This window comes from Cornus florida, unplaced genomic scaffold, assembly GCF_030987335.1.
Source record: "Cornus florida cultivar Cherokee Brave unplaced genomic scaffold, ASM3098733v1 CherokeeBrave_3.0.0_Hap2_Chr02, whole genome shotgun sequence".
Taxonomy (NCBI): Eukaryota; Viridiplantae; Streptophyta; class Magnoliopsida; order Cornales; family Cornaceae; genus Cornus; species Cornus florida.
Window position 1 is genome coordinate 69,179,664 of NW_026775572.1, and position 72,089 is coordinate 69,251,752.

Genomic DNA, 72,089 nt, shown 5'->3' on the forward strand with positions numbered 1-72,089 from the left:
TGGAACTTTGAAATAATCCGAACTTGAGCTAAACAATAAAAAATGTGCTACTTAAGGGTCGTGGACAAGAATACTAACACACGACCAAATTAAAACATCATTTGGGTCAATTACATGAAGTGATAAACTTAGACTTTACATTATGAACAATTTACATCAAAATGGCTTTAAGCTTCTAATTACATTGCCTTTTACACGCCAGATAAACTCAATACATTTCATATCATGTGTTTTACAAAACAGGTTCGAGTTCTTAAAAATATATTCAAGGTGCTCTTCAAATGCCCTCAAGCTTGTGGTGGATTATCATCCGCCATTTCCTTCCTACGAATTGAAAAAAATTGATGCATATAGTGGGGTGAGCATATTGCTCAGTAGGTGGAGCCTAAGACACACCTCCTGTGTCCCCGTGAATCCAAATAAAGAATAGAACAATAGGAATCAGGGTTATACTATGTCGGGAAAATACAACATAACATCCAGTCTCAACATAAACAGTATAGTGCAATGGAATGCGATGCATGTTGATGTCGCTCCCTATTTTCAACATTCAAATCCATCGCTTTCAAATTGTTAATGTAACCTCCTTTGGTACCTCCTCAGTGCCGACAGAAGGATTGGCTACTGTCCCTAGACCGTTGGTGACTCCGCAGCGTCATCGTGGGGCCCAGATAGCTCAACCACGCTAGGGCAATCTCCCTAATTCCCTCTAGGTTACATTAACCTACCGACCCGTTGGTGACTCCGCGGCGACCGGGTTTTCTCAAAACTCTTTTGTCATCAAAACTTATATCCCAAAATTTCCCTTTTCATTCTCAAACATTTTTCCCCATTTTCATGCCCAATGACATGCATGAACAATACATACTTTCTCAATGCCAAGATGAATGGAAGATTTATATACAACACAATTTAACATGCTTCCATTCAACAATTTCTAATAAATAACTAGCAACATAGACATAAAATAATTTACACGTAAAATATGCTTTCCAAATAATAAATTCTAACAAGTTACAAACACAAGCATATAAAATCAACATCTAAGCATTTTTGTCTCATAAATCCACACATACATATAAACATGAACTTCATATACAAAATCATATCACTTTAGAGGTAAATAACACAATTAAGCATGTTAAGCATCGATTAACAAGAATTAATTCACTAGGGAGCAAGAAACTCATGGATTAGAAACCCCTACCTTGATTTTGAGCAAAATCCTTAAAATGGGTCTCTAATTTCGAAATCCCTAGGAAGCACCAAATCTAAAATTGTTGGTACAATCGCGTAGAGCTCGTCGTGGGCTTCGTTTTGCCTCAAACGGCTTCCAAAATCATTTAGTATCGAGAGAGTTATCAAGCCTCAAAGATTTAATTGAAAAGGAAAAGCAAAATGAAAGAGAGATGAGAGAGAGCAAGAACCCACGGGAAGAGAGAGAGAATGAGGGAAAAAGGAATGGTCTCCAGACCATTTAAGCCTTAGTGGTGGGTCCCACCAATTCTTTTTATTTTCTCTTTTTCTTTATTCCTCCATTTTACACCTCATAGACACAAAAGTGCACCACCTCATACAAATACCACATAACCCACATAATTTAAAATGCACAAAATGCACCTGGACCCAACCATAATCCCGTACGCAAGACGTGAAAAGATAAAATTGCCCTTGCACCAACGGAATTCCGAAAAAACGAAAATGCTAAAATTTGGAAACGTCACATAACTATCTTCATATCCTGGATCATAACTATCTTGAATGCCTCTACTGTCGCCGATTGCAGTAAAAAATCCTTGATGATTCCATGTGAACCTGGTGATAAATGCATGTAGCTTTTCTCCCTTGGCTTGTAGTATGGTAAAAAGGTTAGAGACATTCTTCTTCTGCTTCTTATTCCCACAATACTGGGGGGCTACAAATACTGAACATAGAGTTTGGAAGTTTGGGATCGACCCGTAGGGTCTATTCATAACCACTCTAAGGCTGCACCTGTGAGGCTGGTGGGGAACATCTTGAACATAAATTGATCATTATACAACTTTAAAGCCATCTTTTATATAAAGTGATACATATGTTCTGTGGGATCTCCAGTCCCATCAAACTGAACAAACGTTGGCATTGAGAATTTCTTCAACCTCTTTATCAATTCAATTTCCTCAGTAAAAGGGATTCAAATTATGGAAGAAGTGATTTCCGCCGCCATATCAGTGGGAGTTTGGGGTTTTAGGTCCTTGATTTGTTCGCCCATTTCCTTACAAAGGTGGGCTCTAACGTCTGGGTTCTAGAGGTTACCAATCAAATTATTGACTTTTCCATCCCACGGGTTTCGCCTACTTGACTCGGCATGGTCCTCCATCACCCAACTTTGATTCTACTAAGGCCCATCTCGTATCGACCCTACTCCGGCGTGGGATTGATTTCCCTTTTGCTTTGCCTTCTATGCATTCAGCTGATCAAGGATGACCTATTCTGCATTGTGATCCAGTTTCTGACTCAGGGCATCGAGTTGCTGGACAGGATCAACTTGCTGTGGGCCAGGAGGTATAAGCTGTGTGTTTGTCTGTGGCAGTGGTGGTGCATTAATTTGCTGAACGGTTGCTCGCAACGCCTCGTTCTCTTGTCAGAGGGTATTGATTTGTGTTTCGCTCTCTTGATGGAGGTCGTTGATTTGTTGTTGAAATTCCTCAAACATTTTCTGCATGAGTTCTTGTTGTTGTTGAAGGGCGTTAGCTCCAGTTGCCATCCCGAAACAGTGTCACATGAACTGGATTTGATCAAAAAGGTGAAAAAGCTCTATCATTTCCCATAGGCGGCACCGAAGTGTAAGTGCAAAAATTTGCAGACTTGAATTAGTCAACACAATTAATGCAAACACTCAGTCACAAACACTCAGTCAAAACCATGAGAAATAACACAGAAGTTAGGAATTTTCGTATGAATCTTATTAACAGGACTTTGGCCTCTATTTATAATGAAGGGTTAAGTGCAGAAAATACCCATAAAGTATGCTTACAGTGCATATCGCACCCCTTACGTGCAAAAAACACTCCTAAAGTTTCAATTTGGTACAAATAGGTCCTTATAAATTACCCTTACTGAACTATTTTATAAAATATATAAAAATAAATAATTTTATAAAATGACCGAAAAGGACACTATTGTGAGATGCCCCTCTCATGTAAAAAAACATCCCTAAAGTTTCAATCTGGTGTAAGTATGTCCCTCTGACAAATTTAAACCTAAGTTGACTAAATTACCTTTATTGAACCATTTTATAAAATATATAAAATAAATAATTTTATAAAATGACCGAAAATGATACCATTGGATGACGTCGGCAATAAACAAGTAAAGATAAAAATATAAAATAAAAATAGAAGTATAAAAGAAAAGTAAAGATAAAAATAAAAAATAAAAAACAAAAATAAAGTGCAAACTAAAGAAAACAAAATTTTTTCAAACTCCAAAAACCAGTGCACACTGATATTGAGATTTTTTTTTTTTAATAGTGTTGGTACGAAAAAAAAAAAAAAAAAAAAAAAAAAAAAGAAATTGTAGAAAAGAGTAAACTGAATTCTCAAAAAATTCAAATCCTTATTCTACAAATTCTCAAAGTTTTTTTTAAAAAATGTTTAGAGATATACACAGAAAAAAAAAGTTGCAAAAAAATAAAAAATAAAAATAAATAAATAAATAAATAAATATATATATATATATATATAAGGTAATGCGCATATAACACCCTATACTATGAAATTAGTTGCATATATATCATTTTGGGCATTTTAGGAAGAGTAAAGGGTAAAATGGATATTAGAACACTAATTTATGTTAGAGGGAGTATTTTTGCACAATGTGAAAAAAGTTAGGAGTATTTTTTTGTACATTTTTTCAAATAAGGATAAAAATACTAAACAAAGTATACGTTAAAGATATTTTCTGTATTTCTCCTTATAATAAATTACAACATTTGAGTTGGTTTTGGACTCGTATTGCTTGCCCACAAAGGTCTTTCCTTTTACATGTTTGTTTCCGTGTGTCGCTAGCATGCCCAATTTCCATGTTCCACCACTAGGAGAGAAACTTGATTCTATAAATCAAATCCTCCTTAACCCCGGTCGGCCTTGGTACAATAGGTTCGCAAAAAGGGCATCTGGCGGTTGTGCTTACTTAAAAAAGAAGGGAGCTAGGGATTTGACCTTAATATCCTTGAAGAAGCTTTCCACTACCATCAATTGAAAATATCAAGCAACTAACCCACAACATTGGGCATTGAAAGTTGTCTTCCAGATATGCCTAGCACAAAGAAAGGAATGATTTCCAACCGATATTGGATCTCATTTTTTATATAAGCGAGAGTGGAACCACTGGAGAGTCATCTGCAGTTCAATGTGGAGTATGAAGTAAGGTTAGCCCTTGGAGCAACTCTAAGAATCAACCAGCCGACTTACACGCTACTTCGACAATAGAAGGAACTGTGCGGGAAGGAGTTAGTTTGACGGGCAGGCAGTGCCTACAATTCTTATTAGTTTATATAACTAATTTACAAATATTCTTCGTGTACGACTCATAGTGCTAAACCGGACTGGGCCTTCTAATGATGTTGGACCGGACTCATATGACTTGCGAGCACAACCCCAACCCATTTCGTGGGCCTCTGGATTTGGGTTTATGGAACCTGCACCCTTCTTCTTGTTTAGTCCATGCGGCAGATTCCTTGTGACCCCTCATTTGATAATGTGTCGTGTCACCATTGGAGGGGGATTTTTCCCTCCACGTATACCAAACCATTTCTTTTCCTTTTTCTAGTTGCCATACAGAGTCATGTATGATACTTTCAAAATATATGAATGTATGAGTTGATAGTTACGGGGAGTGGGGCTTTATGGGCCTCTTGGTTGGGCCTTTGTTTTTGATCTATTGCTCAAATGGGCTTTGGGGCAAGTTTTCTTTTTCGTTCTTATTTTATTTGTGATGATAAATAAGAGATGTTCTAGACTTTGTTATGATCTCACCCCCGAGGTATACCAATCTTAAAAGGTGTTGAGCTGCCCCAAAATAGAAAAAATGATGTATATGTAAATAATGTAGAAAGAAAAATATGGAAGAGATGATCAGTCTCAATGAAGATGGAAGCCACGTTCACAAATGTAATGGATGCAAGAGCTATGTTACAAAATAAATCACCATACAATCATGTTAAATTTAATTAAAGTCGTAATAATAAAATTTAATATCTTTTATTAAAAAAATCACCAGCATAGATGATGTAGGCTTGGCCCTTGTATTGTATATGTTCATTAGTTTTATACGTAGTATTACACATTCTCCTTTTCATTCTGGGTTATATATTTCTTCTTCATCTATTATTCTTTTCCCTGATTTCATAAATTAACGGGTTTCTTGAAAATTCAAATGGAATTGTTAGTGATATGGAAAATTCAAAATTGTGTATATATAGATGAATTGACATCCCTTTTAGGGGTGGGAAAATAATTTGTAAATCCGCGAATTCGATCTGGTCCGATTTATGCGGAACAGATCGGATCGGATTGCTATACCCACGGATAGGTGGAGATTCAAAAAAATTGAATTCGTCACTCAAGAATCGGATCACGGATTCGGCTGTTAAAAATCCAATCCGATCCAATTTGTGAAATTAACATATATATATATATATATATATATATATATATATATATATATATATATATTAGTTAATTTAATTAGTTAATAATAATTTAAATATATGAATTAATATAAATAAATTAAAATTTATAAATAAATAATATTAGTTATAATAATAATAATAAATAATTTAGATAAAATTCAATTCGTAAAAATAAATAATTTAGATAAAATTTAATCCATAAATGCAATCCGATCAAATCCGTTATTACATGAATCTGATCTGATTCAATTCGTGAGATAACGGATTGATGATGAATTAAGATTTGCCTAATTTATTAAAAGCGAATCGAATTAAAATTAATGTCTAATTCAATCGGTGGCCAATACAATGAAATTTAATGAAGTAAATATTTCTCTAGTCTACATGACATAAAATTCTATGAAAAATTCAAACTGACTGTTTTGGTATCAATTTCAATGTTTTCTCTGTTTCATCTCAAGTCTAACACGTTGTGAACGGCATTACCATTTTTTCATGCGTGTCTCTCCACCAAATAAAGGTAAGTCATTCAATGAAGAAGAATTTAAGACTTTTCTTTTTCTACGTACTCCTATTCATGATATTCCTGGCAGGGAGAAGACTAAAAGGACCCATCTAGACGAATCATAGAAAGCTATAACATGCATTCACTCAGTTTTTTTTTTTTTTTCACAAACTTGTTTACGTTGTTGCATAGTCAAAATATCTACCTTGTTCTAGGCTAATGTTTATTAATGTTCGCGTTCATTAACTTGTCCATGACTCCTAAGTTATACTCCTTTTATTTTTTAAAAAAATAAGTCTTATTTGTGTTGACCCTAAAATTGGCTGGCTAGGGCCGATCTTAAATTGATGAGTAAAAGGGCGTGCCAGAACCAAATATAAGTTTCGATTGTATTTTGTCAACTTATAGTCTCTTAGGGAATGTTGACTTCAGACGATTATAGGAGATAGAGAACAAATAAACTCCTAAATGAGTTCAATATTGCCTTAATTAAAAGGACTTTCTGTAAACAAATTATAGTAATCGTAACAAGAGAATAGAAAGGGGAGATAATGGATATAGCAAGAAAAGAAAAGGAAAGAATAAGGAAAGAGGAAGAGAGAGAGAAAGAGATACTGAGAGATTGAGATAGAGAGATAGAGATGAAGACGAAATAGCAAGGATGCTATTCTTAGAAAGGCTTGAAGAAGCAAACAAATAATAATAAGGATTCTGAGGGTGCTGGACCACTAGTACAGCGTACCCTTTTGTTTATTTATACACAATATTGTAAACAAATTCCTACCAACAAGAATTCCAATTACAATAAAACTCTCTACTAATTTTAAATTCAAACTAAGATTCCTATATAAAGATTAATCCCTAACTAACCAAACAAATCTTATCTGACATAAAGTGTCTCAAAACATCTTAAAAATCTTCCTATCCGATCACAACTTTGCCCTGTTACTATACTAATGCCATCATAATTGTAATCCAGTCCTTTGAATCCATATTCTCAAGCCTACTTCCATCAGTCCATCAAACAGCCCAATATTCGTGCAGCCCAAATACTTGTTTCCATCAGTTATCAAGCCCATGTACTCTTGGCCCATGACAACTTTGCCCTACATATCACATCCAATTAAAGCCCAAACCCGATTACCAAAATGGGTGTCAACAATGCCCCCCAATTTTGGTAGCCGTTTTAACCCTTCGGCTTCCAAAATTTGAATACACCCATTGCATTAGGACTTAGGATACATATCATATAATCTTTTGAGTTATATCAGGAGTAGATTTCCCAAAAATGCCAATCACACTAACCCATCTTGTCATTAATGGCATTGTAATAATCCTCTCTTTTTCCACTAAAAGCACGTCTTTTCTCTTATTTGAACAAGACTCTGCAAACCCTTATTCTCTTCTTGAAACTCTTGCTACAATCAAATTCTTCTTGCAACTATGGCTTCAAAATCACAGAAGCAAAGTGATTTTACTTTAGAGAATCCCTTTCCCGAAGCAACATCGCACACCCAAATGACGAAATCGGTAATCAAAACCCTAGCCCCAATCGATTTGAATACTACTATCTTGATCGATATGACAAAGAACGCTAAGGGACTTGGCCCAGCTTTTCTTAATCGATTCCCTCCTTTGTTATCCTCAATTTATCCCCAGGCTGAGCAACAACTTCCTTTCTCAAAACCTCTCTATCTGATAGCGGAAGGGGACAGACCCACCCTCTCTATCAGAAATTGGCATCCACCAATGCTCCAATGGAACGACTGGGTGGATCATATATCAGCAGCAAAAGGAGAGCAATGGAAAATGATAGGAATTTACGACCTCATTCAACTCAGTAAGATCCCTTTTACTTTTGACCGAGCCTTGTTTTTTGCTTTTGGTCCCCTACAACCAATTCTCTACACTTGCACTGTGGTATGATGGCTCCTACCTTGAGGGATGTCTGTTTTTTAACGGGATTAAAGCCTGGGGGAGACGAAATCAATTATCTCCTTCAAGACGATGAGATCTTTTTTTATTTTCCAGAACAAAAAGGGGCTAAACCCTTTGTGCAATCACATGGTCCTTTCTTAAAAGAAATGTTAGGGGAAGAAGGGACTGATGTAGATGAACAAGAACATATAGGGTTTCTACTATTGTGGTTATGTAGATATTTGTTGTGTGCCCTGCCATTCAGATTACCAAGGACCTTACTCAACTGGCTATTGCCCTATCGAAAGGAAAACCCATGGCATTAGCTCCGTTTCTCTTAGCCTCTTTATACAGAGGCTTATCTGACCTCATTACGTCCAACTTTTCAAGGTCTGGAGGACCATTTTGGCTTTACCAATTCTGGTTGCATGCATATTTTCCTGAACTTGCTCTTCTTATTCGGCTTGCTCCAAATGATCCTTTGCTGTCATTCGGATATGCTAGAGTCAAACCCAAAGACCATTCCTTTAATGACTGTTTTCAATTCTTCTATCATCAGTGCAAAATCAGGACTCAATCCCAATTCCTTCCCTTTTCCAAATGTCAACTAGCTCCATCTTGGTTGTTTCCCCCTACTGCCGAGTATTCTCCTGAACAGATTGACCTTTATATCACTTCATGGGGCCACTTCTTGATCGCAAGAGATATACCTTGCAATACCGTTGCTCCCAATTTGCCCAAGAGCCGAACTGGGGTTGAGTTTTACAACCCAGCGCAGTTAGCTCGGCAATTTGGATTAACGCAGATGTACCTAGTGCCTCCCTATTTTTCTTACAATAAGAACTATCACAAGCGGGTTAAGCTCTCAAACCAGTGAACAGATTCAAGATGTTACCAATCGGTTTACCCAACGTCTTCAAGAATTTCAGTATAAATCCTTTCTAGAAAAACCGCATACAGATCCAAGCTTCGAAACCTGGTGGGCGTCATATATTAATTTTACCAGGACTGTAGATTCCAGTCAACTTGTATCCACCCTCTTTGGCTCCTACAAATTCATATCCCTTAATTTTTAAGGTGTTAATTCCCTTGAACCCGTTGATCTTACTACCGCTCCTGAGCCAAAGAACATAACAAATATTGCACCAACTCGTCCTCCTCTAGCAGCTCTTGCAGGTAGGACCAGATCACGCTCTCGGCAAAGTAAGTTTTATATCCTCTTCTTTCCATTAATACTTTTATTTGGTTTATATGATACTTAACAATGGATAATGTAATTCTAGGCACATATTCCAATGCACCAGAGAAATCTGGTACCAAATCTAAAGAAACTCACATTGATTTCTATGTTCCTTTGCAAAGTATTCCCCCATCCTCGGCTACTCAAGTAATACTCCTAACCAAATCATATATATCCTTTTTGATGCATACCATTCCCTTACTTAAACTTCTTCTCCAGAAAGCTACAAGAAGGAAGACCATAGGAAAGAAACTCAAAAAATCAAGAGCCAAGAGACATTTTGATTTGATTGATGATGATGAAGCAGATGATGATGAAGTCATCTCCATGAAGAAGAAGTCTGCTACTGAATCTCCCAATGTAATTTCTTTCTGCCTGATCTTATATATATATTACTCCTTGAATATAATTAAATCAGCATTATTTGTAGAAAGCTCAAGTCTCCTCAGATCAAAAATCAATTCAGGAAATCTCTACTGATCATGTCGAAGATGAAGACAAAATTGAAGTGTCAGTAGGACAAAAATCAAGGTCTCTAATATCTTCCCCAAACCTGGCTGCAACTTCAATTGGTGAACAAATTGGAGATTCTGATGAAGTGAGTAACGACATATTTATATATATATACATTTCTTTTATGTCCTGTTCTTGTCAACTTATTATGGCTATGGCATGTTTCAGGTACAACATGGCTCGGCTAATCCAACCAATCCTGTCAGTACCAACCCAAGCTCTCCCTTTGACAACCTTGACTCTTTATTTGATTCTGTCTTTAACTCACTTGATCTTAATCCTCCTGAAATTCCAACTGAACCATCCTCTGACATACCCCCAGAAGTAATAAAAGCCATCCAGATATTGTCCCAAATGGTACAATAGGATTTGTCTCTTACCCCTTCATTCAAAAATGAACTGGCCAAGACACTTTCTTTCCTTGGTAGTTATTTTGGATTCTCCCTGAATAATCAAACCTTCTTCAAAAATTTCCAGCTTCGAGTGCCTTATTTGACAACTGTTTATGCTGAATCAATCCATACTATTGATCACTGTGATACCCCTCGATTCTAGAGCCACGGGTGATCAAGTCCGAGCACAGATCTGCGGGATACCAAACAATTAATATGTAAACAAGCAGAAATAAAACTGAATTAAGGATAAATTAATAATACGCTGAAAGAAATCTAAAATAAGAATCCTCAAACTTGAAATAATAAATTAATATAATTTAAAACCGTACAACTCGGAAATCCACCTAGTGAACCCCTAATCCCAAATCCTTGAATAAATTTACAGTATTAAAATCCAAAACCAAAATAGAAAGGAAATCTTATGTAATCGGAAGAGTGAGTGTCCGTATCTGCATCAACACGATCAATCTCTAAGCCTGGTACTGGCGTATACCTGAAAAATAGGAGTGGGTCAGGCCCACATGCAAGTCCCAATCTACTACAATCCGTACATAAACCCGATACGCAGATACATCCTAGATAGCTCTGCAATATCTACAATAGTCCATATATATATATATATATACACACTATAGGATGCTCACTAGCCTATAACATAGTTCAACCTGGGTAGAAGGTGACATATAAAACACGTTTTTCAGCGGCCAAGTACCTAGACCTACTAGGGAACATTAGCTATACCTAGCCACTTAACCTTTGCAATATACGCACCCTAACCGTGATCAGGAGACTTAAGCTCATACCACGGTACCATAAATACATATATAAATTCCTTCCTAATACTAAAAAGTAAAGCAACCATCCGTTATGTCGTTCAACTATTTTAGTTGACAGGACATGCATCCATGTAGGATTTAACTGTTTTAGTTAATCCATTCCTTATGTATGAATGGGTAGAGATTAGTGTTGTGACCTAATTTGTCCCTCCATATGCCACCGTCCCATACCGGAGCATACATGCAAATGATCTATAAATGATGCAACATTTTATCAGCACATCAAATAAATCCACATAATCCAAGTAGTTGATAACACAAAATTTAAACAGTTCATCAACTAATAATCCAAAATCCATCCATGTAGTTAATGAGACAAAGTTTAATAGTTCATCAAGTTAAAATCCAGAATCCATTCATGTCATTGAAAATTTAATTCATTTAACTGAAATTTCAGCTAACCCATAGTACAGTCCAGCAATTGACAACATTAACAATAGTAAAGTGTCAATTATAAATCTGAGAATGACAAACTATAACTCAGAAAATCCACAGTTCTAACCAATATTTGCTGGAACAGATAGAACAGTTCAACAATTAAAATAACGATCTCCATTTAATTAATGAAACCTAATTTATTAGTTCCTTAATTAAAATCTAACCTATGCACAAATAAGGTCTAACAGACCCATGACCCTATTCTGTACCCAACATAGATTTCAAAACCATCCTCCAGTCATCTAAGTTGCTAAATTAAGTTTACACAACTAGATACTTTATAATCGCCAACAATGTGTGTCATTACTTAAAACTCCCACACTGTGAAAACCTTTAGCATATTAGAATAAATTATTCATTGTGAGTCCTAATATAGCATAATATCCTGTTTAGACACCATGTAACAGTCCGTTAAATTTTTAAAACAAAACTTAGCGAATTAGTCCTTCCTATCCGTTAGCAGCATACAAAGTCGCATATTTTTTTACCCTGTCCTGTTGTATACTTCCCTACAGTTAATTCCATGAGTACTAAGACATTAATTTATTAGAAGTGGCTCTAATATAGCATGGTGTAATGTTTGGAATCCATGTTCCAACTCTTTTAATTGCTAGACACAGTTTAAGCAATTAAACCTTTACCATCCGTTATATCCGTAAACAGTCTGCGACTTGTCTTAGATTTTCCCACCGTTTAATACATTAGCATATAAATAAATTAATGCATCCTAGGGCTCTAATATTTCATGAATTAATATATAACTTCATATGCCTAGCCCAAACACAGCTCAGAAAAATCACCAACGAGCCAAACAACGCACAAACCACTCCAGTAAGTACATAAAATCACAGAGCCTGCTCTTAGGAACATAGAGCAGGCTCTAACCTACATAGAGCCGGCTCCCATAACCCTTGGAGCTGGATCTAATAGAGGGGGAGCCGGCTCTTTGCTTCCTAGAGCCGGCTCTCTCTCTTTGAGAGCCTCCTCTGCTTCAACTGCTTCGTTCTGCTTCGTCCGGTTGTCGTCTGTGATTCCGGCGAAGTCCAGTGTCCTATTCCAGACCTTTTTAAGATTATTAGGGCCCATTAAAGCTCTTAAACCCCTAGAGACTCCTCCTATTCCAGTGTGAACCAATTGACAAAAACTTAAACTACACATAACAACTTATGCAAGAATTAATTTAAACTTTTAAAAAAACACAGAACAGATTACCGAAATCATCTAGCATGCATAAAGTCCATTTTTAAACGTTTAATTAAGTTCCTGGAGTCTCTATAAGATGCACAGAACACAAGTTTACAAGAGAGGAATAGACTAAAACTTGCCTTTAGGTTTCGGTTTGAAACCTTTCAACACCATTGCTAAATTCTCCAATGAACTGTAGACTACCTGCAACTGCAACTCTCCTACGGTTCCAGTTCTATCTCACCCTCAACCTCTTCCTTCCTCTATGGTACACCCTCAGTCCATAGTTGAAAGCTTAATTGATTCGCCCAGTTTTCCCTCTGTGTTTTCCCTTCCAACCCTCTCTGTTTTTCCTTTCAATACACTTTTACGTGAAAAAGGATTTGTCCCAACTCTAGCAGACTTATAAGAATATATATATAGCCATCCCAGGTTTAATTAAAACCTAACCTAAGTTAGCATCCAAACCATATAAAAATAAAACCCTAATCCTATATTAAATACAAGACCAAATAAAACAATTAATGTAGACAACTAACCAAATAAGTCATATAAAATGCACCTCATTTATCATTAAATAATTAAATTAAAACAATCTCAATTCAACAATTAAATTAAATACACACAAATAGTAATAAATCAATTAAGCAAATAAAACAATTAAGCTAAACAAATAACAAATAAGTCCAATTATTAAATTAAAAAAAATGAAATACAAATCAAAATTGAAAATTAAATTTCCATTTTATCCTTTTGAAAACTAGGGGTATTACAATCACTACTCTTCCCAGTATCATGAGAAAGAAAAGCTTTCTCAAACTTTCAAGAAAGGAAAAGAGATGCATCTATCCTTAAAGAAAGAGGCTGTCGAGCTAGATGCTAAGGAGAAAAAGCTTCAAGCTGAACTTGCTCAACTTCAGTTGGACAAGACAAAGCTTGGTAGTAAGGTGGCTGATCTAAGGGTTCAAGCGAAAACCGCAGCTCTCAAATTCAAATCTTTGCAAGCACAGATGCCGAAGTTGGAACAAAACAAGAAAGTGGCAGAAACATCCCTTAATCAATCTCGGGCTTTGTGGGCAGACTTCAAAACCAAATTTGAAGAATTTCACAGTAATTTTACCAGAATTTGAACATTCATGGGTCTGTAATATGTTTTGAACAATTTGCCTTTTGTGATGTGTTGAATAGTCTTGCTATGATATTTTTGCTTTTAAAGTATACTGAGCTTTTACTATATAACCATACTTATTCATAATTTATTCAAACAACAAGGTAAAAATACAATCCAAACTATTTTGACTTAACTGGAAACTTCTTTTCTTCCATAAGCTCAAAAATAGTTGGCTTATATTTTTTAAGGTACCTTCCATTTATTGGCCTTTCATGCACTTCACCATCTAGATTTTTTAACTTATAAGCTCCTCCATGCAATACTTGGTGAATTAAGTATGGACCCTTCCAAGTAGGTGACCACTTGCCATAAACCCTATCCACCTTTCCAGGTGGAAGAACTGTTTGCCAAACCATATCGCCCTCTGCAAATGACTTGAACTTCACCCTTTTTTTTGTAAGCCCTCATGACTTTTGCTTTATGCATCATAAGGTGATCCAAAGTAAGTTTCTGGACTTCATCTAAATCTTCGAACTCGGCAAGCATAGCTTCATTATAATCGACAGGAATGAGATTATGTTGTAAGGCAACACTTGCCGATTTTATGTTTAACTCCATTGGCAACACTGCATCATGACCAAACGTTAGCCGATATGGAGTTGTCCATGTACTTGTCCTTTTTGAGTTTCTATAGGCCTATAAGGCTTCTGAAAGGGTTTCATGCCAACGCCTCGGCTTGTCTTTTATCATCTTATTAATAATTTCAATCACAACTTTTTGATGCTTCTGCCTGGCCATTCCCTTGAGCATAATAGGGTGTTGAGGTAACCATTTTCACTTTCATATCAATGCCGAGCTGTAACACTTCATTCGCTCGAAAAACAGAACCATTATCGGCAACAATTATTTCCAGTAATCCAAATCGATGAAAGATATGTTGCTCCAAAAACTGTATAATGGTATTATGAATCACCGATACATATTCCTCAGCTTCTACCCATTTAGTAAAATAATCAGTAGCGAGAATAATCCAATGATGACCCTTTGATGAAGGAGGATTAATCTTGCCGATTAGATCCATAGCCCAACCTCTGAAAGGCCATGGTTTAACTAGTAATTGCATTTCTATTGTTGGGACCCACTGCATTGGCCCATGTTTTTGACAGTCTATATAGCCTTTTGCATAAATCATATAATGTTTTCTCATTCCTGGCCAATAATATCCATATCGGCGCATCAACCACCTCATTTTTATGCTAGTTGGTGAGCTCCACATATCCCTTCATGTACCTCAGCCATGATCTTCAAACCTTCAAACTTGCTAATGTACTAAAATAACAAACCATCATCAGCCGATCTTCTATAAAGATCTCCATCTATAAGCACATAATCAACTGCACTTCTTCTAATCTTTGATCGGCTTCAGGAGTTGGATGTTGCGAGAACAGGATGTAAGGAATTCGCCAATCATCATCATCCAATTCGGCAACATCAGTAGCAAAGACTTCTTCCATAATTTGATTTCTTGTTTCAGCTGATGGAAGAGATCGGCGTGTAATCTTCATTACTCTTTCCTTCATTCCACTTGGCACCTTAACTCTTGAAGCCGTCTGTGTTAAATCATTAGCTGTTTTATTCATGGCCCTTGGTCTATATTCCAAAGTCACATTGTGAAATTGGCTAACCAATTGGGTTGCTAATGAATGGAATGATCTTAATTGCCAATTCAAACATCTAAAGTCTTCTGAGATTTGATTAATCACTAAACTCGAATCTCCCCCAATGTGGACATCTTTGACTGCCATTTCCAACAGAATTTCCAAGCCGATAATCAATGCTTCATACTCGGCTTGATAATTAGAGCACCTGAAATCCAAAAAGAAGTAAAACGAAATTTGATTCCCTGTTGGGGATATTATAACTATACCAGCACCCGAGCCTTCACTGGTACTTGACCCATCGAACATTAAAGTCCATGGAGTCATGAATATGGATGCCGAGTCAAGCTCATCAAATACTTGTGACCCAATTTCGGGCGAGGGATGATCAGCAAGAAAATCTGCCAATGCTCTTCCCTTAATTGCCTTTTGTGGAACATATGCAAAGTTGAATTCCATTAGCGCCAAAGCCGACTCGCCAATCCGGCCTATGATTAATGGCCTTGATAGCATATACACTATAAGATCGGTTTGGCAAACAATATAAACCAAAATAGGCAACATATAGACTCTTAATTTCATTGCTGCAAAATACAAGGCCAAACATAATTTCTCAATCAGTGTATATCTACACTCGTCTGGAGTTAAAACTCGACTGAGGTAATATATTGCTTGTTCACTTCCTGCTTCATTCTCTTGTGCAAACATAGCTCTAATGGATTCTTCAGCAGCCGATAAGTATAATTTCATCGGCCATTTCTTTCTTGGCGGCATCATGACAGGAGGACTCGATAAGTATTGCTTAATCTAGTCAAATGCCCTTTGATGATTATCATCCCATCTGAATTCTTCCATCGGCTTCAACTTAAGTAGCGGGGAAAACACATGTAACTTCCCAGCTGTATTAGCAATAAATCTCCTAAGATAATTCACTTGTCCAAGTAACCTCTGCAACTGTTTCTTGCTTCTCGGTGCACTAGCATCAATAATCGCCTTAGGTTTATTCCTATCGATCTCTATACCCTTTTGATGAACCAAGAAACCCAAAAATTTTCCTGCCGATACTCCAAAGGCACACTTTATTGGATTCATTTTTAGCTTATGAGCCCTCATCCTCTCAAAAGATGCTTTGAGGTGGATTAGATGCTCTTTCCTTGTTGCTGATTTCACCACCACATCATCAATGTACACCTCCATAAACTTGCCGAGCATATCATGAAAAATAGAATTCATGGCTCGTTGATATGTGGCCCCAGCATTCTTCAACCCAAAAAGGCATCACCACCCATTCAAAAGTTCCAATCGATCCGGGACACCTAAAAACTGTCTTTGGAATGTCCTCTTCGGCTATATAAATCTGATTATAGCCTGAGTGTCCATTCATAAAAGACATAATTTGGTGCTTTGTAGCCGCATCAATCAACTGATCAGCTATCGGCATTGGATATTCATCTTTTGGAGTTGCCAAATTTATGTTTCGGAAATCAACACATATACGTAATTTTCCATTCTTCTTGATAACAGGGACAACATTTGATAACCATTCAATATACTTTGTAGTTCGAATGAAGCCAGCATCCAACAATCATTCGATTTCCATTTTGACTTTGTCTACCACTTCTTGAGACATTCGACGAGGTGGCTGTTTATATGGCTTGTAGCTATCTTTAATGGGCAACCGATGTTCCACCAAATCTCTGGATAAACCCAGCATTTCTTTATAGTTCCAAGCAAAATAGTCACTGTATTGTTTCAATATGCCGATAACCTCGGCTTGTAATTCTAGTTCTAACAGTGCACTAATATAAGTAGGTCTAGGCTCTGTGTCAGTGCCTAAATTCACCTCCTTTAAAGGATCCTGAGTGTCTGCTTTAAGATCATCGAGCTTTGTTGGCGCTAACTCCAAGTCTTCTAACTTAATTGCATCTAACTTTTCATTACTAAACCGATCAATCTCAGTAAGATTGACCGATGGTCCTAGCTCTATTATTGCTTCTTTCTCTAGCCCTTTTTCGGCTATGTACGCTTAAAGCCTGATGCAAGCGGCCCTAAAGGCCTGCTGCCGAGCAGTTTCCCTTTCAAGTTTCACTTCTATCAATAACTTCTTCAATTATAGCAAGCCGAGGGAGTTCTACCTTCGGCCTGGAATTCTCCTGCTGTAACTCGCATATTTCACGATCGGCAAGACTTATTCTCATGGTTGCCGAGGTTGGTCTTCCATCGGCTCCTGTTCCCACAAACTGGATAGGAACACATTCTTCGTCATATAAAACAGCATCTGCCAAATACACTTTTGCCACAAATGGCTTATCATCGGTATTTACTATTTTTACTTTATCTCCATCCCAAAAAATCAACATCTGATGTAATGATGATGGGATGCACATATTTGGATGAATCCAATCACGGTCTAATAACAAATTATAGGAAGCCGTGGATTCAATAATAAAAAATGCCGCATAAGACGTCCTACCTCCAACCTCTACTTCTAAAGGAATGATCCCTTTAGTGCTGGTAGAACCTCCGTTGAAACCACAAATTGCTACATCAGTAGGAATAACATCTTCCATACTCTTGCCGAGTTTCTTCAATGTGTTTGCTAGAATAACATTCAAAACTGAGTCATTGTCTACCAAGACTCGATTAATAGGTTGACCTTCTACCCACACCTTAACATACAAAGGCTTGAGCTGTTGAGTCATTGCTAACAAAGGTTTTTCAAAAATCACCTTCTCTGCCGATTCTGAGGAAAGAATTGATAAATTCCGAATCGGCTGAGTTTCCTTCTCATTCTTCTCAGTATTTGCATTTGATGCCGATGGAGCCTGGAACATTACGGGTAATACAAATGCCATGTTACATGACATCTCGTCTGGGAAACTACCAAACTGAATTCTGAATTCATTGTTACGTCTAAGCCACGTCGGCTAATACTCTTCATCCGGGTTATCTTTATCTGGAATGCCGATAACCTCAGCTTGCACTACTTTGCTTCCTCCTCCAGCTTTTCTTTTTTCCTCAGCCCTTCTCCTTTGTTCTCTACGCTTCTGAGATCGAGTTAGGCCCTTATTCTGAGATTGTTGAGCTTTAGGGAACTTTGGATGATTAACTCGACTCCATCTATCTTCAGTCGAGTTTGTCCTTGGTTTCCTAGTTCGTACTCTATATGAATTAGCCCCTTTCTATACCCAAATCTCTAACTGAACCGGTTACTGCCTTTTTAAAATTGGGATCGACTAGATATATCACCTTGTCGAGTTAGCCTTCCTGCTTTCAAATGGCTGTTGTTGGAATCACCTTGCCGAAGCTCCTCCCTAGGCTTCAACGAGAAAATAAGCCTCTCAAGAATTCCTTTCTTCTTTGGTTGAACCTCCATTGGCACGTCTTCCTTTGGTTGTTGCTTTCCTTTGTAATTTAGGTAACAACCATTATCAATCAAGGCTAATTGAGCCTCTCTTAATTGCTTTTACAATTCTGCCATCTTTTCAGGTGTCGCGGTTGATGAAAGGTACTCACCAGATAACTTCTCTACCTCCTGCCGATTCTCTCGCTTGGCTAAGCTTATTACATTTGTAGATGTGATTGTTGGAAACGGATTAGTATCTACTTTCATGGTCTCTGGAGTTTTCTCCGGGAATTTTAAAGTGCCTTCGTCAATAGCTTTCTGCAATACACCTCGTAAAACAGTACAATCATTAGTAGCATGATTCCAAGAGTTATGATACTTACAATACTCTTTTCCCTTCAAGTCACTTGCCGATGGAATCCTATGCCCTTTCGGCAAAGATATCATTTTATCGGCCATCAAGTGATCAAAAATTTGATCTATTTTTGATAAGTCGAACAAATAACTTTTCCCGATATCGGTAGGACTTTTCCTTGCTGCTGATGTTAATGTTGATGAATTGCCCCCCGTGGTCGGTTTAGGTTTAACCAACGCCTCACAAACGTATGGCTTTTTGATATTAACCTCTGCGACGTCAACTTCTAATTCATCTCCAACTTCTGCAGAGAATACCTCATGATTAGGGTCCTTGTATCAAGTACCCTTAGAAGAATTTTTCCTCTCTTTCTCTTCTTTTAGTATTTCCTCATACCGAGAAGCCCTGTCTGCCAAATCAAAGAGATCTTGAAACTCAACCCCATCAAACCTATTGTGATGTTCAATGTCTAAACCATTTAATGCCAACTTGATGTATTCTAGTTCTGGCAAACTTACTAGGCATTTGAGTTTAACCTTTCTGAACCTGGCGATAAAAGTCTCAACCAATTTACTCGGCAACTGAGATAATCGAGATATGTCTGCCAGTGTAGCTTATGTCTCTGTTCGGTAGAATTGGGTATGGAACGCTTCTTCCATCTCATCCCAAGTCTGAATAGAATTAGCCGGTAAGTTGTTGTACCATTCAAAAGCTGCCCCGGCAAGAAAGCTAGAGAACAACCTCATCCTTAACCCAGGGCTAGGACCAGCTTCTCCACATTGTGCAGTGAACCTTGTAATATGCTGTACTGTAGAGAAGTTTTCTTCGCCACTGTACATAGAAAAATCAGTATACCGATAATTTCTAGGCAACTCATGGGCATCAACATGATCAGGATAGGGCTTTCTGTATACCAGCCGAGCACGTCTGCGACCTTGTGCTACTTCAGCCTGTATTAAAGCCAAAATCTGAGCCCTATCAATCCCTGCATTTCTTCCTGGAGGATCATTTGGGTGCCGCGGAATAAATGGATTAACCTACTCCCTTTGTGGATCGGCATTCACTTGCCCCCCAGCAGCCGTTGGAGGTATCAAAGGATTGACCCTACCTTGGTTTAGATGGCCGACACCTTCTTGCTGATTTCTCACTGGTGGAATCAGTTGCTCATTGGAACGTTGCACAGGCTGATCATTCATTAATGGCTGGAACATCAGCACAGGATTCACCACCAACGGATTTGATAAGATTAGTGGATTTCCCATTGGCATGCCAAGTGTATGATTCGGCACGTTGCTGATCGTAACACCAAGTCCTGCACTTGGCAATATGGTGCTTGTTCGAGGTCCTTGGGATATATGAACCAATGGTGCCGTCAAACGCTGAAAAATGGACTCATTGACTGATCTTGTCGGCTTTGATTCGCCTGTACATTGGTTTCAAGTTTCTGATTCATCTTCTCCAACTGAGTGTTTAACTCCCCTGTCATTGACCTCATCTGAGCCACCAGAAGCTGATTTGATTCTCCCATTTGGGATCTTACCTCGCCGATCTGTACTTGCTGGGCATCAATTTTTTGCATAATTGATTCCAGTACCCGACTCAAAGGGATGTCAGATGGAATAGATGAGTCAGCATCATCGCCTACGCCGATCTGTGGATTTTCTTCATCACTATTATCTCCTGTATTCACGCCTTTCGAACCTCTTAGCTTTGGAGGCATCTTTACTACAACTTACTCACCTGATGGGGTCCCACCGGGTGTGCCAAAAATGTTAACCCTAAAATCGGCTGGCTAGAGCTGATCTTAAATTGATGAGTAAACGGGCATGCCAAAACTAAATATATGGTTCGATTGTATTTTGTCAACTTATAGTCTCTTAGGGAATGTTGACTTCAGACGATTATAGGAGATAGAGAACAAATAAACTCCTAAATGAGTTCAATATTGCCTTAATTAAAAGGACTTTCTGTAAACAAATTATAGTAATCGTAACAAGAGAATAGAAAAGGGAGATAATGGATATAGCAAGAAAAGAAAAGGAAAGAATAAGGAAAGAGGAAGAGAGAGAGAGAGAGATACTGAGAGATTGAGATTGAGAGATAGAGATGAAGAAGAAATAGCAAGGATGCAATTCTTAGAAAGGCTTGAAGAAGCAAATAAATAATAATAAGGATTCTGAGGGTGCTGGACCACTAGTACAGCGTACCCTTTTGTTTACTTATACACAATATTGTAAACCAATTCCTACCAACAAGAATTCCAATTACAATAAAACTCTCTACTAATTTTAAATTCAAACTAAGATTCCTAAATAATGATTAATCCCTAACTAACCAAACAAATCTTATCTGACATAAAGTGTCTCAAAACATCTTAAAAATCTTCCTATCCGATCACAACTTTGCCCTGTTACTGTACTAATGCCATCATAATTGTAATCCAGTCCTTTGAATCCACATTCTCAAGCCTGCTTGCATCAATCCATCAAACAGCCCAATATTCGTGCAGCCCAAACACTTATTTCCATCAGTAATCAAGCCCATGTACTCTTGGCCCATGATAACTTTACCTTGCATATCACATCCAATTAAAGCCCAAACCCGATTACCAAAATGGGTGTCAACAATTTGTCACGGTTTTTCAAATAAGACATCCTTTTTGAGACAGAAGTATTATAATTTTTCTAAGTGGCTTTCTTACCTTTTATATGCACTTTCTGGTCTCCCACTTCACCCGCCTGTCATCTTAAATTAATTTTTCTACCCCATCATGTTTCATGTGGACTTCTGCCCCCGTGATTTACCCACCTTCTTACCTCTAGTCTCACTTCATGCATGTGACTTAGATTTTGGCACTTATAGTCTCACTCTTACATTCACTCCCACTCTCATTTTATGTGATTTAGCAATAAACCATGCTTCGACCAACGTGCTAGTTGCCTAGCGATATCAACCTTTTACTTCTTAAAGGGAGGTCAGGAATTCAAGTTTCAGAAGAGACATGTATATGTGAATACCAACTAATAAATAAATAAACCATGCTTCGCGATAAATCATGTTTCTGGACCAATTAGTCTATTATCAATGTTCCCTTCAGACTAGGTTAGAATAGTCATCCCAAAGAATTTGAGTCCTTTGGAGGGGTAAGATTATTCAAAAGAGGACTTACCCACCATTATCTATTATTTAACATCTTTATTCCATGTCTTTGGTGGTAATTCAGAAACCAATAAGTTGAGGCAATGGCTTGTGCTCTTCCTTATCTTCTCTTCTTTCTATTTCTGCTACCATTTTCTGGTGTTGCTTAAACCAATGGTAGTAATGTATCGATCGGTGCCACTCTTTCCGCTGCTACTGAGGCGGATTCATGGCTTTCTCAATCCGGCGATTTCGCGTTCGGGTTTAAGGAACCGGGGGGCACCAATCTCTTCTTTCTTTCTATATGGTATGACAAGATACCAGAAAAAACTATAGTGTGGTATGCAAATGAAGGCAACATAGTCCCTAGAGGTTCCAAAGTTGAGCTCACTGCTGACAGAGGGCTAGTGCTTACTAACCCCCAAGGCGAGGAGATATGGAAATCTGATCCCCTTGTGGACTCAATTGCATGTGGCTACATGAACAATACCGGTAACTTTGTGCTTAAAGATAGAAATTTGCAAGAATTGTGGGAAAGCTTCCGGGTTCCTACCGACACCATGTTGCTTACTCAGGAATTGGAGAAGGGATATGTGCTAACCTCTCAAAAAACGGAGCCTAGTTTCTCCAACGGAAGGTTCCAACTCAGCATGCTTGACAACGAAAATCTTGAGATCAGAACCATAAACCTGCCTACAGACCATCCTCATGAACCTTACTTTACAATCGACACTCAAGATGCTAATGATGCATCGAATGCAGGTTCCCGATTCGTCATCAATCAATTCGGATACTTATGCGTGCTGAGAGCGAACGGCCAGAAGTCCATGATCTCACAAGGAGGAATTGTTTCAGCCACGGATAACTATCTCAGAGCAACTCTCAATTTCGATGGTGTGTTTACAGAATACTATCATTCCAAGACATCCAATGGCAACGAAAGCTGGTCTGTGCTCTGGTCTGAACCTGAAAATATTTGCACAGCAATTCGTGAGACTGCAGGAAGTGGCACATGCGGATATAACAGCCTTTGCCAGCTCAACACGGATGGAAGGCCATCTTGTGCCCACGAGGGTATTCCTTACTCAATCCAAGTGATCAATTTAATGCCTGCAAGCCGAATTTTGTGCAGGGCTGCGAAGATGACCATGAAGAACTATATGATCTTGTTGAGCTATCCAACACCGACTGGCCACTTTTGGATTACGTGTTGTTGGAGCCTTTCGATAAAGAGGAGTGCAGGAATTCTTGCTTGCAAGACTGCTTGTGCTCTGTTTCCATTTACAGAGATAATAACTGTTGGAAGAAGAGGATGCCACTCTCAAATGGGAGAGTTGTTAGAACTGAAAGGAGCACGGCATTTGTCAAAGTCAGGAAAGATATTAATTCTTCCCCATCGGGTCCTTGTCCTCCGGATGAGAAGAAGCCGGGAAAGAAGTACGACAGGACTAAAGTTGTTGTGGGATCGGTGCTATTAGGCAGCTCTGTGTTCTTCAACTTGATATTAATGGCCGCAATTCTTCTGAGCTTTTGTTTCATTTACAAGAGAAAGGACACCAGAATTCCCCAAGTCGAAAGCGTCGTGGACACTAATTTGCATTGTTTCACATACGAAGAGCTTGCACAAGCTACGAATGGCTTCAATGAAGAAGTAGGAAAAGGAGCTTTTAACGTTGTTTACAAAGGGGAAATGAATAGGGGTTCGGGAAATTTCGTTGCAGTCAAGAAGTTAGAAAGATTGGTTCGAAGTGAGAAGGAATTTAAAGCTGAAGTGAATGTGATTGGCCAGACACATCACAAGAATTTGGTCTGACTGATTGGATTTTGCAATGAGGGACCGAATCGATTACTGGTCTACGAGTACATGAGCAATGGTACGTTAGCGAGCTTTCTTTTCGGAGATACAAGACCGAGTTGGAACCAGAGAATCAGAATTGCCTATGGGATTGGAAGAGGACTCTTGTACTTGCACGAAGAGTGTAGCACCCAGATCATCCATTGCGATATAAAGCCTCAGAATATACTCATTGATGATTATTACAACGCTCGGATTTCTGACTTCGGATTGGCAAAGCTTTTAATGATTGGTCAGAGCCAAACCCACACTGACATTAGAGGAACTAGAGGGTACGTTGCACCGGAATGGTTCAGGAGCATGCCAATCACAGTGAAAGTCGATGTTTATAGCTTCGGTGTGTTGCCGCTAGAGATCGTTTGTTGCCGGAGAAGCGTAGATATGGATACCAGTGAAGTAGAGAAAGCAATCCTAACTAATTGGGCTTATGACTGCTATCAAGAAGGAACGATAGACGCGCTGGTTGAAGGTGACGTGGAGGCCACAAACGATAGGGCGAAGCTAGAGAGGTTTGTAATGGTTGCCATTTGGTGTATTCAAGAAGACCCGTCTTTAAGACCCACAATGAGGAAGGTAACTCAGTGGCTTGAAGGAGTTGTTGAAGTTAATATTCCCCCATGTCCCTCCCCATTTAGTACTACGATATTGATTTAGAGCAGATTCAGGTCTTTGCTTTGTTTGTCTTATCAATCTTTCTTGTGCTGTCTATGTAAGATTCTGTTTGTTATTCTAGTTTTGGGCATAAATCTAAGTATGTCGCTGCAAATTTTCTGTTACCAATATTTTCAGGAATAATAATGTTTGATAATTGATATTTAACTGTTTCCAACAAAAGTCCAAAACCATCAGAGGTACATTTAGCGGGCATTATTCAGTGACTTGGTTGGTAGAGTGTCTAGCTCCCCGAGCAGGTGTGTCCGTGTTCGACTCCCTCCTATCCCTAATTTGTCTACAACTTGCAACACAATGATTTGTTTATGTACAATTGTCTCTGATAATGCACAAAAATAGCAATATGGAAACTTAAGATCTTAATGTAAGTCACACCAATTTGCCCTCCACACACACTTGCCAATATGTTCCACTAGACATTCCAACTATCACCATAGTAAATTTATCTTCATTTTTCCTTGATTCTTGAAATGACTTCATAATTTGTTTAATTTGTGCTACAAATACTTAGTGGCCATTTAAAGTTATTAAAAACCTAAAATTGAAATTACTTTTGTCATGTTTGGCAGCACAAAGGTTATACTAAATTTGCTCCAATTCCAAATTCAAGACACTGATTCGGTGTTTCCAATTTTGAGCATGTTAATAAAATGATAGTTCTTGTTAAAGAACTTATACCAAATCCAATCCTGAAAAATTAAAAGTTTCAATTCAATTCCTAATAAGTTACAAGATTTTTGTACTTCAAATTCTCAAATTCTTATGAACCTATATATAGTTGTATATTTAAACATTTACCATGAAAGACCTTCCTATAATCACAGGAGTAGATAAATTTAATTATCACGAAAAGGGATAATAATAATGATTTTGGTCCTCTCGTGCTCGCGATTTTTTTTTTTTACACAATTGGGAGCTCTTGAAATCTAAGTATCTTCTTGGTTTGAAGAGATTTGAGCAAGAAAAAAAGTCCTACTATCAATTATGATCCACAAGTCGTGCTTCGAAGAAACTATGAGAAGAATATTTCAGGCATGTACAAGTTTCCGAGGCACGGCGAAGGGAAGAGAGAGAGAGTTGCACGGCGAAGGCGAAGGGAAGAGAGAGCTGCATGGCGAAGGCGAAGGGAAGAGAGAGAGCTGAAACGGCGAAGGCGAAGAGAGAGAGAGAGAGCACTGCACCCAGAACCAAACCCTAAGACATCGATGTTTAATAATGTGGGCTGAAATAGCATATTCAACCTGTTTTGACTCTAAAATTAGAGGGTTGAAAATTATCCAACCCATTTATGACCCATGTTAAATATGATTAACCCAAATCCATTAAAACATGGACGAATATGAACGAGTTGATGGTTTCTGATCTATTTTGCCACCCCTACCTGAAGCAACTCTAAGAATCAGCCAGCCCACTTGCACACTACTTCGACAATAACAGGAACTGTGCGGAAGGAGATAGTTTGACGGGCAGGCAGTGCCTACAATTCTTATTAGTTTATGTAACTAATTTACAAATATTCATGTGGTCTCCTTCTTCGTGTAGGACTCATAGTGCTAAACCGGACTAGGCCTTCTAATGATGTTGGACCAGACTCATATGACTTGTGGGCACAACCCCAACCCATTTCGTCTGCAGTTGGGCCTCTGGAGTTGGGATTATAGAACCTACACCCTTCTTCTTGTTTGGTCCATGCGGCATATTCCTTGTGACCCCTCATTTGATGATGTGTCGTGTCGCCATTGGAGGGGGATTTTTCCCTCCACTGTACCATACCCTTTCTTTTCCTTTTTCTAGTTGCCATATTGTATCAGTTGATAGTTACGGGGATATATGGACCTCCTGCTTCGGCCTTTGTTTTTCATTTCGGCCACTTTTTAGTTCTTGTTTTTGATCTATTCCTCAAATGGGCCTTGGGTACCAAAGTTTTCTTTTTTCTTTTTATTTTATTTTATGAATAATCTTACCTACGAAATATATATATATATAATTTGACAGAATAATGAATTTAAACAAAATGATAATGAAAAAAATAAATAAGAGATGTTCTAGACTTTGTTATGATCTCATCATCCACATGGTATCAATGTTAATGTTTTGTCTGTTTCCTCTAAAGTCTAACACGCTGTGAACGGCATTGCCATGTGGGTCTCAATGAAGAAGAATTTAAGACTTTTCTTTTTCTACGTGGCCCCCCTATTCATGGCTTGGAGAAGACTAAAAGCTTCACACTTGACCCAAACCACACTTCATGTGGGAAACATTAAAAGCTACAACATTCATTCACTGGTGGTGGTCAATCTCAGTCCTTTAAAGTTGACGATTGACGATTGACGATTGCATTTGTTGTAACTTTTTATGTGGTGGCAAACTTGTTTACGTTGTTGTCTTTTCTATGGTTAAAATATCTTTCATGTACTAGTCTAATATTAAGGTCATTCACGCTAAGGTATACCCAAGTCAATGCCGTAACTTATACTCCTTCTGTTTTATAGATGTCCATATAATAAACTGTGACACATGTAATGGGACGAAAATAATATAATTTTTCTAGTTTGACTTTCTCACGTTTCATGTGTATTTCTTTTATTTCACCCGCCTATCACTCCAAGTTAATTTTTATACACTCACATGTTTCGTATGGACTTATACTCTCCTACTTTACCGGCCTTCTTACCGTTGCTTCCATTCCATGCATGTGACTTCGATTTTGGAGCTTGTAGTCTCACTCTTACATTTATTTAGCAATAAATCATGCTCTTGGACCAATTAGTGTCCTATCAATGTTCCCATCAGACTAAGTTAGAATGGTCATCTTAAAGAATTTGAGTCCTTTGGAGGGATAAGGTTATTCAAAGAGTTAATTTTACTCACATTCTTTCAGGTTTGGTTAAATATCACCCTCAAACATATTTCGAAAATAATTATTAGTTAAGTCCATTTTCACTTTTCCGTCACAATATTCGTTAAAAATATGTAAAAAGATAATTTTGTCCCTAAACACCCTTTGACCTAGTCAAAAGTGATCTTTAACTTAAAAAAATTAAATAAAAAGTTTACAGTACCTCTAAATATATTACAAATTTACAATTATAGATATAAGAGAGAGAGAGAGAGCAGGAACCTAAATAAAAAGAAGCCACCGTTAACCCTTTCAAAGGGGTATCAGCCATTGGTCATATCTCTTTCTACCACAAAAGACTAACTAAATTGATTGTATGAAAGCCGGCATATCAGAAATAGGAAAAATTAGTCCTCATGAACATGGAATATTCCATGGAGATTGAGGAACACTGCATTGGAGGTCCATCTGATTTTGATCATTGAAATTTTACAATTCAATTTGTTGGGTAAATCAAAGTGCTACAGTGACGACTCTCTAGCTCAATTATTCATGTTGAACAATGTTCACTACATTGGTCCAGAAATCAAAGTGTTGCCAGAGATGGTCGGCCACAATTACTTTGAGAAGTTGGTCCAAAAATTACCGTGGCTGGTAACGGCCTACTGGAGTTCAACTTGGGACAGGAATTTCTCTCGTCTGAGGGATGAAAGATCAGTACAACCATATTGGACTACTTTTCTACCTGGGGGATTGTTGACCAAGAATATGTTGAGAGTTTGAAGACATTCAATTCAATGTTCCAAGAGGTTCATCAGACTCAAATCAACATGGGTGGTACCAGTGGCGGAGAGAGATGAGTATATATATCTTGTGGAATATATATATTTATACGCGTGTGTGTTTATATGTCTCTCTTATAAAATTTTAATGATATTTTAGTCTTTTAATTCAATTATTTAGGCAAAAGAGTTATTTTGACAAAGTCAAAAGATATTTACGTTATTTTATTTCAGAACTTTTTAACTAATTATTGGGGTGTAAGTGAAAGACGAAACAAAAATTTGTAATGTAAGTAATAATTATTTTTGAAAAATATTTAAAAATAGTATTTTCCCAAACCTGACGTCAGTGAAATCAATCCTTATTCAAAAGAGGACGCAGTCTATTATTTAACATCTTTATTCCAAGTTTTTGGTGGCAATTCACAAACCAATAAGTTGAGGCAATGGCCTGTCCTCTTCCTCATGTCCTCTTCTTTCTATTTCTGCTACCATTTTCTGGTGTTGCTCAAACCAACGGTGGTAATGTATCGATCGGTGCCTCTCTTTCTGCTGCTGCTGAGGCGGATTCGTGGCTTTCTCAATCCGGCGATTTCGCATTCGGGTTTAAGGAACAGGGGCGCACCAATCTGTTCTTGCTTTCCATATGGTATGACAAGATACCAGAAAAAACCGTAGTGTGGTATGCAAATAAAGGCAACACAGTCCCTAGAGGTTCCAAAGTTGAGCTTACTGCTGACAGAGGGCTAGTGCTTACTAACCCCCAAGGCGACGAGATATGGAAATCTGATCCCCTTGTGGGCTCAGTTGCATATGGCTACATGAACAATACCGGTAACTTTGTGCTCAAAGATAGGAATTTGCAAGAGTTATGGGAAAGCTTCCGGGTTCCTACCGACACCATGTTGCCTACTCAGGAATTGGAGAAGGGATATGTGCTAACCACTCGAAAAACGGAGACTAGTTTCTCCGAAGGAAGGTTCCAACTCAGCATGCTTGACAACGGAAATCTTGTGCTCAGAACCATAAACCTGCCTACAGACTATCCTAATGAACCCTACTTTACAAGCGGGACTCAAGATGATAATGATGCGTCGAATGCAGGTTCTCGATTCGTCTTCAATCAATCCGGATACTTATACGTGCTGAGAGCGAACGGCCAGAAGTCCATGATCTCACAAGGAGGAATTGTTTCAGCCACGGATAACTATCTCAGAGCAACTCTCAATTTCGACGGTGTGTTCACAGAATACTATCATCCCAAGACATCCAATGGCAACGAAAGTTGGTCTGTGCTCTGGTCTGAACCAGAAAATATTTGCACAGCAATTCGTGAGTTTGCAGGAAGTGGCACTTGCGGATATAACAGCCTTTGCGAGCTTAAAACGGATGGAAGGCCATCTTGTTCGTGCCCACGAGGGTATTCCTTACTCGATCCAAGTGATCAATTTAATGGCTGCAAACCGAATTTTGCGCAGGGCTGCGAAGATGACCATGAAGAACTATATGATCTTGTTGAGCTATCCAACACCGACTGGCCACTTTCTGATTACGTGCTGTTGCAGCCTTTCGATAAAGAGGAGTGCAGGAATTCTTGCTTGCGAGACTGCTTGTGCTCTGTTTCCATTTACAGAGATAATAACTGTTGGAAGAAGAGGATGCCACTCTCAAATGGGAGAGTTGTTAGAACTGAAAGCAGCACGGCATTTGTCAAAGTCAGGAAAGATATTAATTCTTCCCCACCGGGTCCTTGTCCACCGGATGAGAAGAAGCCGGGAAAGAAGTACGACAGGACTAAAGTCGTCGTGGGATCGGTGCTATTAGGCAGCTCTGTGTTCTTCAACTTTGTATTAATGACTGCAATTCTTCTGGGCTTTTGCTTCATTTACAAGAGAAAGGACACCAGAATTCCCCAAGTCGAAAGCGTCGTGGACACTAATTTGCGTTGTTTCACATACCAAGAGCTTGCACAAGCTACGAATGGCTTCAATGAAGAAGTAGGAAAAGGAGCTTTGAGCGTTGTCTACAAAGGGGAAATGAATAGGGGTTCGGGAAATTTCGTTGCAGTCAAGAAGTTAGAAAGATTGGTTCAAGGTGAGAAGGAATTTAAAGCTGAAGTGAATGTGATTGGCCAGACACATCACAAGAATTTGGTCCGACTGATTGGATTTTGCAATGAGGGACCGAATCGATTACTGGTCTACGAGTACATGAGCAATGGTACGTTAGCGAGCTTCCTTTTCGGAGATACAAGACCGAGTTGGAACCAGAGAATCAGAATTGCCTATGGGATTGGAAGAGGACTCTTGTACTTGCACGAAGAGTGTAGCACCCAGATCATCCATTGCGATATAAAGCCTCAGAATATACTCATTGATGATTATTACAACGCTCGGATTTCTGACTTCGGATTGGCAAAGCTTTTGATGATTGGTCAGAGCCAAACACACACTGACATTAGAGGAACTAGAGGGTACGTTGCACCGGAATGGTTCAGGAGCATGCCAATCACAGTGAAAGTCGATGTTTATAGCTTTGGTGTGCTGCTGCTAGAGATCATTTGTTGCCGGAGGAGCGTAGATATGGATACCAGTGAAGTAGAGAAAGCAATCCTAACTGATTGGGCTTATGACTGCTATCAAGAAGGAACCATAGACGCGCTGGTTGAAGGTGACGTGGAGGCCATAAACGATAGGGCGAAGCTAGAGAGGTTTGTAATGGTTGCCATTTGGTGTATTCAAGAAGACCCGTCTTTAAGACCCTCGATGAGGAAGGTAACTCAGATGCTTGAAGGAGTTGTTGAAGTTAATGTTCCCCCATGTCCCTCCCCATTTAGTACTACGATATTGATTTAGAGCAGATTCAGGTCTTCGCTTTGTTTGTCTTATCAATCTTTTTTGTGCTGTCTCTGTAAGATTCTGTTTGTTATTCTAGTTTTGGGTATAAATCTGAGTATGTCGCTGCAAATTTTCTGTTACCAATATTTTCAGGAATAATAATGTTTGATAATTGATATTTAACTGCTTCCAACAAAAGTCCAAAAGAGTGCCCAGTTCCCCGTGTGTCCGTGGTTGACTAACTCCTATCCCTAGTTTTTCTATAGCTTGCAACACAATGATCTGTTTATGTACAATTGCCTCTGATAATGCACAAAAATAGCAATATGGAAACTTAAGATCTTAATGTAAGTCACACCAATTTGCCCCCCACACACACTTGCCAATATGTTCCACTAGACATTCCAACTATAGCATAGTAAATTTATCTTCATTGTTCCTTGATTCTTGAAATGACTTCATAATTTGTTTAATTTGTTCTACAAATACTTAGTGGCCATTTTAAGTTATTAAAAACCAAAAATTGAAATTACTTTTGTCATGTTTCGCAGTACAAAGTTTAAACTAAATTTACTCCAATTCCAAATTCAAGGCACCGATTCAGTGTTTCTAATTTTAAGCATGTTAATAAAATGATAGTTCTTGTTAAAGAACTTAACCGAAATCCAATCCTGAAAAATTAAAAGTTTCAATGCAATTCCTAATAAGTTACAAGATTTTTGTACTTCAAATTCTCAAGTTCTTATGAGCCTATATATAGTTGTGTATTTAATCATTTACGATGAAAAACCTTCCTATAATCGCAGGAGTAGAAAAATTTAATTGTCACGAAAAGGGATAATAATAATAATTTTGGTCCTCTCATGCTCACGATTTTTTTTTTTTTACACAAATGGGAGTTCTTGAAATCTAAGTATCTTGCTGGTTTGACTCTCGTAGACTTGTGCACGTTCTCTCATTTTCAACTTGGAATTGACTCTGATATCATTTATCACAACTTGTCGCTTTGCACACTCCTCTCGATACTCACAATTTTCCTAAAAAATGCGTTTACATAGTTGAGAAATGTCCACACATAAATCATGAAATATTGTAAAGCAAAAATTATATATATACGCTTTACAGGTTAATGTTGGTGTTCACTTTCTTTGGCAAATAGAGTTCATACCAACTGGTTAAGGGCATAATTGATTCGGACAATGTGTGGCAATGGTTTGGTAATATTTGGTGTGATTTGAATAGTACCGAAACGTTTTCAAAAAAGGGATAGAAACCGGAAGCACCAAATTGATATTTCCGATTGCTTCTACATTGTAGCAAAAACACTGTAACGAAGGAAAAATAATAATAATAATAATAATAAAATAAAATAAAATAAAATCTTAAATTACCTTTTTTATCAAACATATTTTCATATTTTTGCTTCCTAAAATCTTGCAACAAACATAATGTTACCAAACTTGCTTCCGAAAAGTATTGAACATACTCCAAAGCAGAAAGGCTACTTCTATTTCAGGTCAAAATAAAAACACGAAACAAAAACAATATAAATGGCTCGATTATGGGACTAAGATTTCAATAAGAAGTAATAACTATTCTCTAACGATGGTTCATAATTGTACTTTTTACATTGTTTTTTTTTTTTTTTTTTTTTGGGATGATAAAGCGAACACACACACACTTTTTTGCCCACGCCAGGGCTCGAACTCCTCTCCTCTTCTTTGAAGATGTCCTGTTGCCATCCCTAGACAAGTAGAAGCATACCAGTCAATTATTTAACATTTTTGATCCAACCCTGTGTTGATTAAGAAAACGTATATGCAATTTGAACTGAATTAAGCTATATGGCTGAAAAAACTTGAAAGAAGTGGTTTTGCTACTTTGAAAGTGAAGTTCAATTCATTGACCATTCACTACAACAGGCGAGGCTTGCTATCAAAAGAATTTGTGGCAGGATTGTCGATAAAAGTTGGGTTGCAAAACGTACTTAGCCATGAACCTGAATGTTAATGGGACGGGTTTGTACGGGGCACCTTTTTCCCAAACCCGTCCCACAAAAAAAAATCTTTTTTCTAATCCTGTCCTGTCCCGTCCCGTCCCGCATAGAGTTGGGGTGGGTTCAGGGCACTCCCATATATATATATATATATGAAACAATTCAAATTTAAACAAACTTAAGATAAAATTTGTAAAAAATAATAATAAATAAATATAGTCTAATTTAATAATTTTAATAACAAAATGTTGTTAAAATTTACAATTATCATAAGAAATGAAGGGAAAATAAAAACTATAGCTAATAAAGAAACATTTATTTATATATTTACTAAACTGGGGCAGGTTTGGGGGGTTTGCGGGTTTTAAACTCTCTTCCCAAACCGCCCATAACCTCTAATAAGGTGATCCCAAACCTGTTCCAATACGAGTTGGTGGAAAGTTCTAACACCCATCTCACAAGAACATCCTTTTAAGATCTCAAACAGGAGCTGGGGACCAGAGAACCCAATTGTACATTCTGCTGAGTGATCCAGGATGCAAACAAAGTTCATGGCATTTGAATGCAGAGAAAGGCGACCAGAAAAGTGCATCAACAATATGATGTAGATGAGTAAATTAGAAAGTTGTACAAATTTGATGAGTTAAGAGTGATAATATAGACTGTAACTGTGAATTAATTGAGAGGATACTCGTAATGCATGCATATGAAGGACAAAAAAAAAACATGCCGATGCCCAACCCAGGAGTCCCCTTAGTCTTCACAGCCACCAACAAAAACCCTAATGGTTTACCAAGAAATGAAATCAGACATGCAGAATCAATTTTTGAAGTGCTTTTTTATAGTCATAACAAACATAGCCTAATATCGAGTCATATTGCATAAAAGGAATTCATTAAGAAAAAGAACTTTTATATCCCCACAGGCAATCTTAGACTAATTAGCTATTTAACCATAAATGCCGGTCAAGAACAAGCTTTTCGGAGGATGAGTTGATACCAGGGACAAGAATACAACAGGAATTTCAGAAGACTTGGAATTTCAGATGAGTTGATACCAGGGACAAGACCATCACTGCTTATAAAACAAATGTACAGCATGAAATAACCGGTAATAGTAACCTTACTGGGATTCAGGAGCACAAATCAAATAAGGGATCTAGTGATCTACAAATTTGTGTATCAAGTTTACCTCTAGGAGAACACAAAGCAACATATTAGCCTAAATCCTCATAGATAAGTCACCGGCCTCTAGCTCGTTTCTTTCCTTGTTGCATTAGATCACAGAATGACTGCAAACTCACACCAAGATCTTCGTCATATTCAATCCCAAGTTCCTCCTGTAAATGTAAACACATGTTAAAAATCAACACTTGCAAGGCCAAGTGAAATACACATATTTGTGTATAGTATTACAGAACCTTAAATTCTTTGAGATCCTTGGGTGAGTTCTCAGTTATAGCATCCCATAGATCTTTGAACGTCCTTTTACGCTTTCTCCACTGACTTATTGTGTCCAAATAAAATTTTTCAACGGCATTCCTCTCTTCTGGGCTTACAAGAGTAACTCCTCCCCGCAATTTAGTTAAGTTGTCCTCCATTTCCTCCACCTGATATAGGATCAAATTACTTCTGAATGTTTTTGTCCTACGTTGCTAATAGAGACCTCTTTAATATCAGTTTGGAGAAGAGAAACCAGGTATGACTATCACTTACCTCCTTTCTCAGAATGGCTTGTTTGCCATGTATCTTTTCCAGCGTTAAGTTTGATTGCAGAGCTTTAATTTCTGCAACAATAGAGTTTCTCACATTATTACTAAGCGAAGGTTATGAAAATTTCAATAAATAAAGCAGAACCTAAAAATCTGCATCAAAATATTCACATAACAGAGAATATAAATTCACCATTCTTAGAAACAAAATTATTATATGGGTCATTTAGAGAATACCTCCCTCAACCTCGCTAATTTCTTTCTTCCGTTTGACCAGCTTCTGTTGGAGGTTAGCGTTTTCTTCCTTCATCCGACTAAGCTCTTCGGTGTTAGGAATGTCAAATTGATCTTGACGGGCCATGTATATTTTCTGCTTACCATACTCCTTAAACGAAATCCGCCCACTATCCGCAAGAGTATCCAGTGCCTTCTGCACAGCAGCCTTTTTGAGGTTGAACTTTTGCAATGAATCAGCCACATTTTGAGAATTCAATGGTCTATTTTGCTGGATAAAGAAATATATATATATATTGGTGAATATCCACTCAAACAGCAAGTGAAAAATAGGCACAACATTTTCATAGCTAGGCACAGGATCATGAAAAACATAAATTCAAGATAAAAAATTGATTTCCGTAAAATTCATAACAAATATAACCATTGGTCAGAATAGATTCTCTTTATTTTTTGTTGTTGAACCAATCAGAGCAATTGACCATCAAAGGTTGGCAGATAAAGAAATTAAACAAATCAAAACAGTAATTAAATAAGTGTGAAATGTGCTGAGAAAGTGAATTTGCAATTGGATTACTTAGTAACACATTATAATGCATTCTAATTTTTGAATACCAGAAAATTTTTGAAGTCCTAATATAGGAATCCATTGAAAATTAAAATTCTACAAGAACAGCCTGATTTCTACTTCATATTCCCTTTGCTGTTTGGTTAATGAGAAAATTCAGGAAAAGAAGAGAAACTAAAAGTTATATTATAAAATTTCATTTTAGATTCAAGAAGAAAATGATACCACTAATGAATTGCACAAGCAATTGGCATAGTTCAGGTAACTGGTACATTTAACTATAAAAGAAAAATACAGAACACATGATTAAGAATTCATTTTGTTCCCTTTCAAGTTTTCTCTGCAACCAAACAGAAATTACAATGCTCTTTTGGATCCCATATAATACAGTACGAAGAAAAACAAAATATTAAACTAGATCTTTTAGCATTACATCAAACCCTAACCAGACATGAAAATTTAAATCCCAGTCCATTTCATCGCTCTCTCAGGTTTACAGCGTAAAAATACCCAAAGCTGAAAAACCAGTTGTGGAGTCAAAAATCGGATACTCTCACCCATGAAAACATAAAATAGCCGACGAACATAGAACAAACACACACAAACACGCAGTATTTAGAAGAGTATTCGAAGAATGCTGTACCTCATTCACGAAGTTGAGTACGATTCCTGAAAATCTAGCAAAAATCAGGAAGTGATATTCTGATACTCAAATTCAACAAATACGAGCTCGATTCAACAATCGATGCATATCATATGGATTGATGAAGATAAAATCTACATAAATAGATAAAGATATATATAATCGGAACAAGTGTACGTAAATTGAAATTATTAGGTGTTTTGAATTTTAGATACATGCAAAAATGTAGAGAGAGAAAGAGAAAGAGAGAGAGAGAGAGTTCACCTTCGGCGCTGTCTGATTTGGGAGCCATCGATCGGAGAATGCGAAAGACGAAGCGCGCGGGAAATTTTCTGAGAATTTGCTGAGATCTTCTTCAACCCCAGAAATAAAGTCGGTTTGGCGAGGCTTGCGCGAGACTTTATTCCAGCAGTGTCTAGACGACGACGTATTATAACCTTTTTTAGTTCATTTTTTGAAAAAAAAAGAAATAAAATCAAATAACAATGAAAATAGTAGTAAAATGAATTTGAGAACACAATCTCTTTTTTCTGAAAAGTATTTTATTTTCCGAAGCTAAACAAATAATAGTGATTGGAAAAAACAAAACAAAAACTAACACAAACACACTGTCAGACACAAGTATATTTTTTATTAATCTTTTGACTCGACTAAATTTAAACATAATTTACAGTAAGATTCTATGTGATTTGTCACTTTGACAACCAAATAGAATTTTTATTTTTATTTTTTACAATGACACCTCCCGCCAACTTTTCTAAAATGTAGTGAAAAAAAATAAAAATAAAAATGTTGTAAAATGTTTAAATAACCATGACAAGTGGGTTGCTTGATTAATTTCATTAATAAGAAATTAAATACAGTATTTAATCACTAGATTTTAAGCACATCAAATACTTCGACTATTAGGCAGCTCTGTGTTCTTCAACTTTGTATTAGTGGCTGCAATTCTTCTGGGCTTTTGCTTCATTTACAAGAGAAAGGACACCAGAATTCCCCAATTCGAAAGCGTCGTGGACACTAGTTTGCGCTGTTTCACATACAAAGAGCTTGCACAAGCTACGAATGGCTTCAATGAAGAAGTAGGAAAAGGAGCTTTTACCGTTGTTACAAAGGGGAAGTGAATAGGGGTTCCGGAAATTTCGTTGCAGTCAAGAAGTTAGAAAGATTGGTTCAACAACGTGACAAGGAATTTAAAGCTGAAGTGAGTGTGATTGGCCAGACACATCACAAGAATTTGGTCCGATTGATTGGATTTTGCAATGAGGGACCGAATCGATTACTGGTGTACGAGTACATGAACAATGGCACGTTAGCGAGCTTCCTTTTCGGAGACACAAGACCGAGTTGGAACCAGAGAATCAGAATTGGCTATGGGATTGGAAGAGGACTCTTGTACTTGCACGAAGAGTGTAGCACCCAAATCATTCACTGTGATATAAAGTCTCAGAATATACTCATTGATGATTATTACAACGCTCGGATTTTTGACTTCGGGATGGCAAAGCTTTTGATGATGGTCAGAGCCAAACTGTAACGACCCTAGTTGATGCCAAGAATTTTACAAAAAATTCGGCATAACCTCCCCTATAAATAGGCCTACCATACCCTGTTTAAATTCATTTTTAACCTATCATGGCTCAATTTCCAAATTCACGGCAACAGTATATGATCATACACAATCAAATAACACCGATAATTACTTTAACTAAAATTATCCTTCCCATTCATCAACAAGGTTACATGACAAAGTTTTGCAAAATATACATATATACCTTTATACTTTTAGTGCTTTGCAAAAATAATGGGAAATATACAAAAGACACAAAAGTGAGCTTCTAGTATCGCTCAGGCTTGAGGTGGGTTGTCGTTCACCGGTTCTTTTCCAAGACCTAAAAAAAATGTATAATAGTAGGGTGAGCTATATGCTCAGTAGGTGACACTTAAGATACAAATCTTGTGTCCTTGTGAATTCAAGCAAAGCATAGGCCAATGGGAGATAGGGATCATACAACGTGGGGGATCAAATACAACATACAATTCAATTCCAATTATAACCAATGCAATGCAATGCAATGAAATGCAATGCATGTCAATGACACTCCCCATTTTCATTCTCAAAATCATCACTTTCAAACGTTAATACAGCCCGCCCTTTGGTAACCCCGCCACGACACGAGAGGAGGATTGGCTAGTGTCCCTGACCCTTGGTAACCCCGCGGCGTCATTATGGGGCCCAGCTAGCTCAACCACACTAGGGCGACTCTCTAGTCCCCTCTAGGCTATATTAACCTCCGGTCCGTTGGTAACCCCGCAACGACCGGGTTTCGCATAAAACCATTTTATCAAAAACACTTCCCTGAAATTCCCCATATTTATTTCAAGAACAATTTCTCCCATTTCATGCAAACCCAATGGTATGTGCATGTATATATGTTCCATACATTCAATGTCATGGCATTTAAAATTTTCCATCATAAAATTAAACATTCAACATGTTCAACATCTCCCAAGTAATTATTAACACATTAAGATACAACAAAATACATTTAAGCATGTGCATGTATATATATATATGAGCTCAACATCATGAATTGGGAAATTTGGCGCAATTTAAATAAGCATACTCTCATACATCAATTTCAGCATGCTAGCACATAGTAAATCAACAACTAAATATAATTTGCACATGAACCAACCATATTCAAGATTGTGAAAACCCTCTAGACATCATTAATACCATCATAGATATAATTAACTCTAAATTAAGCATATTTAATACAACATGGAGGTAAAATTCACAATAGAACAAGACTAGAGTGGATTAAGATGCCCCTACCTCAAAATAGGCAAAACCCTAGAAATGGGTCCTAAATTTCGAAGTTCAAAGGGTGCACCAAATCTGGAATTATTGGTATGGATGCGTAGAGCTCGACACAAGCTTCGTTTTGCCTCAAACGGCACCCAAATCTACCAAGAGATGATGAATTAATCAAAGATTCAAGTTGCAAAGGAAAAAGAAAAAGAAAAAGGCAGAGAGATAGAGCACTGGCCGAGAGAGAGGATTCAGCGGGGAGAGAGAATGAGCATAAAAAAAAAGTCTCTAAACCATATGTTTGAGTGGGTGGTGGGTCCCACAATTGAAAAGTCAAAAACTTTACATTCTCCCCAACTTTAAAAAAGATTTCGTCTCCGAAATCAAGACATACCTGGAGAAGAAAACAGCGCTGGGTACTTAGATCGAACCTCCTGTTCGAGCTCCCAAGTAGCCTCCTTGACTTCGTGGTGTCTCCAAAGGACTTTCACCATTGGTATCGTCTTGTTCCTCAACACCTTCTGTTGTGTGTCAAGAATCTGAACTGGTCCTTCCTCGTAGGAAACATCCTCATCAATGTCCACATCTACCCAACTCAAAATGTGAGATGGATCCGGTTCGTACTTCCGTAACATCGATACATGAAAAAAATTGTGGACCCTATCCAACTGTGGTGGCAAAGCAAGCCTGTAGGCAACCTCTCCTACTTGGTCCAAAATCTTAAACGGTCCAATAAATCGTGGCGACAACTTGCCACTTTTTCCGAATCTCATCAATCCCTTCCGTGGAGAAACCCGTAGAAAAACGTGGTCTCCCACCTCAAAGGATAACGGTCGTCTCCGCTTATCCGCATAGCTCTTCTGTCGGCTCTGAGCTGTAAGTAACCTCTGTCTTATCAACTTAATCTTCTTAGTAGTCTCGAGTACAATGTCGGGTCCTAAGGCGGCTGTCTCACCTACCTCAGTCCAACAAACAGGAGACTTACAAGGTCTACCATACAACGCCTCAAATGGAGCCATCTGGATGCTCGCCTGATAACTGTTGTTGTAGGCAAACTCAATAAGTGGAAGGTGATCCTCCCAACTACCTCCCAAATCAAGTACACATGCCCAAAGCATATCCTCCAAAATCTAGATAGCACGCTCTGACTGACCGTCCGTCTGTGGATGGAATGCTGTACTAAGATGCAACGCTACTTGAAGTCCTTCCCAGAACTTCGAAGTGAACTTAGCATCCCTATCTGACACAATAGTTACAGGAACTCCGTGCAACCTTACAATCTCCTTCACATAAAGAACACCAAGCTTCAATGCATCATCTGTTGCCTTAATAGGCAAAAAGTGAGCCGTCTTGGTCAATCTGTCAATGATGACCCATACGGACTCATTGCCCCTTCGTGACCTTGGAAGACCTGTCACAAAATCCATAGCAATATGCTCCCATTTCCATTGCGCTACAGGTAATGGTTGCAACAAACCTACTGGCCTCTGATGCTCGGCCTTCACCTGCTGACAGGTAAGGCATCTAGCCACAAACTGTGCAACATCATTCTTCATCCCGCTCCACCAATACTGACGTCTCAAATTGTGATACATTTTAGTACCACCTGGATGAACTGCAAAATGGGAAGTGTGAAACTCCCGTAGGACATCCTCACGACAAACTGTGGGAACCACCAACAAACTCCTGAACCGTAGACCCCTGAACCGTAGACCCCCATTGATCGGTTGATCAACTAACATCAACCTTCGCAATAGCATGAATCATTGTAAAATAGGGCTATTGGTCGGGTAAGTCGAACCACTGGGACTGCGCTAATCTATGGCAACCTAAGTGTCTAGAGTCATTTTAGAGTGATAAGGGGTGTTCATAGAGGGTTTGTTTTGTTTGTCATTAAACTAGGAAATTAAAAGTGCATAAAACAATAAATTGCAAGAATTCAAGGGAGTGAAGTACAAGTAAAGAAGGCTAGGGAAATGAATCCACCTCCATCCCTATACACATGCTAGGTTAAGATTAATTTAAGGGGAAAACAACATATATGATAGTCATGATACATAACAATACTAGGTTGCTATAATATCCTTAAGAAGTTCATTTAATTAGAAAGGCAAGAATAAACCATCAAAGGTTCACATGATCAACTACCTAAACTAAAATGTAGCTTAGAACATGCTTACTAAGCCAAGGATTATCAAGCCCTAATTTAAATGGTGAATGCACATAAAGCTAAGAATCAAGTATAGCCCATCAAAGGGAAACCCTAAGCCATGAACTATCTAGGTTCTCCAACTCCATGCCATTAAAACCATTCCATGATCTAACTTCCATTGTCACCATGGAAGTGCAAGCAATATGATTAAGAAAAGCAACCATCCAAGACAAGATGAATAACTCACAATAATCATTTAAAACATTCAACATTCATTACAACAAAAATGAGGCTCTTGACCATGGAAAGACTATCAAAAATACAATGTAATCCCCAAAAATAAACTATACTAACACATGCTTACAAGGGAGGGGTTTCATCACCTCCCTAGATGAGGTTTAGTTACCCATTGGTGAGCTAGAAGAAGGAAGAAGCATCATCCTCATCTCCATTTTCGAGCTCTTACTGTAGCACTCAAGAACACCCTTCTCCTTGCTCTCTTCTCTCTCCTTTCTCTTGCTCAAGATAAAGCTTAATCATATATGTGGCCTTTGGGTAGCCTTTTATGCTCCAACAATACCCTCTCTCCTCCAAGGAACACCTCCAACCACTTCATAAAGAAGGAAGATGGCATTGAGGAAACCAATGTGCAAGTGGGCTGAAATGAGCCATTTCCGAAGGGCATTCTGCCTGATTTTCGAGCACACGCTTGGTGACTTCGAGCACTCTAACTTAGTGCAATGTGCAACATGCTCCTCTTGCTCAGTGCTGACCTATTTTGGGAAAACTGCTATAACTTTGTGCCCCGAACTCCGAATGACGATCTGTTTGAAGCTTTGGAGAGCTGATTCAGTGCTTTAAAAACTTCATGTTTTGATGAAGACCCAAATCTCAAGTCTGGTTGGTCGAAAATGGGGAGAAAGGAAGTACATCAGTGCTGCTAGGCAGTTCTGCGCACCTCTGTTGTGAAGATCATAACTCTCTGCTCCGAACTCCGAATGATGAACCACTTGAAGATTTGGAAAGCTGATTCAGAGCTCTAAATCTTTCATGTTATGAGGGAAGTCCAGTTCTCGAGTTTGGAAGGTCAAAATGGCAAGCAAAGTCCAGGCTCTACTGCTGCCAGAATTCAGCATTGGCACCTTTTGTTGCTCAAGATTCCACAAGGCCTTATTCTTGTTCCATTTTGGCCAATGAACCTGAAAATGCATAAAAACATAGAATTGGAGTTAATCTACATAAAATAATCAATAACTGGACTTTGTTAATGTAATTTAGGGCGCTTGAATATACATTATTCGGCGCTTATCACACCCCCAAACTTACATTTTGCTAGTCCCTTAGCAAAACTACAATGAAAAACATAAAGAAAAGACAACCATGGGCATGCTACTACAAAAATATCCTCCATGGTAAAATGAGATAGAAACATAGCTCAAATACAACTTGAAACAGACAAAAACTGGAGATGGGGTCATTGGGAAAACTACCTTGCATATATGAAGCATTGATACAAAAATTGGCTAAATACTTTTCTACATACATGCATCAACATCAAAGTCTATATAAATAACTCAATTATCATCTCTTGAATAGAAATCAACTCTAGCTTCAGTGAAAGTGAATTGGATTCTCAACATGCGGCTTTTACTTTCTTTTCCAATTCCAAGGCACAAGTTTTCAAGTCAATGAATTCCCTTTTACATGAAGTCCCTAAGGCATGATTTTATTTTCAAGACAACTTTTGTTGCTTGTTAACAATTTATTTCAACACATAAGCGAAACATAGAATGGTTGTGCAATGCTGAAGTCCCTTAAGCTTTCTAACCAACCCTTGTAGCAAGCGTTAGGCCAACAACTCCCAAACCAGATGGCTTTAGGGTGCTAAGTGTAGAGACACTCCATAGGGCTTAATAGCTCAAGTTGGAAAGGCTACGAACTCCAACGAACCATGTTTATTACTAGTTTAATTAAATTTTTTTTTTGAATGACCGTGCAATGTTTAAGTCCCTTAAGCTTTCTAACCAACCCTTGTAGCAAGCGTTAGGCCAACAACTCCCAAACCAGATGGCTTTAGGGTGCTAAGTGTAGAGACACTCCTAGGGCTTAATAGCTCGAGTTGGAAAGGCTACGAACGTCAACTGGTCATTTTTTTTTTTTTTTTTTTTTTTTTTTTTTTTTTTTTTTTTTTTTTTGAATAGATACATGCCAAAGGTATCCATCTATCAGGTTCATCAAATCAGATTAACTAGGCCAAGGTCAAGGTCAATCAAGTTGCATGCCTCACAGTTAAGTTTCCAATGTGCATCTGTGCATTGTGAAACTTATAAGAGTGTAAATCCAGCAAGAATCTAATTGAGGCATTTATACAGACTACATTGTATTTACATGATCATTTCAACTCAAATTTTTCTTTATTTTCAAAATTTTCAATTGCTTCTATACACAAGGTATTAAACATATGTTTCATCTCCGACAAGTGTCAAGTTATACTATCATTGCTTAGCAAAAATTATGGAACCAAAAATATGCCAAGAATGCTTGATGCACCCCCAAACTTAAACGACACAGTGTCCTCAATGTGGACATGGATGCAAGTGAGAGACAAAAATGACAACGAGTATAAAAGGAACAACAATACCCAGGGGGAGGGAACGGCATTTTGAGACAAAAACCCCCCAAACTTGAACTGGACTGCGCAACCTGGAAAGCAACATGAAGAACCAAAAGAAACAACCACAAACAGCATTAATAGCACAAGCATAAAGACAGAAAACGAATGTATCGAAAGTTAACAGAACATAAAGAATTTGCATTGCAAAAAGAGTTTACATGATGACAAAAAGAGCTGTACAGGGATCATGTCGACCAGAGCAACCTATACATAGCAAATTCTTACAGTGTAAAAGGAAAACAAAATATACAAGAGAAATAGTTACAGAGGAAACAAAAGAGAAGGTCCACACGCGCAACAAGCTACTGGCCAGAAGGTAAACGGGCGAGGACGGAATGGAGGAGAGATTGAGTCTTACGCCGTTCAGCGGAAGCCAAACGACGGTCCTCAGCAGCAACACGGCGATCTTCAGCAGCAAGACGACGAGCTTCTTCAGCACGTGAAGAAGACTCACACAGAGCCTGAGTGCAAGCGGACAAAGAATGCTCAAAACGATCGAGTCGCGCATGAATACCGGCAATGGAAGCCCGGATGAAAGCCTGGTCCTGGTGAGAGTCGACCGAAGGCTCTACCCGCGCAGTGGCTGCGGCGGTGGAAACTGCCTCAGAAGGAGGAGGAGGTGGAGCGTGGATGAACAGGGGGGCCGGAGGCGGAGGGGTACTAGAATGGCTCAGAACATTGATCCACCGGCGCTGGGTAAAAATTTTAATTTTGTCGCCTTTTGGTTCGTGGGGAGGAACAACGAAACCCTTGTGCTGAAGGAGTCGAGTGATGAAAAACGGCAAAGGCAATTTCCGATTTTCAACTCGCGGAGCCCGTGCATTATGAGCATCATGCCAAAACTTCATAAAGGTGGACCAAATGAGCTCTGGGATGGAGAACCATTGGCCTTGGTCCATGGCATATAAGGCTTGCAGAAAGAGGCCCCGACGCTCAGTGCTGTGCACCAAAGGGCAAACATTGTGCTTGAAGACAGTGTCAATGAACCATAGGCGTTCCGGAAGATTGGTCTTGCGGATAAAAGACCGGGGCCGAGTAGGATCGTCAATAGGGCAAATGGCAGCGGCAATCTGCGCCACAGTTAATGTAACCGGCTCCTCATATAAAGGGAGATTCTCACGATTGACAATGTCATCGGGGCACTCAATGGGGCAACCAGAAACCTGAATGATGTCGGTCATAGTGAAAGCATAGGCGGTGCCATCAATGGATGTAGTGAGAGAAATGGGTGGCTCTTCAGGGCACTGGAGATTCTGGTAGAAGAGGCGCACTACACGGGGGTAGGCAACCCTGGCAAGGGGTGCGCAAATGTGTTGCAGACGCCGGTTAGTCAATTCGGCGATAGCCCACGAAGTTGTGGGTAGAATGTCAAAGGCATCCGTGAGCGGAAATGAGAGTTCGTAGTTGAGTTGTTTGCGATCCCAAGGATCACGTGGTCGCTCACGAGTGACAGCACGGGCACCTGAAGAGGGTCGAGGAGGGCGAGAAGGACCGACACGAGACATTTAGAGAGGTGGACTTGGTTGAGGAATTTCAGCGAACACCTGGCGTGCACCACAAAAAGGAGAAGATGGAAGTGAGTGGGATGGAGGAGCAAACCCAAAAAATTTGGCAAGATAACAAGCTCTAGCATAGAGCAACATCAACAACAAGCAACCCAAGCATCAACAAAATCACCGACATGCAATCCCATCCTCCTTATGATGAAATAAAGACAAGGAAAGGAGAAAAAAAAAAGGAAGCTCACATACCTTGGGACAGAATATGAAAGGGGAACTGCAGAGATGTAGGGGTGGTGGCAATGTGGGTGGGCTGGTGGTGGATGAGAGATGGATTAGGTGTTGTGGGTAGAGAGAGGAGGTGGTGGCATGCATTTGGTGCATGGAGGGGTTGGTGGGTGGTGTGCCGAGAGAAAGGTGGTGTGAGGGGGTGAGGGTGTGGGAGTTTGATGGGTTGAGAGGGAGGTGGAGTGGGGAGGTTGGTTGGTTGGTGTGGGGAAAGGGAGGAGCCGAGAGATAGGAAGGTTGGTTGTGAGGTGGAAGAGGGGTTGGTGGTGGTTTTGTGGGTTGAGAGGGAGATGGAGCTGCGAGGGAGAGAATGGGTTTTAAAAGAGAGAAAAGAGAGCTTGGTTCAAGCACTCGAAGGCCCACTTCGAGTGCTCGAAATGGGGGCAGAGAGTTGGGTTTGGCATAGGGTGTGGGCAGGAGGAGTTCGAGCACTCGAAGCTTGGTCTTCGAGTGCTCGAAATTTGAGCAGTGGGTTGCAGGGAAGGGTGAGGGGTGCCGAGAGCTGGGTGGTGTGAGGGGGTGAGGTTTGGCATGCATGCATGGGCGTGCATGCATGTGGATGCAGGAAGGTTGATGGTGTTGGAGGGGTGATGAGGTGAGAGGGGTGGTGAGGGTGGTGTTTGGCATGGTTGGGGAGGGATGAGGGTTGGAGGCCGAGAGGTGGTAGTGTTGCATGGTGTTGGATGGTGGGTTGTTGTTGTGTTGCCGAGAGAGAGAGAATGTGGGTTTGAGAGGGATGGTTTGGGTAGGTTGCAGGAAATGGGGTTGTTGTTGGGGAGGAAATGGTGTTTTGTGAGGAAGCCGAGAGTAGTGAGGGTGTGAGGGGTGGCATGCATGCATGGACGTGCATGCATGCATGCAGGGTGGTGATGTATGGTTTGGTTTGGGAAGAGAGAGAGAGGAAGGTTGGTGTGCATGGTGTGAGGTTGAATGGTTTGAAGTTTTTGTGAGGTTGTTTGCTGGGCTCGGGATTGAGTGAGTTGGGGTGATTGGATGATGTTGCCGAGAGGGGCATGCAGGGTGGCTTGCATGGATTGTGGGTGGGTTGTAGCGTGGGAAGGGTAAGGTGGTGATGGTGTGTTGGGCTCGAGTTGCCGACTGCATGGAGATGAGTGAGTGGATTGGGAGGTTGAGAGAGAGAAGGTGGAGTTTGGGTGGTGAGAGAGAGTTGAGGGTTTGCATGCATGCATGGGCGTTCATGCATGCATGGGAGGAGGGTTGATAGGAGGTGGAGTGATGAGAAGTTTGGAGGTTTGGCATGCATGCATGGGCGTGCATGCATGCATGCAGTGTGGTGAGCTGGGTGGTGAGGGAGGTGGGTTTGGTGTGTGGATGGGGAGTTGGCTGCGAGGATGGGAGTTGGAGCACTCGAAATGGCCTTTTCGAGTGCTCGATATTGTGGCAGAGAGTGAGGGTTGGCTGGGGCATGGAATTCGAGCACTCATACCAGAATTGAGAGTGCTCGAAATGAGGGCAGTAGGTTCGGCAGTATGGGTGGAAGAATTTGGAGCACTCAAATTGGAAGCTAGAGTGCTCCAAAAATGGGCAGTGAGCTTGGGATTGATGGTGAAGACATCTGGAGCAATCAAAATAGAATTTAGAGTGCTCCAAAATGGGTAGTAGCTCATGGAATTTTGATTAGATCATTCGAGCACTAGAATCTTGGCCCAGTGAGCATTTTGAATGGATGCAAGTGCTGAAACAAATGTGTCAAACTTTGCAACATCTTGCTAATGCATGAAGATAATTGGAAATTTTTTTTTTTTTTTTTTTTTTTTTTTTTTTTTTTTTTTTTTTTTTTCAAAATGTAACACATTTCCAATGTATGGATGAATTTTGAACTTTGCAAATTCATTCCATTCCAATGCATGGATGTAAAAATTTTTAAATTTGGCATGCCATTCCCATGCATGGAAAATTTTTCATGTCATCCCCATGCATCGAAAAATCATTGCAAGCAGCAGCTTCAATTCAAGCCATGCATGGAAAATTTTAAAACGTTGCACATTATTCCAATCTAATGCATGGATGGATTTTTGAAGCTTTGCATGCATGGAAAGAAATTGAAATTTTGCATGGGACAATGCATGGGGAATTTTGAAAAATTTTCAAACATTGCAAATGCATGGAAAAAAAAAATTTTAAACAGTGCAAGAATTTCAATGCATGGATGATTTTGCGAAAATTTTCAAGAATGTATTACAAATGAGACATTATGCACATGAGTAGCATTCCCAAGATCCGATGAAATTGCTAGGAAGCGATGGAAATTTCCGGGAATGAAAATTAGAGTTGAGAAGGTCTAAGAAAAATCAAATTTTTGGCTTTTCTAAACCATTTCCCAGAAAATTTTGCAAGGCACGAGCAATTTCAAAAAGAAGGAAGCTTGGAAATTAAAAGAATTGCTTCCCTTGCTTTGCTAAATTTAATGTCGATAGCTAGACCAAGCTAGAGCAGGCACTACTCCTCATAAATGGGGTCCGTCAAGGGGACTTCCTCAACTTTTCGGGTTAGAATTGTGCTGTCAATGCAAGGCTTAAGCCTTTGGCCATTTACCTTGAAGAGTGATCCACTTGCAGGATCATGAAGTTCGATTGCTCCATGAGGAAAGACGGTAGTGACAATGTATGGACCATCCCATCTTGACCGGAGTTTACCGGGAAAGAGTTTCAAGCGGGAATTGAAAAGCCAGACCTTTTGTCCCGGGGCAAAAGACTTTTTGACGATGTGTTTGTCATGGAAAGCTTTAGTCTTTGCCTTGTAAATTTTTGCATTTTCATACGCGTCATTACGCAATTCCTCAAGTTCATTTAATTGCAACGCACGATTAGAGCCGGCTTGTTTGAGATCAAAATTGAACCTTTTTACGGCCCAATAAGCACGGTGCTCTAATTCTACCGGGAGATGACATGCTTTGCCAAAGACGGGTCGATATGGTGACATGCCAATGGGTGTCTTATAAGCTGTCCGGTAAGCCCAAAGTGCATCGTTTAGCCGTAATGACCAATCTTTGCGGTCCGGTCTAACCGTTTTTTCTAAAATGTGCTTAATCTCCCGGTTAGAAATCTCTACTTGACCACTCGTTTGAGGGTGGTAAGGTGTAGCAACCTTATGAATGACTGAATACTTAGCAAGGACGGATTTGAGATAACGATTTCGGAAATGAGATCCGCCATCACTAATGATTGCTCGGGGTGTACCAAAACGACTAAAGATGTGAGATTGAATGAAATGGATCACGACTTTATGATCATTGGTTTTGGTAGCCGCGGCTTCAACCCATTTAGACACATAATCCACCGCTACAAGGATGTACTCATAGCCATAAGAAGATGGAAATGGTCCCATGAAGTCAATCCCCCACACATCAAAAATTTCAACAATTAAAATGTTGGTGAGGGGCATCATGTCTCTTCGGGACATGGATCCAAGTTTTTGACATCGTTCACACGATTTGCAAAAATTGTATGCATCCCGGAACAAGGTAGGCCAAAAGAATCCGCTTTGAAGGATTTTGTTAGCGGTCTTTTTGGCACTGAAATGGCCTCCACAAGCAAGAGTATGGCAAAAATTTAAAATGCTTGTGGCCTCGGTTTCAGGAATACATCGCCGGATGATTTGGTCCGGGCAATACTTGAATAATTCCGGATCTTCCCAAAAGAAATGCTTGACTTGGGAGAAAAACCGGTCCCTCTCTTGTTTGGACCAATGAGCTGGAATTTTGCCAACCGCAAGATAATTGACAATATCCGCAAACCACGGAAGAGTAGAATGTGAAACTTGAAGAAGTTGCTCATCCGGAAAGGAATCACGGATGGCTGCAAATTCTGAAGATTTCTCAATAAGTAAGCGAGAGAGATGATCGGCGACAACATTGTCGGTCCCTTTTTTATCCCGGATGTCAATGTCAAACTCTTGAAGTAAGAGGATCCATCGAATTAAGCGGGGTTTTGTCTCTTTTTTCGCTAACAAATGCCTAAGAGCGGCATGATCTGAAAAGACGATGACCTTGGAGCCAAGAAGATAGGAGCGAAATTTATCCAAGGCGTACACCACAGCTAGCAATTCTTTTTCAGTGGTGGTGTAGTTCAATTGGGCATCGCAGAGAGTTTTGCTAGCATAATAAATGACATGCGGAAGTTTATCCACACGTTGGCCCAAAACCGCCCCTAATGCATAATCGGATGCATCACACATGATCTCAAAGGGAAGAGACCAATTAGGGGGTTTCATGATCGGGGCAGAGGAGAGGAGAATGCGAAGTTTGATGAAAGCTTCCATGCAAGCGTCATCAAAATTGAACGGAACATCCTTGGCTAAGAGATTACACAAGGGCCGTGAGATTTTGCTAAAATCTTTGATGAAGCGACGATAGAATCCGGCATGGCCAAGAAAAGAACGGATTTGACGGACGGAATTCGGAGGAGGAAGATTAGAGATTAACTCAACTTTTGCCTTGTCTACCTCGATTCCCCGCTTAGAAATGACATGTCCTAAAATAATGCCTTCTTGGACCATAAAGTGGCTTTTCTCCTAACTTAGAATGAGATTCGTCTCTTTGCATCTTTGGAGCACAAGAGATAAATTTTTGAGACACGAGTCAAAGGAGGAGCCAAATACGGAACAGTCATCCATGAAAACTTCCAAGAACCTTTCAACCATATCGGAGAATATGGACATCATGCACCTTTGGAACGTTGCCGGTGCATTGCATAGACCAAAAGGCATGCGTCGATAGGCAAAAGTACCAAAGGGACATGTGAATGTTGTTTTCTCTTGATCTTGGGGGGCGATGGCCACTTGGTTATAGCCGGAATAACCATCAAGAAAACAATAGAAGCTTTGTCCGGCTAACCTTTCTAGGATTTGATCAATAAATGGGAGTGGGAAATGATCCTTCCTAGTTGATGAGTTGAGTTTACGATAGTCAATGCACACACGCCACCCGGTGGTGGTTCGTTGTGGCACGAGCTCGCCCGCTGAATTTTCAACAACGGTGAGCCCGGATTTCTTGGGGACAACTTGTGTGGGGCTCACCCACTTGCTATCAGAGATAGGATAGATGATTCCCGCATCTAGCAATTTGATCACCTCTTTCATGACCACTTCCTTCATGTTTGGATTTAACCGGCGCTGGACCTCTCTAGTAGGCTTTGCGTCATCCTCCATATGAATGCGGTGCATACAAATGGAGGGGTCAATTCCTTTCAAATCTGCCACTGTCCAACCAATAGCTTCTTTATGCTCTTGGAGCACCGCTAAAAGGTTGGTCTCTTGGTCTTTTTGAAGGTCCGAGGCAATAATGACCGGAAGGGTTTGCTTTGGACCAAGGAACACATACTTGAGATGGGCCGGGAGCGGCTTAAGCTCAAGTTGTGGCGGAGATAACAATGATGGGACCGGAGGAGTGGTGGAAAGTTGGGGAAGTGGTTCTTTTGGAATTTTCCAAGGAGGTACATCCATGATAGCATTAATATCAAGCAAGGAATTGACTTCTTGAATGGCTTGATCAACATCAAAGTTTGAGAAGTCAAAATGAGACATGCAAGTTTCAAGGGGATCTTTGCTTAGGATGAAGGGGAGAGATTCTTCGACCACTTCATCAATGACATCCACAAGAAAACAATCATCCTCATTGGAGGGATGTTGAGTTGCATGAAAGATGTGGAGTTTGACTTGCATGTTTCCAAAAGCAATGTCCATCACCCCGGTTTGGCAATTAATTGATGCATTAGCCGTAGCTAAAAATGGTCTACCAAGGATCACGGGAATGTGCTTTTTTGGGTCATGGACTGGTTCCGTATCAAGAACCACAAAATCTACCGGGAAGTAGAATTTGTCCACTTTGATGATGACGTCCTCAAGAATACCTCGTGGATGCTTGACCGATCTATCGGCAAGTTGCAAAACCACGGAAGTCGGCTTAAGATCGCCCAAACCAAGTTGTAGGTAGACAGAGTATGGAATTAAATTCACACTAGCTCCTAAGTCAAGGAGGGCCCTCTCGATTTTGCTGTCACCAATGACGCACGAGATTATGGGGGCACCCGGATCCTTATACTTCGGGGGAGTGCTGTGCTGAATAATAGCACTAACATTTTCAGTCAACCTCACTTTTTTTGGCAAATGATTTTTAGAAGTGCGCTTTTGAGTGCACAAATCTTTGAGAAATTTTGCATAGGGGGGGATTTGCTTGATAGCATCCAACAGGGGCAAGTTAATCTTCACTTGCTTGAAGACTTCCCACATGTCTTGAATTTTACAATTCTTGTTCCCAAAGTGTGTCGACTCTTGAAGACGTTGAGGAAACGGAGCTTTTGGCTCATAAGTAGTTTCCACATTTGGGGAGACATGTGTGGGATATCCGTGAATGGTATTGGGACAAGAATTTGGATTAGAAGAGCTTGAATTTGGATTTTTCAACGGCGAAACTTCTTCACTTTTGTCTCCATCGACCTTGTTGTCCACCACTCTACCACTCCGAAGGGTGGTGATAGCTTGAACTTGTTCATGAGTCGGCCCACTCGGAGGAGGGGTTTCGTCAATCACATGCATTCCTCTAGGATTTTCAAATGGTTGAGAGGGAAGCTTGCCCTTGTCCTTTTGAAGCAATTGATTCACCGAGTTAGCTATTTGGCCCACTTGATTTTCGAGATTAGCTATGGATTGAGTATGAGAGTGAACCATTTGGAGAGTAGGCTGCAAGGATGTCAAGAGTTGCTTGTTGGCATCCATTATTTGCTTATTTAATGATTCCATCATTTGCTTGTTTGCAGCTACTATCTCGTCAGTTGGACACACAGGAGGTTGATTGGAGACATTTGGATTGTAAGGAGGACGGTAGCTTGAAGAGGCTTGGAAAGGTCTACCTTGATATTGAGAAGAGGGCTGATTTTGCCGCCCTTGGTTTTGGAATTGGGAATTCTGTGGGGCTTGTTGCCGCCATGAGAAATTCGGATGATCACGCCAACCCGGATTGTAGGTGTTGGAATATGGATTGTTCCCGGGCTGCGAGAACATGGCATTAGCTTGCTCTTGGTTGGGACTAGGAAATTGCTCCGATGTGGGGCAATCTTCCGAGAGATGGAATGGACTAGTACATGAAGCACAAACTGAACTTGCCGAATTTTGAGACAATGAAGGAGGAAGATGTGGTGCCATCAATTGATAGAATTTATGAGCGATGGCATCCACTTGAGATGATTCCTTCCTTATTGACTTTGGTTGACAAGGGTTGGTGTTGTTTGGAGTGGTTGCGGTCGGAGCCCTACGAGAATTGTGTTGAAGTGAATTTTCACTCAAATTCTCAAGTAAGGTCCAAGCCTCATCCGCATTCTTAGACATGAACATCCCACCACAAGAAGAATCAACCATGAATCTATGGGTTTCGGTCAAGCCGGCATAGAAAGCTTGCACTAATTGCCATTTTGGGATCAAATGATGAGGACACTTCCGAAGAAGATCTTGTAACCTTTCCCAAGTCTCGTGGAGTTGTTCTCCATCAACTTGAGAAAAGCTTAGAATGGAACGCCTCATTTGGTTGGTTTTACTCACCGGATAATACTTCTTAAGAAATTCTTGTTGCAATTGAGCCCAAGAAGTAATAGAGTTGGGAGCGAGGGAGTTCAACCAATATTTTGCCTTATCCTTTAGGGAGAATGGGAAGAGATGGAGATGAAGTGCATTGTCCGGAAAACCTCTCAACCGGATGGTTGAACAGATTTCAAGGAACTCATCAAGATGCTTGTATGGATCTTCATTATCAAAGCCATGAAATGATGGAAGCATTTGAATGGTACTAGACTTGATCTCATATTGAGCTGCATCGATGTTTGGCATCACTATGCAAGATGGAGAAGCATAGGTGGTAGGGATGAAATGATCTCTAAGAGTCATTGGCTCGATATTAGGAATTTCAGCCCTTTCATTCCCCGGATTTCCTACGTTATCCCCCATTATATTGAATTCAGTTTCAAGGTCCCTTGTAAGAGTGGGTTCCCTAAGGTTCCGTCTAAGAGTTCTTTCAAGAGAATTGATATCAATGGGCGAATCGATTGTGGGTAAGGAAAGTGACCTACGACCGAACATCAACAATAAAGCATATACTCAACAAAGCAATTCATCAACCACAACTCCACATACGATGTTCCCTTTCTCCTCAATTATCAAGACGGAAAATGTAAATGGCCACGACAAGGACCGATGCTTTAACACAAAATTTAAACAGGATAAGAGCCTCAACAAGGGCTTCACAACTAAACTAAAACTAAATTTAACACATGCACAATATTCACAACTCGAAACTAGAAGTCACGAGACTTACCTGGGGTCCTCTAGACTTACAATTTGCTAGCATTCCCACGGCGAGCTTCGAGTCCCTAGAATCTTACAACACTTAAAACACAAAAGTGGTCAAAACACACAAGGAATATTCACAAGACACAATATTCACAATCAAACTAAATTTAACCCTAGAAACTTCGGTTGCTAAACCGTTTGCAGTCCCCGGCAACGGCGCCAAAAATTGATCGGTTGATCAACTAATATCAACCTTCGCAATAGCACGAATCATTGTAAAATAGGGCTATTGGTCGGGTAAGTCGAACCACTGGGACTGCGCTAATCTATGGCAACCTAAGTGTCTAGAGTCATTTTAGAGTGATAAGGGGTGTTCATAGAGGGTTTGTTTTGTTTGTCATTAAACTAGGAAATTAAAAGTGCATAAAACAATAAATTGCAAGAATTCAAGGGAGTGAAGTACAAGTAAAGAAGGCTAGGGAAATGAATCCACCTCCATCCCTATACACATGCTAGGTTAAGATTAATTTAAGGGGAAAACAACATATATGATAGTCATGATACATAACAATACTAGGTTGCTATAATATCCTTAAGAAGTTCATTTAATTAGAAAGGCAAGAATAAACCATCAAAGGTTCACATGATCAACTACCTAAACTAAAATGTAGCTTAGAACATGCTTACTAAGCCAAGGATTATCAAGCCCTAATTTAAATGGTGAATGCACATAAAGCTAAGAATCAAGTATAGCCCATCAAAGGGAAACCCTAAGCCATGAACTATCTAGGTTCTCCAACTCCATGCCATTAAAACCATTCCATGATCTAACTTCCATTGTCACCATGGAAGTGCAAGCAATATGATTAAGAAAAGCAACCATCCAAGACAAGATGAATAACTCACAATAATCATTTAAAACATTCAACATTCATTACAACAAAAATGAGGCTCTTGACCATGGAAAGACTATCAAAAATACAATGTAATCCCCAAAAATAAACTATACTAACACATGCTTACAAGGGAGGGGTTTCATCACCTCCCTAGATGAGGTTTAGTTACCCATTGGTGAGCTAGAAGAAGGAAGAAGCATCATCCTCATCTCCATTTTCGAGCTCCTACTGTAGCACTCAAGAACACCCTTCTCCTTGCTCTCTTCTCTCTCCTTTCTCTTGCTCAAGATAAAGCTTAATCATATATGTGGCCTTTGGGTAGCCTTTTATGCTCCAACAATACCCTCTCTCCTCCAAGGAACACCTCCAACCACTTCATAAAGAAGGAAGATGGCATTGAGGAAACCAATGTGCAAGTGGGCTGAAATGAGCCATTTCCGAAGGGCATTCTGCCTGATTTTCGAGCACACGCTTGGTGACTTCGAGCACTCTAACTTAGTGCAATGTGCAACATGCTCCTCTTGCTCAGTGCTGACCTATTTTGGGAAAACTGCTATAACTTTGTGCCCCGAACTCCGAATGATGATCTGTTTGAAGCTTTGGAGAGCTGATTCAGTGCTTTAAAAACTTCATGTTTTGATGAAGACCCAAATCTCAAGTCTGGTTGGTCGAAAATGGGGAGAAAGTAAGTACATCAGTGCTGCTAGGCAGTTCTGCGCACCTCTGTTGTGAAGATCATAACTCTCTGCTCCAAACTCCGAATGATGAACCACTTGAAGATTTGGAAAGCTGATTCAGAGCTCTAAATCTTTCATGTTATGAGGGAAGTCCAGTTCTCGAGTTTGGAAGGTCAAAATGGCAAGCAAAGTCCAGGCTCTACTGCTGCCAGAATTCAGCATTGGCACCTTTTGTTGCTCAAGATTCCACAAGGCCTTATTCTTGTTCCATTTTGGCCAATGAACCTGAAAATGCATAAAAACATAGAATTGGAGTTAATCTACATAAAATAATCAATAACTGGACTTTGTTAATGTAATTTAGGGCGCTTGAATATACATTATTCGGCGCTTATCACCCATCTGCATGCAAGGCCCAATCTTTCACTGTCTCACCACTAGAGATCAAAGCGTGGATGGCATCTAAGTCCGGGTCCTATCTCTGTGACTCAATCACTCGTACAACAAGAGTAGGCTGAGCCACAAGACTAAATAAGAATGCCGACTCACTGCAACCATCATCATCACAACACTGTAATCCTATCTCTGCCAGATCTTCAAGCATCTTCCACTTCCGAATAGCTAAACTGGCTAAAGTTCCACGAGATTTTCGGCTTAAGGCATCAGCTACAACATTTGCCTTGCCCGGATGATACTGCAAATCAAAGTTGTAATCTTCCAAGTACTCAACCTATCGTCTCTGTCTATTGTTCAAGTCCTTTTGGGAGAAAAGGTACTTGAGACTTTTGTGATCTGAAAATACCTCGAATCTCTCACCATACAAATAATGTCTCCAACACTTCAAGGCAAACACAACTGCCGCTAACTCCAGATCATGAGTAGGGTAGTTAAGCTCGTGAGTCTTCAACTGTCGAGACCCATAAGCCACTACTCTACCATCCTGCATCAACACACATCCCAACCCATCACGTGAAGCATCACAATAGATCACATAACCCAAGCCTCGCTCAGGTATCACCAACACTGGAGCTGTAGTCAATCTTGTCTTCAATTCCTGGAAAGATGACTCATAGGCCTCATTCCAGACAAACTTGACCCCTTTCCGGGTCAAACGGGTCGTAGGAGCTGCCAAACGGGAGAAATCCTTCACAAATCTCCGATAGTAACCCGCTAAACCAAGAAAACTGCGGATCTCAAACACATTCTTGGGTCGCTCCCAAGTCAAAACTGCTTCAACCTTTGATGGATCAACTGATACTCCACCTTCTGAAACAACATGCCCCAAAAACTTCACCTCCTGTAGCCAAAACTCACATTTCTCGTATTTGGCATACAATCGGTGTTCCCGCAAAATCTGTAAAACAATACTCAAATGGACCTCGTGATCTTCCCGAGTCCGTGAGTACACAAGAATGTCATCCATGAAAACTACCACAAACTGGTCCAAGTAATCGTGAAAGACGCGGTTCATCAAGTCCATGAATGCTGCTGGCGCATTAGTCAAGCCAAAAGGCATAATAAGGAACTCATAGTGTCCATACCGTGTACGGAATGCTGTCTTCGGGATATCCTCATCCCTAACCCGCAACTGATAATAGCCAGACCTCAAGTCAATCTTCGAGAAACAACTGGCTCCCCTCAACTGATCAAATAAATCATCTATCCTTGGCAAAGGATACTTGTTCTTGATGGTGGCATGATTCAACTTCCGATAATCAATGCACAACCTCAACGAACCATCTTTCTTCTTAGCAAACAAGACCGGTGCGCCCCACGGTGACACACTCGGTCGGATAAAACCTTTCATCCTCAAATCATCAAACTGCCTCTTCAATTCTTCCAGTTCAACTGGTGCCATACGATACGGTGCCATAGAAATCGGCACGGTACCATGCATCAAATCAATAGTGAACTCCACTTCTCGGTGTGGAGGCAACTCTGTCAAATCTTCTGGAAAAACATCCAAGAAGTCACAAACAATCGCCGGATAAACTTCTCCCATGACATCATCTTCTTCGGCTAGAAGACTAGCTAAGAAATAATCACCATGACTTCGTCTACGAACTCCATAAAATGATGAAATGTGGGAATCACTCTGATCTCCCACGAAAAAGAAACAGTCTCCCTCGGGAGTGCAAACTGTAACCCTTCCTCTGTAACAGTCGATCGTGGCATGAAATGAAGCCAACCAATCCATCCCGAGAATGACATCAAAGCTAGTCATCTCCTGGAGGATAAGGTCAAACACGAAAGTCCGCCCGACTATCACAATGGGACACTCCCGCACAATTCGGTTCAACGACACTGAAACCCCAACTGGCGTATCAACACTCAACGCCCGTTCCAAGAAACTAACTTTCAACCCCGATGCAAGTGCAAATGATGATGAAATGAAAGAATGAGATGCACCAGAGTCAAATAAAACACGGGCCCAACAACCAAACACTGGAAATATACCTCGAAGGACTGACGGTCCAGAAGATGCATCAATCTGTGCCAGTGCAAAAATACGTCCCTGTGGTACATGTGCCTGAGGACTGCCAACCTGAACACCTGACTGCTGCACTGACATAGTAGGAGTATCCCTCCTAACTGATCGTGAACCCTGTGAAGACATAGTAGGCTGTGGTGGTGGTCTGAAACCTGACTGAACTGTAACCGATTGTGACGGCCTCTGCTGTGACACTCTGCCACTAATGGTGCCTGCTCTCTGACTCGGACAATTATGAATTAAGTGACCCTGCTGGCCACACCCATAACAAGCCTTCGGAGCTGACGAAACTGAAGACGATCTCATCGGACAACTGGACTTGTAATGTCCGGGCTGCTGACACTGATAACAAACAACTACACTCCTGTCAGATCCAGCTGGCATAGGAGTGGTAGGAGCAGATCTTGTAGACTGTTGCCCCTGAAACTGAGATGGACTGCCCCTGTTCCTTTTCCAAGAAGATCCCTCTGAGGATGGCCCTGCACCCCTCTTTTGCTTCAATTGCTCTCTTCTTGCATCCTTCTCTCTATTATCAGCCTCCAGCATCAAAGCCCTTTCCACTGCTTCAGAGTAAACCTTAATAAACTGTGCCGTGATCAACGGCCTCATTCGATCATTAAGACCCGAGACAAACTTCCGAGTCTTGTTAGTTTCATCTTTCACCACTTCTGGAGCAAAACGGGAGAGTGAGGTGAACTTGTTCTCATACTCCGCCACTGACATGTTCCCTTGAATAAGGTTATGAAACTGGTCTTGTAACTCCCATCTTTTGGAAAGCGGAAAATACTTTTCATAGAACAGTTCCTTGAACCTGTCCCAACTCATCTCTTCAATCTTGTACTGGTTGGTGATCGACTTCCACCAAACCTTGGCATCCATAGCAAACTTGTAAGTTGCTAGGATGATCTTCAAGTGATCCTCTGTCACATCCATTGAGGTCAACTGAGTTTCGACTTGATCCATGTAGTTATCGGCTACCATTGGATCCGCACCGCCCTCAAACATAACCGGCATCAGCTGAGAAAACCCCTTAATGATCTTGAGACGCTTCTGAGCTGGAGTCTCCTCAACTCGAACTGTAGGTTGTGGTACCAACTGTGGCTGAGCAACAATCGTTGCCCTCACGACATTTTGCAACAAACGATTAAACTCCAGTGCCACAGAACCTTCACCCACTTCTACGGGTACGGGTGTTTCAACATTATCTCTTCTTGGGGGAACAGCTCTTGGGGGAATCAAGTCCCTAAGAAGCATGTTCTCATCATTTAGCTCCTCCGGATTGGAGCTGGAGCTCTCACCAACATCACCCCTTGTTGGTCTAGGGCCAACTTCTCTAGGTTCCTCACGCCGTGACATCGTGCTATAAAACGAGAAAATGATTCAGAAACATGACACTAAGGTCCACTGTGGACGACTCAACAAGAATTAATACCGTACAACACTTAGCATGCAAGACTATGCAAGAAACATTTTAACATAAACAAGTAAGCAAGTAAGCACATAGGCAATTAAGCATGCTCATTTAAATAAGATACCACGTAGCAAGTAGTCAAGTAAGCAACACAAACAACATTCCATGCGACTCTATTTAGACCTCTACCCGTCGTCCTAAAGGTTTTCGAACCTTTGCTCTGATACCAAATTTGTAACGACCCTAGCTGATGCCAAGAATTTTACAAAAAATTCGGCATAACCTCCCCTATAAATAGGCCTACCATACCCTGTTTAAATTCATTTTTAACCTATCATGGCTCAATTTCCGAATTCACGGCAACAGTATATGATCATACACAATCAAATAACACCGATAATTACTTTAACTAAAAGTATCCTTCCCATCCATCAACAAGGTTACATGACAAAGTTTTGCAAAATATACATATATACCTTTATACTTTTAGTGCTTTGCAAAAATAATGGGAAATATACAAAAGACACAAAAGTGAGCTTCTAGTATCGCTCAGGCTTGAGGTGGGTTGTCGTTCATCGGTTCTTTTCCAAGACCTGAAAAAAATGTATAAATAGTAGGGTGAGCTATATACTCAGTAGGTGACACTTAAGACACAAATCTTGTGTCCTTGTGAATTCAAGCAAAGCATAGGCCAATGGGAGATAGGGATCATACAACGTAGGGGATCAAATACAACATACAATTCAATTCCAATTATAACCAATGCAATGCAATGCAATGAAATGCAATGCATGTCAATGACACTCCCCATTTTCATTCTCAAAACCATCACTTTCAAACGTTAATACAGCCCGCCCTTTGGTAACCCCGCCACGACACGAGAGGAGGATTGGCTAGTGTCCCTGACCCTTGGTAACCCCACGGCGTCATTATGGGGCCTAGCTAGCTCAACCACACTAGGGCGACTCCCTAGTCCCCTCTAGGCTATATTAACCTCCGGCCCGTTGGTAACCCCGCAGCGACCGGGTTTCGCATAAAACCATTTTATCAAAAACACTTCCCTGAAATTCCCCATATTTATTTCAAGAACAATTTCTCCCATTTCATGCAAACCCAATGGTATGTGCATGTATATATGTTCCATACATTCAATGTCATGGCATTTAAAATTTTCCATCATAAAATTAAACATTCAACATGTTCAACATCTCCCAAGTAATTATTAACACATTAAGATACAACAAAATACATTTAAGCATGTGCATATATATATATATATGAGCTCAACATCATGAATTGGAAAATTTGGCGCAATTTAAATAAGCATACTCTCATACATCAATTTCAGCATGCTAGCACATAGTAAACATAGTAAATCAACAACTAAATATAATTTGCACATGAACCAACCATATTCAAGATCGTGAAAACCCTCTAGACATCATTAATACCATCATAGATATAATTAACTCTAAATTAAGCATATTTAATACAACATGGAGGTAAAATTCACAATAGAACAAGACTAGAGTGGATTAAGATGCCCCTACCTCAAAATAGGCAAAACCCTAGAAATGGGTCCTAAATTTCGAAGTTCAAAGGGTGCACCAAATCTGGAATTGTTGGTATGGATGCGTAGAGCTCGACACAAGCTTTGTTTTGCCTCAAACGGCACCCAAATCTACCAAGAGATGATGAATTAATCAAAGATTCAAGTTGCAAAGGAAAAAGAAAAAGAAAAAGGCAGAGAGATAGAGCACTGGCCGAGAGAGAGGATTCAGCGGGGAGAGAGAATGAGCATAAAAAAAAAGTCTCTAAACCATATGTTTGAGTGGGTGGTGGGTCCCACAGTTGAAAAGTCAAAAACTTTACACAAACCCACACTGACATTAGAGGAACTAGAGGGTATGTTGCCCCGGAATGGTTTAGGAGCATGCCAATCACAGTGAAAGTCGATGTTTATAGCTTCGGTGTCTTACTGCTAGAGATCATCTGTTGCCGGAGAAGCGTAGATATGCCTACCAGTGAAGCAGAGAAAGAAATCCTAACTGATTGGGCTTATGACTGCTACCAAGAAGGAAAAATAGACGCGCTGGTTGAAGGTGACGTGGAGGCCATGAACGATAGGGCGAAGCTAGAGAGGTTTGTAATGGTTGCGATTTGGTGTATTCAAGAAGACCCGTCTTTAAGACCCACAATGAGGAAGGTAACTCAGATGCTTGAAGCAGTTGTTGAAGTTAATGTTCCCCCATGTCCCCCCCGTTTAGTACTACTAACTCAATCCCGGCTTCTATTGAAACACAACATTGATTTAGAGCAGATTCAGGTCTTTGCTTTGTTTGTCTTATCAATCTTTCTTATGCTGTCTATGTAAGGATCCTTTTTGTTATTCTAGTTTTGGGTATATATTAAAATATGTCGCTGCAAGGGTTTCATGGTTTTCCTCATCCAAATACAATCAAAATGTGAAGATTAAATTCGAATAAGTTTTTTGCCTCAATAAATCCTCATGGTTATGACCTTTCAATTCCGTGGAATTAGTACACAGTGGAATCTCTAGGTATCGCTTGCAAATATATGTAAATACATATTTAAATTACCAAAGAAACAAATTCATGGAGAACACAACTAATTATAAACAAGCAGATTTAAATGTTGAGACTAGAAACATGATAATTAAGGTCAATGAAAGTAGTTCTTTTCAATTATAATCTCAGTACTTTTTCAGCTGCCCAATGGAACTCCACTCATAAGTACTACACAAATTACATAAATCTAATAGACGTCATGTTGAGTTTGTAACGACCCAAAATGATACGAAAAATAACAATAATAATAATAAAATAAATAAAATTTCGGCATAACCTCTATAAAAAAAATCCATCTACAACCTGTTGAAATACATAAAATATGCAATAACCTCACTGGACCTCAAAAGTAATCTATCATGTCCTAACGCATAATGCAATAATATACAACATCTCCAAAATCAATACATACATACAAAATGTCCCGTTCCTCCATCTCATCCAAACAAGGAATCACTTTAATTAAGTTACAATCCATGAAATATATTTATTTGCGCACATTCTACCATTACAACACTATACAAGTTACACTTAATTTTTATAAAAAGTACATGATCATATTTTTATACAAAAGATAACAAAATAAGAGTTTTAGTCCAATCTTAATTTACAATGCGTTGTCGCCCGCCCTTTCTTTTCCTAAACCTGAAAAATGTTAAAATAATGGGGTGAGTATAAAGCTCAATAGGAAGTGTTTAAGATACACCTCTTATGACCCTGTGAATCACATATAGAATAGATATCAAAAGAACTGGATCATACAATACTGGGGATATAATCCATAACCACAACGTCAAATATAACCACAATTGTCATTCAAGTCACAATTATACAATGTATGTCAATGAAGTGCAATGCCCTGCCCATGTCGCTCCCCATTTTCCGAAACATTACCGTTTCAACTTCTAAACCGTTAGTGCAATCCGACCCAAAACACCTCCAAGGCATCACGAAGGGAGAATTGGCTAACTATCCACGACCACAAAGCACCTCTAAGGTATCACATCTGGCCTAGTTAGCTTAATCTCTAGTCCCCTCTAGACTACACTAACATCACGGACCACTAGGCGCCTCCTAGGCATCCGGTTTTCACAAACACTTTTTAAAAACTTTTCCCAAAAATAATTTTATTTGTTTTTAAAACAAACTTTTCCCTTTACTTTCCCAATAGCAATGCATGAATTATGCAATTCCTTCAATGCTATGACAATATAAAAATTTCTTACATATCATCCACATCATTTAGGCATGTTTGAAACATGAATTTCTACACAATATCACATTCTCATATTTCTAAATCATGGCATTTTTACATACTTTCAATTCACATATCCAACAACTTAATTATATAAGGCATAAAATAAAATCATTTATTTTCATAACTACCACATCACTTTCCATAGCAATTTAAAATCATAGGGCATAAGCATGTTTCTTCACCACAAGAATTTAATTATATTCATAAGCTCACTTAACACATAACATACCTTTATCACCTTAAATACCGATGACCACAACAAACATAATCAAGATAATTAAAATTAAGCATGCTTAGAGTAAAATTAAAGGAAAAATTCACGAGAAATCCAAAAAATTGTGGATTAGAGCACCCCTACCTCAATGAATGCAAAAAGCCCCAATTATGCTCAAATTTTTGAAATCCAAAGGGTAACCAAATTAAACTTTGCTCCGATCAAAATGACGGTCTCAACGAGCTTTACAACTTTATCCAAGAAAGTACTATCAAATTCTCAAAGACAAAGAGGGAATCAAGTCTTGAAAATCATAGCAAAAGAAAAAGAAAAATGCAAGAAATGAGGGAGAAGAGATTTTGCCGAGAGAGCGAGATTTTGAGGTCTAAATGGCCTTATGGCCATTAAAAAAGTAAGTGAAAGGTAGGTCCCTCCACTAAGATATAGATATATAAATTAAAAAGGAAATATATATATATATATATATATATATTTATATATATAATAAACATTACATTCTACCCTCCTTAAAAGATTTCGTCATCGAAATCTACCCTTCTTAAAGAAGGAGGCCCATAACCACACATTTTCCCGGGAACACCTCACAAAACCTCAAAACCATGAACTCACCAACATTATTGCCTTTAACACCGGATGTCACCAGGTTTCACACTCCACTACCAAAAAGTGAGGATTTCTCCCAAAAGGTGAGAAGTGGGAAATGATTAGACGGAGGTTGTCTTGATTTGTAGCCTAGTTGATTTGAGCTTGTAAGTCCTTAGGGGTGTTTGAATACCTAGTGCCCTAAAGCCGTCTGGTTTAGGAGTCATTGACCCAACGCTCGACCTCATGGATCATTAGAAAGCTTAATAGATCAACATATTGCACCATGCTTCCATCTTTGATGCGAAAAAATAAATAAATAAATAAAAAAATTGAGTGAAAAGAATAAGCGCACCTAGAATAATAAAGCTTTAATAAAAGGTCCACTCTTTGTCTTGATGATCGGTACTAGATTTGTATGCTAGTTTGAGGGTAATGATGTGATCATTTCTTTAGTTGGCTAAGATAACAACATACTTGATGCCAATCCACTCAAAAAGGATTCTAGTGTTGTTTTAATTTTCATAATTATTTTCTTGATCTGTGGAGGACCATACTTGCTTGCTTGATGTTGAAAATTTGGGAGATTGCTTAGAACTGTTTGAAAAATTGCATACTTGATGTAGTTTTCTCCTAATGCTTGTTTGCAATATTGGTGCCTCTTTAGTGAGAATGAGCTTAATGTTAGTGGGTGTCATTTCTGGAAACCCTCACGAGACTTCACTCGTCCACTAGGGGTTTAAAAGGCTTGTTGCATATGCTAAATGTAATCGTGTTACCTACGAAAGTGGCGTTATCCATTTTTTTTTTTTTAGTTCATAGTTATATAGTTGTTCATTTCATTCCTTTACTTTCTAGTGCATTGCTAGGGACTAGCAATATTTAAGTTTGGGGGTGTGATGAGCATGGAAAAGTGTGCATTTAAACCCCTTAAGCTTAGGAATTCTAAGACCTTTATCTATCTTATTTTCCCGCTTTAGATTGATTTTGTATTATTTCCATTTCTAGGTACTTATCCCCAAAATAAGCTAACTCAGCTAAATAAGAGCATAACTGAAGTAATCTTGAAATCAATCAAAGAAAGGAGCAAAGTGGGAGCAAAAGGAAGCAAGTGGTGGAAATTCAGCAAGTTCGATCGATCTTACAATATATTTGATCGATCGAAAGTTCATCGATCTCAGCATTCCAAGATAGATCCAAGCTCTTTTGTCCTTATCCAAAGATCCCACAAAGTTCGATCGATCCAACTTTCTTTCGATCGATTGAAAAGATTTCATCTTATCTACTTGTACCACCCTACCTACCATATTTGTCTCTTTCCCAAAAATATCTTCAAAATATCTCAGATTTGTTTTTATCCAAAAAGGCGCCGTCATAGAGGATCGATCTAGCTTAAATTCGATAGATCTCAGCCATGTTCGATCGATCTCAGTTTGATCAATCGAACTCCCTAAATCCCGAGAAAATCCAAATTCCTGCTTATTAAAAGTTGTCTCAGATCCAATCATTGGAAGAAATATTGGTGTACGAGCCCAGCTCATTTGGAGTGATATTTGACCTACCTATATAAGGAATATGAGCCATTTTTTCAGAGATATACTTGATATACTTGAGAGGCACAATTTTAATATGCTTAGTGAAGAAGAAAAGAAAGGAGGAGGCTAGAGACATAAGCTTGGAGTTCTTCCATCAACCAAGAAGAGGAGCAATCTCTACCATGGAGTTAGCCCTTGAGGGTTGGAGGACACTATCCATGAGTGGCTAGACATCCTCTTGGGGCTAGAGTTATCCCTAGGCATGCTTTCTACATCTTGATTTATGTATTTTTGAGGGGATTTGTATTGTGATACATGTTTTGACACTTTTATATATATAGATCTTGTTTATTCAATGATTTATGTGGTTTAATGTTTTCAATTGATCATTTCATTCTATCCATATGTCTATGTAGCTAGAATAGATGTTCATGTGTTTATCTCTATTTCTTGTGTTATTGATGCATTTCTATGTGTATTAATGCTATAGATCTAGAGGTTGTCAAGACATAATGCTTAATGGAATGTTCTTGTAGTTTTTTTGATGGCTCATACTCATTTCTTGATGGATTGTACCTCTCCCTTAGTTTAATTAGTTTAATTTCATGTCATTAATTGTAGTGTAGTTGTAGTTTAGGTGTTAAATGAGAGGACAAGCTATGCTTGTTGTTCGATGTTCCATACTTATGAAAGCAAGTAACATATATCTCTAACCTTGTGATGTGTTTAGATTGTGAGCTTAAAGAAATGATTAATGGCTTAATTTGATATATTGTGCTATTCATCATGTTACTTAGACAATATATGTTTAATTTGTCATCCATGCTTGTTGAAACAACCACACACATACACTATGTTGCAATACATGTTTTTCCCCTCATTAATCATTTATTAAGGGTGTAGAAAAGCTATGCTTAGTGGTGATCTCTAAACCCCAAGATCTCTCTCTTATTTTCTCTCATTTACATTTAATTGCCTACTTAAGTTTAAATTACATCTTAGTGTAATTCAACCATCAACCAATCTTTTGATCACTCGACCTACTAACCCTAATCTCGATTCCACAACCTAGTACGACCCACCAATCCTTTGGGACGATCCCTACTTGCCCTAGCTATACTTTTAGTGAAAGGTAGTAGTGGCAATTTCTAAATGTAAAGCTTGACCACATTCATCATAGCTCTACACCACTATTTTTTGGTATCACAAACTTGTGGGTTTTGGGGTGCGACACCCGAAGAAACCAACCAACAATTATCAACTAGCACAAAAGATCTCTAATTTCCTCATAACACCCATACTAGGCAAACAACTCCATAACATGATTCGATTCGATTCTGACCTCGTCAAAACACACAATACGACAATCTTATGCCTGAAACTTCAAAGTCAAAGTCAATCATCCCTATTATTCCTCAATGGAATCTCACATTCATTCTTTAGCTGTATAATAGTCAAACAATACCAACACCTATCCTCAAAACACTACTCGAATCAGACATCGATAAAAACACCCGTGTACATGACTCACATCAGATCACCTAATAATCCTTAATCTTACAATTCATGACACGCCCCTAGCCATCACCAAAAGTACCAGACACTGGAAACACAATCCCTATTCGGCAGCTCGTGCCATCAAAACCACCCTCAAAACAAGCACTACTAAAAACCGATGACTTTATCTCCCTCCGTAGGAGTGAGTCGACCAAATCAACCAAGCCCTTACTAATGAACTCAATAACATAGCAAATCACACACAGGTTCATCCACTCACGGACGCGCACAACTCTTAAATATAAAACAAGACTCACAACAAACAATGTCTTTACCAGGACTAGAACAAATGGAAAGGGTAACAAACCCCGCTCTCATAAGAGACTGACAACTCGCACCTGAATGCACCCGACACCTTGTCACCTGCTACACATCAATTGTCCAACCATGGACACCCAATCTCACCTGAGACGAATTGAATTCCTTACACACAAGGAGAAGAACCAACTAGGAACACATACGAGACTACGACCTCAACTTTAAGCAACCTCGCCACTAACGGACCGTCGCACGCTATCAAGACCAGAACCTCACACACACTGCTCCTTAAAACCCATGCTAACCAAAACCAATCATATAAGATAAAAGCACCAATCGCTTACTGCATACCAACACTAGAAACGATCACAACCCATTGGACACCGCATCCCGTTCTACTTGGAACCCATCATTCCCAAATCATAACTTCTTAGCCATAAAATGACACTTTACCATCTATTCCAACTCCACCTTCCTAGGTGACACTGCCTCCATCATCGTGCACACAAGACCCGTGACCTCAGTCACAACAATCCACTGATTCTTCAAAAGAAAAAGATGTCTATATGGCAACACCACTGCCTTCACTAGCTCTATGGACTAAGTAGTCCACCATCACCTCGACTGACGTACAACCCTCATCACATACCTGACAACATATAACAAACAACTCTTAATCTCTGAACCATCCTCGGATCATACCTTAAACTATTATGCTCATCAGCACTAAACATCACCCTATAACGCCTCGACTACCATCATCCTCGCATGACAACGCGAACCTCTCATCTTACCGGACAATCAAGCTACTACCAAATGATTCATCCTCAAACATCTTAAGGTAACACCATTATAACAAAAGAATAAGCATCACTCTCGATACTCCCCCACAACAGCCACTATTTACCACTAAAAAAGAACTTCCATATAGCAATGCCATGCTGACAAATCCTCAAAGCAAAAATGAGTATAAAACCCAAAATGCTCAACACTTAACTATCTCCTCAAAACCATCTACAATGCAATCAATCACCAATGCTTAATTGGCAACTCAAACCACTCTTTCTAAGGCAACCTACTTGCCTAAACAAGAAAACTTCGCACTCTAGGTTCAACATCATTACCTCTCCTCTTTACCATTCCTCAGAACACCTTTGGCCCCGACAAAAGTCAAATAGGGCTACCAACTAAACCTACGAGATCACCCTCATCCCAATCATTCTAATCATCAGTCTATCTTTTTGGATCCTCAAACAACCAGCACTATCTCCTGATACCCTATAAGCAATTAAAATACAACCCCAATCCACAACTTCCAAATTCTAAAACACAATTCATTTGATAACACAATACTCACACAATACTCACCAGCTATCACTTCATCCGCAAACAACCAAACACTCCAATGATCCCATACTACCTGCCTTATCGTGCACTCCTGCACTACCTAACTAAAACTGACCACTATACCCTACCTTGAGACTTTCTTGACAACTGTGACAGCCTATAACCCTACTCATCCACCAAGCCATGTAATAAACTCACCGAGAGTCAATTACCCACAACATGCTCCAGTAGCTTCCCGAAATGGGAATCACCCTCGACTAACAAGTCATTAAGATAGACTCCTACAACCTATAAACTGAATCATATCAAATAATTAATCACCCGGCACTGGCATGACTTTAGTCAACGCCTACGCCACCCTAGATTCATAGAGCCCAACAAGTCCCCTTAACAGTCATAACCAACACGTTTCCCCGAACTGTACCAGAATACCCAAAATGCATGTCTACAACCCATAGACTACACTCGTGACTTAAGCAATCCCTGTCATACCCACCACAAATCGGTTCAAAAAGAACGTCTGCACCAAACCGTGACCCAAGTCACAAACACTAACCTCCTAAGATCATACCTTTCTCCCACGAAACCCTCACTCCTTACGCCTAACCTTTCCGGTCACAAAACCCATGCACTAAGACATGAAACTCATATACCACATGGACATCGTGCCTTGAAATGCAAAACTGCTCTAAAGTTGTGTTCTAAGCACCGCACAAAATGTAACAAGAAGATTAGAATAATTACACACCAAATAGCTCAATCCACGAGCTAGAAGTCCACGCCATTCGTTCGATAAGAACCGACACCCTAAACAACCCTAAAACAACCGAGCTCCTCGCCTACTCAGGTTAAAACTCTTACAACCATGCATGCCGCAACAAGTACTTTACCGTACCCCATACCATAATACAATCATGTCCCTTCATTTAAAATTTAAATACCCCGTCTTTCCTTTTTAAAAAAATACTTACATAAATCATGCTTAAATAACCGTTACAATACCATACGAAACATGCTTGTACCTACCGTGCTCACTACTTGCCACATTATCATTTAAAAAAAATTGCACACACTGTGTTTACCACTCACCGTAACCACCTAAATCACACTTGTCATCTTATCACAATTAACATGGTTTCAATCATTTATACATTTCATCTCCATGGCCATGTAACACACATTTTTAGTAATTAAACACATAAGCATGTGGACACTCAACAAATAAGCATGTTCTTTTAAAACCGTAAACATATAATCAAGTAACAAGTAGGCATGCTTCTTAAAATAGTAAACACGTAAACACAAGCACGCAATCAATGCAAGTCAACCTTCTACCCCATCTAGGTAAGCCACTACCCGTCGTCCTAAAGGTTTTCGAACCTAATGCTCTGATACCAAATTTGTAACGACCCAAAATGATACCAAATATATAACAATAATAATAATAAAATAAATAAAATTTCAGCATGACCTCCGCAGAAAAATCCCTCTATAACCTGTTGAAATACATAAAATATGCAATGCCCGCACTGTGCCTTAAAACTAATCTATCATGTTATAATACCCCTAATTTCAAAAGGATAGTCCTGGTATTTAATTTATTATTTTAATTGAATTTTTAATTATTTAATTGTTTATTTGAATTATTTGAATTACTTAAATTATTTGAATAATTTGACTTATGTGAATTAGTTGAGTTATTTGAGTTAATTTTAAATTGGTTACTTGTTTTTAGCTCATTGTTATTTTCTTAGTTGTCTTAATTGCATGGTTATATTAATTGAGTTAAGTTAAGTGTGTTGTGTTAAATTAGGTTTTTTAGACATCACGTATGTAGCCGACATAATTAAACATTAATTTGGTTTTCTATGGGCCAACTAAGAAATAGTTTAGGGTTTAGTAAACCACGGTTTTGGTGTAAACCTATAAATATAAGTATTACAATCAATTTAGGGTTTGAGAACCCTATTCACGACATAAAGAGAACAGAGAGAAGTCTGGAGGAGTCTGGGAGAGAATAGAGAGGGAAAACCAAAGGATCACCGGGAAAGCTTAGAAAAAAGACGCTGAGATTTCTGAACCGAGTCTCACAGACAAGTTCTAATCTTATCTCTTTCCCTTAGGCTCATGTTCTTTGCACGACTAATATAATTCTAGGATTTAATAAGGATTAAAATTGAACTGGATTGCATGTTTTAGATGCTAAAAACTGAATGTGTTTTTAAGTTGTTTAAAGTTTGTGTTAAATTCTTCATTGCGAAATTTCTGTTTAATTAATGGAAATTGATGAGTAATGATTTTAATAAGTTCTATACTATGTTGGGAATTACTGGAATTAATTTTGTTTGCAAGATTGATATGTTAAAACAGTTGGTGTTCGGGAACGCATAAACTGCTCGTATTAAATCCTTGTTGCAAAATTCATGCTTTAATTGATTTTGGTAACTGAACAAAGAATTTAGTGGATTATGGATTAACTTGGAACCTAGTTTAAACATCTAAGTACCTTAGGAATGGAAGTCAGATCAACAGAAACACACCGGATGTGAAGGAGATGAAGGAACAGAAAAGAGCAGGCTCTTGTTTTTGAAGAGCCGGCTCATTGGGGCGAAGAGCAGGCTCCATGGGAACATAGAGCCGGATCTAAAGGACTTGGACCCGCCTCCATGCTTGGAAGAGCCGGCTCCAAGCTTGAGAAGAGCAGGCTCTTCCTTTTGGAAGAGCAGGCTCTTGGTTGGTTGTTATTTTTCCATTTTTCTATGACTGTATGGGCTACAGAACTTGGATTTTCACGTTTTCAGATTCTGTTGGAAGCTGTATTGAAGTGTTTGGAGATGTTCTAAGCCTTGTTGAACTTTAGAGAGTGGGTTTAATGCATAATGAACCATAGATGTTCGTAGCTTGAACAGTAGTTAATAATGGATAAAACTGTTGTTAATTCAATTGTGGAGGATTTTAATATTTCTAAACCTCGGGTTAATTATTCTCTGTGAATGGGAATTTGTTTAATTCTGTATTGATAAATAGTAGACAAGCATGATAATTAATATAATTAATATTATACTTGTCATGGAATAGGG

At 39.3% G+C, this 72,089-nt stretch overlaps 5 protein-coding genes and 2 pseudogenes across 6 annotated transcripts; 3 read left to right on the forward strand and 4 right to left on the reverse strand.

Moving 5' to 3' along the window:
- Positions 1–14,189: 14,189 nt before the first annotated feature.
- LOC132296381 (uncharacterized) lies at positions 14,190–15,063 on the reverse strand. Its single transcript, XM_059794588.1, has 2 exons — positions 14,586–15,063; positions 14,190–14,440 (listed from the first exon to the last, which is right to left on the reverse strand). Exons 1-2 carry the CDS (start codon positions 15,061–15,063, stop codon positions 14,190–14,192), a joined length of 729 nt encoding a protein of 242 aa, XP_059650571.1.
- Positions 15,064–15,190: 127 nt separating this feature from the next.
- On the reverse strand, positions 15,191–16,246 carry LOC132296382 (uncharacterized). Its single transcript, XM_059794589.1, has one exon. The coding sequence runs from the start codon at positions 16,244–16,246 to the stop codon at positions 15,191–15,193; it is 1,056 nt and encodes a 351-aa protein (XP_059650572.1).
- Positions 16,247–21,786: 5,540 nt separating this feature from the next.
- On the forward strand, positions 21,787–24,973 carry LOC132296383 (G-type lectin S-receptor-like serine/threonine-protein kinase LECRK2; annotated as a pseudogene).
- Positions 24,974–28,852: 3,879 nt separating this feature from the next.
- On the forward strand, positions 28,853–31,436 carry LOC132295270 (G-type lectin S-receptor-like serine/threonine-protein kinase LECRK3). The gene has a single exon (XM_059793467.1). It carries the CDS (start codon positions 28,906–28,908, stop codon positions 31,312–31,314), a length of 2,409 nt encoding a protein of 802 aa, XP_059649450.1. The 5' UTR covers positions 28,853–28,905; the 3' UTR covers positions 31,315–31,436.
- Positions 31,437–32,701: 1,265 nt separating this feature from the next.
- LOC132295271 (homologous-pairing protein 2 homolog) lies at positions 32,702–36,860 on the reverse strand. 2 transcript variants are annotated; one of them, XM_059793469.1, is made up of 7 exons: positions 36,713–36,860; positions 36,449–36,474; positions 35,241–35,508; positions 35,008–35,078; positions 34,713–34,901; positions 34,484–34,631; positions 32,702–33,040 (listed from the first exon to the last, which is right to left on the reverse strand). In XM_059793469.1, exons 1-6 carry the CDS (start codon positions 36,738–36,740, stop codon positions 34,533–34,535), a joined length of 681 nt encoding a protein of 226 aa, XP_059649452.1. In that variant the 5' UTR covers positions 36,741–36,860; the 3' UTR covers positions 32,702–33,040; positions 34,484–34,532. The 2 variants fall into 2 exon arrangements, with proteins under 2 accessions (XP_059649452.1, XP_059649451.1); XM_059793468.1 differs by lacking the exon at positions 32,702–33,040 and having other exon boundaries at positions 33,692–34,631.
- A 2,786-nt stretch (positions 36,861–39,646) lies between these two features.
- LOC132296384 (uncharacterized) lies at positions 39,647–45,963 on the reverse strand. The gene is made up of 2 exons (XM_059794591.1): positions 45,841–45,963; positions 39,647–40,180 (listed from the first exon to the last, which is right to left on the reverse strand). The coding sequence occupies exons 1-2, from the start codon at positions 45,961–45,963 to the stop codon at positions 39,647–39,649; spliced, it is 657 nt and encodes a 218-aa protein (XP_059650574.1).
- Positions 45,964–61,582: 15,619 nt separating this feature from the next.
- The window catches only part of LOC132296385 (uncharacterized), a 20,594-nt pseudogene continuing 10,087 nt past the window's right edge, over positions 61,583–72,089 (forward strand).

Excerpts from the sequence above, each read along its gene's own strand:
- LOC132295270 (XM_059793467.1), top strand. The coding sequence starts at position 28,906 with ATGGCCTGTCCTCTTCCTCATGTCCTCTTCTTTCTATTTCTGCTACCA.
- LOC132295271 (XM_059793469.1), bottom strand. The coding sequence starts at position 36,740 with ATGGCTCCCAAATCAGACAGCGCCGAAG. Across the intron at positions 36,475-36,712 it reads CAAATCAGACAGCGCCGAAG|GAATCGTACTCAACTTCGTG; the intron begins GTGAACTCTCTC and ends CTAGATTTTCAG. Across the intron at positions 35,079-35,240 it reads AATTAGCGAGGTTGAGGGAG|AAATTAAAGCTCTGCAATCA; the intron begins GTATTCTCTAAA and ends CTATTGTTGCAG.
- LOC132296384 (XM_059794591.1), bottom strand. The coding sequence starts at position 45,963 with ATGCATGCCACCACCTCCTCTCTCTACCCACAACACCTAATCCATCTC. Across the intron at positions 40,181-45,840 it reads CTTTCATATTCTGTCCCAAG|ACTACTAAGAAGATTAAGTT; the intron begins GTATGTGAGCTT and ends ATTGTACTCGAG.
- LOC132296382 (XM_059794589.1), bottom strand. The coding sequence starts at position 16,246 with ATGCCGCCAAGAAAGAAATGGCCGATGAAATTATACTTATCGGCTGCT.
- LOC132296381 (XM_059794588.1), bottom strand. The coding sequence starts at position 15,063 with ATGAGGTGGTTGATGCGCCGATATGGATATTATTGGCCAGGAATGAGA. Across the intron at positions 14,441-14,585 it reads GGCAGAAGCATCAAAAAGTT|TGTTGCCAATGGAGTTAAAC; the intron begins GTGATTGAAATT and ends GTCATGATGCAG.